A 72089-nucleotide genomic window follows, 5' to 3' on the forward strand; every position below is an offset into this window, starting at 1 on the left:
GATCTTTGTATAAGTATAGAAGAGTCACCTCTAGAGTTACGAAAAACCTTAAAAGAAACAGGTCTTAAAATCATATTTGGGTTCGGGAGTCGATTACATGTAAGGAATGTGTTAGAACCCTATGACATTCGTATCTTTAATTAAATGTGAAAAACGAATGTAGTTTTTTAATGTTTAATTTTCCACCAAAAATGAAACAAAATGCATAACAAAGAAAATATTTTTGAAATTTTTTATTTGGATGCGATAAAGATTTACATTATTTCTACGTATTTTTATCAATGGAAAAACAAGCTTTATGTAATTCTTTGAAAAAAGATTTTTCTATTTACATACTTTTAAATTTTTTAAATTTTGATAGTTTTTAGATTTTTGTATTTTTTCATAATTCACGTTTATTAGAGTATACGGTAATGTGAACGACTATGCTTAAAATATTTGCACCTTATTTCTATAATATGATAGTAAATATCATAGATACTATAAAATTTTGTTATATTGATGTGTTGTTGTACTTATAACTTGCTTTAAAATTCAATCTCAAGTATTGGCTTCATACCTTAGTATATGTCTAGAAGCACAATGAATTGAATAAAAACAAGACTGATATGTAATGTAATGGATGGGGTTTTATACTTGTGGCTGAGTAAACTACGAATTTGCTTTGAAACAAATTTTGTCTATTCTAGATTCTTGCGTGGCTTGTATTTATGATTGTAGAATAAAGGAAAGTTGGTTTTCTGTGTTCCTCTTAAAAGGAGAAAAAGAAAATAGATAATACAAAGTGAACAATGAACTAGAGTTAATTTCTCTGCCTTATATTTTATTGCAGAATGAGGTGACAAGATTACTTGAGTATGAGGAATCTTCGTTCACTCATTTTATATTGTGGGTGTGGAATGGGTCCAAATACTCTGGTTTACTTTGTATGGCTCTCTCATCTACCATCTACTTTCTCATGGGGGTTCTTACCAATATATTTTCTGGTAATGTTCTATTGTTCAGCATGGTATGTTGTATGTTCTGTTCGACATTATGTATTTGCAGAATAAGGAAAACAACCAATGAAAAAGTATTTAGTTGAAAGTATCTAGCAATTTTGATTGTGAATTTCCTTGGTGTTTAACTTTTAAGTTTAATCTTACTATTTTGTGTCTCTTCTACACGGTTTGCATCTAGAGCTGGATCAACGTTTGGAACTAGATCAACATCTAGTGCTTGGCTTCGTCTAATGCGTGTACTTCGTCTAACATATGTACATTATTGGGGTGCATGTACATTGTCTAGCGCTTCTTGCAATCTTTAACATTAGTACGACTCTTTTGGTCTTGTAGCATATCGTTTGGTGATGCTTGTATACTTGCATCTTGTTGAGACTTCGCCAACTTTGGTGACGCCTGCATCTTGTGATTATTTTGGTCTGATGCTTTTCTAGTTGAGTCTAGTCTTCAACAGACTACCTCTAGTGATATAAGCTATGTTTAGAGCAGTGAGCATGCCTCTGTCTTTTATAAATGATGTGTCTACATGAACTTGTTTTATCTCGCATCTTGTACTTATTGCGTGACTTGCATCTTGTTAACTTTCTATTCTTTCTACAAGAAATATCTTATATTATCTTTTGCTTTTGTCTAGTACTTGTGTCTCACTAGGTAGCTTATATCAGACGAACCAAACTGTCTTGTTTGTTATTATCAAAACTTGGGTGTCAATGGCAAGACTATAGGATTAAGACTTGCATCTTATCATTGGACTTGTCCATGCCTTAATAGAGTGTAGTTAAGGTAGATAAAAATCCAAACAAAGTCTATAATTCTAGAAGATAAATTAGAAAATCAAACAAATGAAGGTAATTAGTTATTATTACCTTTTACTAACTCCATTGACAAGACTTTGTATCTTCTGTTTAGCAATATCCATTTCTTCATAAATAAATCTCATGGTTGATTTCTCATCTAAATCCACGATGTGCAACACATCAGGTAGAAAAAAATCCAAACAAAGCCTATAATTCTAGAAGATAAATTAGAAAATCAAACAAGTGAAGGTAATTAGTTATTATTACCTTTTCCTAACTCCATTGACAAGATTTTGTATCTTCTGTTTAGCAATATCCATTTCTTCATAAATAAATCTCTTGGCTGATTTTTCATCTAAATCCACCATGTGCAACACCTCAGGTAGGGGAAGAACACTCGTGCAATTCAAAATATTTTTCCAAAACCCCTCATCCAGTATCAAATTTCCCCTCCATCTCTAGTTTTTACAAATTGATTAGATTGCCACACCTTGAATGTGAACATCCTAATAAGTGATCCTTTATTTCCATTCAAGCATCCCAACGTCAAATAAAAAGTGGCAAAACGAGTATTAGACAAATATGTTCCTTTAGTAAATTTTGTGTAATAAGGTAATAAGATTAGTTCTTTAATAAATGTAGGTTGTGATTTTTTTTACCACTCGCTATTGTCTCTTGATGAAGTGATATTTTCTTATCAAAATTCCCAACATTAAATAAATGTAATGAGCTGCATTGCACAAGGTGTCCGATATAACTTATGTCTCTTATTTGCTAGTTACAATTAGGATCACTTTTCCTTCTGCCAACCTCCTCAACATCATCCATCAACATTAGTTGCCTTACATATGTCAGAAGCATCATTTGACTTGAAAAAGACAATAAACAATCCCCTTAGGACTATTTACCAATAAATTAAGTATTGTTGTCATCCTACTATCGATCCATCACCTATCATTATTGTGCACCCATTTTTCTTCTAAAAAGTTTATGTTCATCCAAGTTTTGAATGGTCTATCCATCCTTTTGCTTCATATATTTCACCCTAATTTCAAGGTATGATGGTGGCTTAAATCAGATACTGTTAGATATTATTAGATATAATTAGATATTATGAGATATTATAGATATTACTAGATATCTCTATTTTGTAATGGGCTTAGCCCATATGTTTCTTTTCCAATATACCCAAGGGATTTACCCTATTATTTCTTTTCCTTTTAATATGGTATCTAGAGCATAAGGTTAGGGTTCAATTTTTTTGGTGAACCCACTGTTCACTGGAATTTTCCAGCCACTGCCCCATCGTCTCGCTGGAGCCGCCACCGTCGCCACTTCGCCAGAGCCGCCGCCGGAATCGTTGCCGGAGACGCTGCGTGAAACCGCTGCCGGAGCCTTCATCTTTGTCGCTGCACCAATTGACCGGTGACTGGATATGTCTTTATCCTCTATGGCTTCTTCCGCTTCCGCTGCCACTATGGCTTCTTTCGCTTCCGTTGCCACTATGGCTTCTTCCGCTGCCGCTGTTGCTACTTTCGCTGTCATTATGCCGGATCCATCTATTTATACTAATTATGTCAATGTTCAACTCTCAATTGACAAATTGGATGGAACCAATTATGACACTTGGGCCTCAGATATTAAGTTATGGCTTAAGAGTCAAGGTTATGTTGATCATCTTACCCATCCTAATGTTGCTGAAAATGAGGTTTCTTGTTGGTTAAATGTTGATGCTCAATTATGCATTGTTATCAAATCTACCATTCACTCATCTTTGAAACAAATTTTTCGTACCTATGAGACATGTTCAGAAGTTTGGGAACAAACAAAATTATTATACACCAATGATACTCAACGTCTTTAGGGTGTGTGTCAAAATCTCCTCACAATTGTTGCTCCCAAACGTCTTGATGGTACAATGGCAGAATATCTAGGTAAGCTTCATGCTCTTCTTCATGATTTTAATGAGTTATTACCTTCTGCCCCCACTCCTTCCCAAGAACTAGAACAAAGATCCAAGTTTTTCATGTTATTTGGTTTACATGGCCTTCCTGATGATTATTCTCATGTTCGTGATCAAATATTTGGATCTCCTATCGTGCCCAATTTTACTTCCACTTCTTCTACCCTTCTGCGTGTGTCAGGTAAACACACCACTGATATAACGTCTCATGTTGATGACTCTTCTGCTTTAGTTTCTCAGCATAATGATCGTACCCACCCTCACAAGCCGGGCAAAGGGCGTCACAAGTGTGACCATTGTGGCAAACTTGGCCACAAAATTGACAGATGCTATGCCTTACATGGTCGTCCTCCTAAATCTGTTGCGGTTGCTCAAACTGCTCCTGTGCAACCTTCTACTGTGGACCATACTTCAATTGATACCCCAGGCCAACTTGCTATTTTCAATGAATTTCTTAATTGGTATGAGGATCGTTAGAACTCTAGTTCCACGGCTTCTATTGCACATTCAGGTACATCTTTTGTTGGCCTCACTCACTCTACTTCCCTTGGCCCTTGGGTTCTAGATTCAGGTGCCACAGATCACATTACTGGTAATCAATCTTTTTTCTCTTCCCTATCTACTACGGGTTATTTACCTTCAATTACCATGGCCAATGGATATAAGGTACCATCACATGGTGTGGGTACTATTAACCTTTTTCCTTCTTTATCTATTGATAATGTTCTTTATGTCCCTGGGTCTCCATTTAACTTATTATCCATTAGTCCTCTCACTCGTTCCCTTGATTGTGTTATTTCTTTTTACCAAAGATTCTGTTTCTTTACAGGACCGGAGTTCGGGACGGATGATTGGCACCGAATGTGAGTCTCATGGACTTTATCAACTAAAAATCTCTGCACATGTTGGCGCGATTATGGATTCTCCATCTCTCATTCATGCTCGGTTGGGTCATCCTAGTCTTGCCAAGATGCAGCAACTTGTTGCAAGTTTGTCTAATGTGTCTAGTTTATCGTGTGAGTCGTGTCAGTTAGGGAAACACATTCGTAGTTCTTTTCCTAGTAGTGTCTCACAACGTGCTTCATCTCCTTTTGCCTTAGTTCACTCTGACATTTGGGGACCAAGTCGTATTAAGTCTAATTTAGTATTTCAATATTTTGTTACTTTTATTGATGATTATTCAAGATGTACTTGGGTGTTATAATGAAAAACCGTTCTGAGTTGTTTTCAATATTTCAAATATTTTACAATGAAATTAAAAATCAATTTGGAATTTCCATTCGCATTTTGCGCAGTGATAATGGACGTGAGTATCTTTCTCATACTTTTAAAAATTTTATGGCTTCTCGTGGTATTCTTCATCAAACTTCATGTGCTTATACACCTCAACAAAATGGGACAGTTGAGCGCAAGAATAGATATCTTATTGAAACAACTCGTACTATTTTAATCCATGGTGATGTTCCTCAGCGCTTTTGGGGTGATGTTGTTCTTAGTGCATGTTATCTCATTAATCGCATGCCATCTTCTGTTTTAGATAACAAAATTCCTCATTCTATTTTATTACCCTCTCCACTCTTTACCTCCCAAAGTTTTTGGGTCCACATGCTTTGTTTATAATTTTATTCTTGGTCTTGATAAATTATCTCCTAAGTCATACAAATGTGTGTTTTTGAATATCTTTTTGAGCTACATATCTGAATCATAAATCAGTTGTTAAATACTCAATAGAGTTTGAGTTAGTACTCAATATATGGATTTTGCATCTTAAGTATTAGTAACGGACTCAAGCAGTATTCAAACAGGCAGTGGATGCAACACAAGACTCTCTTGTAATCATTCTCAATAATATAATTTTGCATCTTAAGAATTTTGACATACTATGTATGTTAGTTATACCTTCTAATTCTATCAGTATTTGTTATATTATTATTTAAATACTCAATTAAATTTAAAATATACATTTTATTTATCTATTGTGTTAAATTTAAGATATATTTTCAAGATTTACAGTTCTCGTTTTTACTTTTCAATTTGTTTTAGGTGTTTCCCATTTTAATTTTTACAATAACAATTTTGATTTGGCAGTTCAGGCAATTCCTTTGTTTGAGACCGCTTTTGCAAGATGTGCAATTACCTTGATACTGTCATATTTGTGGTTGAGAAGGAGTGAAGAACCATTATTTGGAACATCCCAAGTTAGAATCATTTTACTTTCAAGGGCCCTTACAGGATGTATATCAATGTCAAGTTTTATATATTGGTAAGTGGTCATAGTTTTTCCCTCAATTTTAATTCCTTTCAGCATTTCATTTGTCCTTTTGGTAATTTTTCTCTACCAGACTTTACCCCTTCAATATTTATCTTTCTATTCTCATAAAAATGTCATAATTTTAGAATATTTTATCGTACTTTTAGGATGTTATTTGATACTGGATGATATTGTTTTCTTCAATGTTTAGTTTTTCATACATGATATATATTATTGCACTAATTCTTAGAAGTACAATAATGGATAAAAGCTTTAGCAAAAGAATTTGAATTGCATTTTGTAACTGATCATGCAAGTTGTAACTAATGATAAGAATCTAAAGACAATATTCTTCATATTAAGCTTTGTAAAACTTTTCATTTGTAATTTGACATCCCAATGATTTGCTTAATAAATAAAGTTTAGTGCAACTCACTTATTCCTTTTCAACCTTTTATTTCTATTAAACTCTAGGAAAGAAAGGAACATTCATATGAAATTGCGTGTTTATGAGACATGAATATACTTTATATATTGTGAAAAAGAAATTAGTGTAATACTGAAGACTGAAAATATGATAAAAAGAGCTTAAGAGATTAGGTATCTCTCAACTGATCTTTGTTATTTATAGAAGGAAATTACATCAGGAACATCAAAAGGTACAAGAAAAAGGTTGTATCTAGGTAATTAATGCTAATAAGTAAACAACTCATAGGTACAAAATATAGTAGTTTTCTATACAAACTACTTACTACCTATATTTAATACCTATTGCAACATTCCCCTTCAAGTTGGAGCATACAAATTGTATGTACCAAGCTTGGAAGAAATAAATTCAATTTGAGGTCCCCTAAAGGATTTTGTTAACACAATTGCAAGTTTATCATTTGAATCCTACAAACTCACTACAAATTTCCTTGGACAACAATTTTTCCCAAATAAAATAATAGTCAAGTTCTATGTGTTTATTCCTTTCATGGAACTATGGATTGGAAGAAATGTGGATAACAATTTTGTTATCACCGTACATTTTCATTTGTTTGTTCTAGAATTTTAATTCTAGAAGAAATTGTTAAACCTGGACAAGTTCACTAGTGAGAGACGTCACTGTCCTATATTCAACTTCAACTCTAGATCAAGCAACCACACTTTGTTTAATGTTTCCTCTAATGAGAACACAATACCTGTAGTGAAGTGTTTATCCATAGGAGGTCCTGCTCAATTAGTATGACAATACCCAAAAATTTGGGTATTCCCTTTATCTTCATATAATAAACCTTGTCTTGGAGCCCTTTTGAGGTATCTTCAGATACGGATGGTAACATTCCAATGATCAATACAAAGATTTTGCATAAACTGACTAACAACACCCACTGCAAAAGATACATGGAGTCTAGTAGTAGGGAGATAAATAAGTTTCCCAACAAGTCTTTTATATCTCTTTGGAGAGGTTCACCTTGACCTGCCATTAGTTTTGGTTTGGATCCATTGGGCTATCTATTGGTCTACAGTCAATCATGTCGGTTTCTTTCGTGATATGTAAAGCGTATTTCCTTTGAGAAACTACAATACCTTCCTTTGATTGAGCCACTTTAATGGCTAGAAAGTATGAGACTTCCAAGATCTTTGGTTTGAAAGTGATTACATAACTGTTTCTTTAGCTGTGAGATTCTAGTAGCATAATTTCCTATAATAACCATGTCATCAACATAGACAATTAAGTAAACACATTTTCTAGATGAGGTGTGACAATAAAAAACTGAATGATCTGCCTTACTGTTTTCATTCCAAAAGTTTGAACAATGTGATACAATATTCCAAATCAAGCATGAGGTGATTGCTTGAGACCACAGAGAGACAAATGTTACTTACCAACCAAGCCAGATTCCCCTTGAGCAACAAAACCAGGAGATTGCTCCATGTAAATATCCTCTTCTTGATCACCCGTGAAGGAAAACATATTTAATATCTAATTGACGAAGAGGCTAATCAAGTATAGCTACCATGGAAAAGAAGAGACGCACAATAGTCATTTTGGCTACGGGAGAAAATGTATCACCATAATCAAGGCCATAAATATGAGTATATCCTTTGACCACCAATCTAGCTTTGAGGCTATCAACTTCATTTGGCCCAACTTTAATGACATAAACTCAACGACAACCAACAACCTTTTGTTTAGGTGGAAGAGGAACTAAGTTCCATGTACCATTATGTTCAAGAGCCTACATTTCATTAATCATGGTTTGTTGCCATCCAGGATGATCAAGTGTCTCTTTCACATTTTTAGGAATTGTAATGGAAAATATAGAGCAAACAAAAGAACAATAGGAGGGGGACAAATGATGATAACTTGGAAAATTATAAATAGTTGCGTGCAGTGTGAGTACCTTTTCGAATGGCAATAGGCCAATTGGAATCGTCATTAATATTAGGAGGCATAGTATGGAACAACGATGGTGAAAGACTTGATGAACAAGACTCACCATGCAGTCTTGGACCTGTCATTGGAGTTAGTCATTGGGAGGTGATAAAAGGAGGAGATGGTCCAGGTGAATTGGGCTAATGAGAAGAATTTAAATTATTCAGAGTCATTGGAACAATGTTTGGAGTAAGATACACAGGGCTCCACTAAAGCATAGGCAAGACTTGGTGGACAACATTAACATCTTATGTGGAGGAAGAGAAGAAAGGAGTTTCTTGAAAAAAGGTGACACTTGCCGACATGTAATATCTTCTAGTGTCAGCTGAATAACATCAATACCCTTTTTGAAGACCAAAATATCCTAAAAAGACAAATAACTCGAGCTGAAAGTTTATCCCAACTTGGAGACATATCATGTACAAAACACACAACCAAAGACTCAAGGAGATTGTGAAACAAAGGTTCATCTGGAAACATAACGGAATATTGAACTTTATTGTCCCCTAGATTCATGTCCTTCACTAGTCAGTTGACATGTACTATGTTCTTGTATAACAAAAGAATTTTCATAAAAGGTTATTGAATAATTTAAAGATTTAGTTATTTGATTTAAGGAATTTAGGTTAAAGGGACAAATCGAACATGCTTTAGGTTCAAAGACGGAGAAAGGGAGATTGGACCAACTCTTTGAGAAGTAACTTTGGATCTATTTGTTAAAGTATTAACATAAGATTTTTAGTATGATAAAGGGAAGAAAATAAGGCAGCATTACCAGAAATATTATCGGAAGGTGGCGGGTGACCTTCACGCGCCTAGTTGTAGTAGATGGATATGACATACATGGCAGGGCGTGCCAGAGAAACAAAGGATGTGACTAGGTGGGTTGGACGTCGCATGATGAGACACACCTGATTTGATGATCGTTGAAGAAAAAGGTGGTTGGCCTACAACAAAAGCAGTGTATTCAATAAAATCATGGGAAGATCCAAACGAGGTGTTTGTTGTAACAAAACTTTGATTGGGAAGAACAACAACAACGGAGATGGATGTGGACGGCAAGGGATAATCACAAAACTAACAGAGAGGGATCAACCTCCTTTGATACCAACTTAAGACTTCTCTCGAATGATCTTTACTATTTATAGAAGAAAATTATATCAGGAACATCGAAAGGTACAAAAAAAAGGTAGGTTGTTGAATGTAACGGACTTAGCCCATAATTTTTATTATTCTGATATTATATTATTGATTCTGTTATTATGTTATTGATTCTGTTATTATTTTCATTTATAAATAAAAACTACCATGTGTGTATTTTACACAAGGGATATCAATCCTATATTTATCTTCATTCTTAATATGGTATCCAGAGCCTAGGGTTAGGATTCAATGTGTTTTGGGTGAACCCATTGTTCACCATCAGCCGCCACCACTGGCGTCGGAGCTACCATCGTCGGAGTTACCTTTGTCGGAGTTGCTGCAGTTGCCACCAATTGGATGGCAACCAGATCTATGGATTCGTCTCTTACCACTATGCCCAATCCATCTATCTATACTAATTATCTCAATGTTCATCTTTCTATTGGCAAATTGGATGAAACTAATTATGACACTAGGGCCTCAGATATTAAATTATGGCTTAAGAGTCAAGATTATGTTGATCATCTTACCCAATGTGTTCACATTGTTGTTGCAGATGATGCTTCCCGTTGGTTGAAAATTGGAGCTCAATTATGCATTGTTATTAAATCTACTATCACTCATTTTTATTACAAATATTTCGTGTTTTTGAGATGTGTTCATAAGTTTGGGAACATGCGAAATTATTATACACCAATGATACTTAACGTCTTTTATGGTGTGTCAAAATCTCCTTATTGTTGTTGCTCCCAAACATCTTGATGGTACCATGCCTGAATATTTGGGTAAACTACATGCTCTTCTTCATGATTTTAATAAATTATTGTCTCCTACCTCCACTCCTACTCAAGAACTATAGCAACGGTCCAAGTTCTTCATATTATTGGGCTTACATGGCCTTCCTGATATTCTCATGTCCATGATCTGATTTTAGGATCACCTGTTGTTCCCAATTTCACTTTCTCTTGTTCTACCCTTCTGCGTGTGCCAAGTAAACACATCACTGATATACCTCTTCTGCTTTAATCTCAGCGTTATGATCACTCACCCTTCCAAGTCTGGCAAAGGGTGTCACTGGTGTAAACATTGTGGCAAACTTGGCCACAAAATTGATCGGGTGTTATGCCTTACATGGTCATTCTCCTAAATATGTTGTGGTTGCCTATAATGTTCTTGTGCAACCTTCTACCATGGACCCTACTTCATCTGATATCTCAGGCCAACGTGCAATTTTCAATGAATTTCTTAAATGGTATGAGGGTCGTCAAAACTCTGGTTCCACTGCTTTTGTTGCACATTCAAGTACACCTTTTGTTGGCCTTACTCCAATTCTCTTGGTCCTTGGGTTCTCAACTCAGGTGTCACCGATCATATTACTGGTAATAAATCTTTTTTCTCTTCTTTGTATACCTTCGATTATTTACCATCCATCACCAATGGCTCTAGGGTCTCATCCCATGGTGTTAATACTATTAATCTTCTTCCTTCTTTATCTATTGATAATGTTCTTTATGTTCATAGTCTCCCTTTAACTTATTATCCATTAGTAGTCTAACTCGTTCTCTTGATTGTCTTATTTCATTTACCAAATATTACAGGACCGGAGTTCGAGACAGATGATTGACACCGGATGTGAGTCTCATGGTCTTTACCACCTACAAACATCTGCAAATGTTGGCACGGTTAAGGATTCTCCATCTCTCATTCATGCTCAACTAGGTCATCCTAGTCTTGTTAAGATGCAACACCTTGTTCCAAGTTTGTCCAAAGTGTCTAGTTTGTCTTGTGAGTCATGTCATTTAGGTAAACAAAGTTGCAAGTCTTTTTCTTGTAGCGTCTCACAATGTGCTTCATCCCCTTTTGCATTAGTTCACTCTGACATTTGGGGACCAAGTCCTATTAAGTCTAATTTAGGATTTCAGTATTTTGTTACTTTTATTGATGATTATTCAAGATGTATTTGGTTATTTTTAATGAAATCTCGTTCTGAGTTGTTTTCTATATTTCAATCCTTTTATAACGAAATTAAAAATCAATTTTGAGTTTCAATTCAAGTGATAATGCTCGTGAGTTTCTTTCTCATTCTTTTACCACTTTTATGAAATCTCATGGCATTCTTCATCAAACCTCATGTGCTTAAACCTCTGAACAAAATGGGGTGGCTGACCGCAAGAATAGACACCTTGTTAAAACTACTCGTACTATGTTACTTCATGGTGACATTCCTCAACGTTTTTGGGGTGATGTTGTTCTTAGTGCATATTATCTAATTAATCGTATGTCATCTTCGATTTTAGAGAATAAAATTTCTCATTCTATTTTATTTCCTCGTGAATCTCTTCATCTCTTACCACCTAAAGCTTTTGGGTCTACATGTTATGTTCACAATTTTTGTCCTGGTCTAGATAAATTATCTGCTAGGTCACACAAATGAGTTTTTTTGGGTTTACTAGATCTAAAAAAAATATAAATGATTTTCACTTTCTTTTAACCGTTATTTCATTTCTGGAAACGTTGCCTTCATTGAGTCTTTATTTATTTATTTTAAGTCTTTATCTTCTTCACCTGTGTCTCCATCTAAACAATTACATATTCCAGTTGTCTTTGATCCTTCCGTTATGTCTAGTGTGCCTAAAGATTCTCCTCTTCTACCACCTCTTCAAGTTTACAGTCATCGTCAGTCTTCCCATCGTCCACAGGATGACTCTCTTCTAGTGCCAAATCTTCCGTCCCTTCCGGCTCCAATAGTTGAACCTGATATTCCCATTGCCATTCGTAATGGTATACGTTATACCCGTAATCAATGTTGTCAAACTCGTAACTCGGAGGCGGATCAGAGAGATAAAAAAAACTCGTAACTCGGAGATCGTAACTCGACTCGAAAGAGTTACTATTAGAGTTACTATACATAAGATAATTCATGAAACGGTCCAAATTCATAATTTTGAGTAAGCTATGATTTTTATTTAGGATAAGAAAATGTGTTGGAGATGAAAATAATTGTAATTTTTTAAATGGGCCCAAAAAACCTAATTTTGAGTAAGCTGTGAATTTTATTTAGGGTTTCAGCTGCACATAAACAGAGCACATTCCATATTTAAATTTTAGTTAGGTTTTATTAGGTTAAAATTGAAATGGGCCTTTGGTATCTGTCTCTTAAGTAAGCAATGATTTTTATTTAGGGTTTCAGTCGCACACTACACCACATTCCATATTTAAATTTTGAATGAGGTTTTATTAGGTTAAAATTGAAATGGGCCTTTGGCCCAAAGTTATGTCTCTTAAAATTTAGGTTTAGGTATGTGCTGCCCGCATCTCTTCCTTCCTTATGCGCGGCGCCACCGCAACTCCTCCTTTCTTATGCACGACGCCGTCGCAACTCCTCCTTCTTTATGTGCGGCGCCGTCGCAACTCCTCCTTCCTTATGTGCGGTGCCGTTGCAGCTCCTCCTTCCTTATGTGCGGCGCCGTCGCAGCTCCTCCTTCCTTATGTGCGGCGCCGTCGTAGCTCCTCCTTCCTTATGCTTCGCCAACGTCATAGCATGCGTTTGCAGTGGTGTGCGAAGGCGGCGACGACGTTTGCGGAGGTACTGAAAGGCGGCGGCGAGCACGAGCGGCGCATTAGGGTTTTTTTTGGACCGCGTCATGGATCGCGGAAGCTCATGGATTGTTCGATCCAACCCTTGGATCACTGGATCGCTCCGATCCAGAGAGGGTCCGATCCCACCTCCGATCCAACTCGTTTTTGCCTAAAAGGATCGTAAATGCACAAGATCGGCGAGTTAATTCGCGATCTTGACAACATTGCCTGTAATCCCTCTCCACATTATAATGCTTTAATTTACTATTGACTATTTCAACCCTTTTTACTGTCACTCAAGCATTGGGTGTATCCATCTTGTAGTATATGTTGATGACATTGTTCTTACAAGCAGTGATCACCATGGCATCTTACAGGTTAAACAACACCTTTGTCAACATTTTCAGACCAAAGATCTTAGCAAACTCATATATTTCTTGAGGATTGAGGTAGCACAATCAAACAACGGTATTGTTATTTCTCAGAGAGGACGTACGCATTCTATATTTTTGGAGGAAACTGGATTAACGAATTCAAAATCAGTTGAGACACCTATGAATCCTAATGTCAAACTCGTACCTAGTTAGGGGAAGCCTTTCTCAGATCCTAAGAAGTACAAAAGATTAGTTGGAAAGTTGAACTATCTTACTATCACTCGTCCAAATATCTCATTGGTTGTTATTGTGGTGAGTCAATTCCTTAATTCACCTTGTGTTGACCATTAGAATACATTAATGGTTCTTTTGAAAAAGGCTTGTTATATGATCACAATAATCATACTAGAGTTGTATGTTATTCATATGCTGATTGGGAGAGGGTCACTATCTGATAGAAGATCTACTTCCGGATATCGTGTTTCTATTGGTGATAATTTATTTTCTTAGAAAAGCAAGAAACAAAATGTTGTGGCAAGATCTAGTGTTGCAGCAGAATATAGACCTATGGCTTCAACTACTTATGAGTTTATTTGGCTTAAACAGTTACTCAAAGAATTGCAATTTGGAGAATTCAATCAAATGACACTCATCTGTGATAATCAGGTTGCTCTTCATATTAGTTCAAATCCCGTCTTTCATGAAATGACCAAACATATTGAGATTGATTGTCATTTCATTCTAGAAAAGATTGTTTGGAGATATCAAGACTGAATTTGTTAATTCGAATGGTCAATTAGCAAATATTTTCACTAGATCTTTACAGGGATCTATAATTGATTATATTTCTACCAAGTTTGGTACATGTGATTTATATTTACCAACTTGAGGGGGAATGTTGAATGTAACGGGCTTAACCCATATTATTATGTTATTGATTTTGTTATTATTTTTATCTATAAATAAACACTCTTATGTGTGTATTTTACACAATTGATATCAATCCTATATTTATTTTGTTCTTTCTTAATATAGGTAATTAATTCTATTAAGTAAACAACTCATGGGTACAACGTGTATAACAGTTTTCCAATACAACTACTTACTACCTAACAATAATAAATTGGGGAAATGTGTTATCCTCTAATAAAAAAAAATATGATATAGGAATAAATAGAACATTCCTAATAATACATATATAATCAAGATATTCTTGATTTTATATAGTATCAACATTTGTTTAGCATTCCCCCTCAAGTTTGAGCATTTAAGCTGTCTGTGCCTAACTTGTTGCAACTATAATCTATCCTTGGTTGTTATAGAGACTTGATGAATATGTCAACCAATTGTTCATCGAAGTTGACAAATCAAGTAGTGATGTTTCTAGATTCTAGTTTGTGTCTTATGAAATGATAATCTACCTCAATAGGTTTGGTCCTCATGAAAGATAGAATTAGAGACAATGTGTATGCTACTTTGTACATACAAGGTGCATTTTGGAACTTCCTACAAATTTAGGTTCTTTGAGGAGTTGTTTTGTGTATGCTACTTTGTACATACAAGGTGCATTTTGGAACTTCCTACAAATTTAAGTTCTTTGAGGAGTTGTTTTAGCCATAAGTGAATATTGTCATTGCCTTGTATTCTGCTTCTACACATAATCTTGCCACAAGATTTTTTTTCCTTTCCATGATATTAAATTACCTTAAATTATAACACCATACTTTAAAGTGGAGCGCTATCGCTTGGTGACTTTCCATTATTTGTATACATGATGCCTTTTCTAGGAGCCTTCTTAATGTACATTAAGATCTGTATAATTTCCTCCCAATGGTCTTGACAAGGAGGGTTTAAAAGCTGACTTACTATGCTTACTACAAAGGTGACGTCAAAATAAGTCACAGTGAGGTAATTTAGCTTACTAACTAACCTTTTATATCTCCTAAGATTCGAATACAATTCTCCTTGGTTAGGTATAAGTTTGACACTTGGATCTTGGTGTCTCCATAGGCTTGGTATTTATCATCCTTGTTTCTTCTAGATTGTTGAGAGCATATTTTCTTTGTGATACGGCGAAACATCCTTGAAATGTGTCACTTTTATGCCAAGGAAATACCTTAGGTGTCCAAGATCTTTTATTTGGAACTTTTGAGCAAGATATTAAAATGGGATAGATACATCCTTGGGGAGGATGACGATAGAATATAAAATTATTAGAATCACTTTGTATTATTCCAAACTGCTAGATGACAGTATGAAAATGCCCAAAGCATGCATGAGGTTATTGGCTGAAGCAATATAGGGACTTACATTGACAACATACTATATTAGATAACTCTTTTTAAGTAATAAATCCGTAAGGTTGCTCTATGAAGATCACCATGTAGAAATGCATATTTGATACCAAGTTGAAACAAAGTCCAGTGGTGAATAACCGCGATGGAAAAGAGAAGTCAAATAGATTTGATTTTTGCAATAGGTGAGAAAGTTTAAGTATAATATTGGTCATAAATTTGTTTGTATGCTTTGCCCAACCAGCTGAGCTTTATAGCGATCAATGTTACCATTAGGTCCTGTTTTTCTACTACCACTGAAACCTCACCGTTGATTTCCCAACTGGAAGAGGAACCACCTAGTACCACTACTTTGAAGGGCACATGTCTCGCCAATCATTGCTTATCCCCACTGTGAGAGATAAAGCTTCACTAAGAGAGTTAGTCATAGGAATAAAATAATGTGCACACATAAGTATAATTTATGGTGGATAGCCAATGATAACTGAGTTTTGTATAGTGGGGAGAAGGGTTACAGGTAGAATGTTTACCATTCTCAATAAGAACAGGCTAATCATATCATTTTTAGACAAGATAGAATGAAGTATGGGAGATGGTGTCGAGGAAGGATCAAGCATGTCCTCCATTATATCACTATCTGTCGAAGATGGTTCCCATCTTGGAATTTCAATAGGCCGTGAAGGATATTAGTATACTTGAAGAGGTGCTGGAGAAACATCATATTTATGGTAGTGGTGGGATAGTGACTGCATATTTTCATTTGAATGAACAACTGTATAATATGGAACAAACATAAAGATAGAAAGAGACTACAACACACAAAACACAAAACACAAATAAAGATCATGAGAGAAACATCGATACCATTTCTGAAAACAGTGTTGTCCCACGAATACACATTTAAATAACTAAGAAGAGAGTTTAACTTTTTTTTTTAAAAAAAAACAAAAATTAAAATATGGGGGGACTAGACCAAAACCCATATATTAACAAAAACGATACATAGGTAGACTATACCTATTCATAAAGAATTCTAAGAATAGACTAGATGGAAGCCTATTAAACCAATGAAATGATTTTCTATGAATAAATCCTAAATTAGCCAACTTATCAGCACACGCATTCCCTTTGCGAAAAATATGAGTAACCCTAAACCTAATTTTCCCGCAGTAATTAAGACTAGTATTCCATCGATTACGAAGCATCCACGGAACATTAGTCCTAGCAGTAAACGCAGCACAAACCAAGGTAGAATTACATTCAAGCCATACTATTACGAAGTGGACTTTAAGCCTAACTCGACCCCATAAAATCGGCTCAATGGGGTGAGGTTTGCACCCACTTATATACTATGAAAGGCTCTAATCTCTAGTCGATGTGGGATCTCCAACACACCCCCCTCACGCCGAGACTACCAACTCGTGCGTGGGACTATATATTATGGGTGGTCCGATAGCGGCCCGATAGCGGGTGGCACGATAGGCCCAACACAAACACTCGCTAGGATAGGCTCGAAATGGCTCTGATACCATATTACGAAGTGGACTTTAAGCCTAACTCAACCCCATAAAACCGGCTCAATGGGGTGAGGTTTGCACCCACTTATATACTATGAAAGGCTCTAATCTCTAGTCGATGTGGGATCTCCAACACATACATTAGTAAGCCCCATCTTTTGAGCTTCCTCCGAAGCATGTTTAACTCCATATAACTCAACAACTATAACAGTCTAAACTTCAAGAAACGCAGAGAAAGCACCAATAATCTCCCCCATACTCCCAAGAAAAATACCTCCACAAGTAGCAAGATCAGGATATCCCCTAACAGCCCCATCAATGTTAATTTTAACCCAGCCTGGATATGGGAACTCCATCTAATAGGAAGAGAGTTTAACGTAACTAGGTGTGAGGTTATGTACACAACTTATAGTACCAAAAGCATGTGGAGGAAGAATGTAAAGAGGGAAATGAGGAATGGGTACCCGATCATTAAGAACAAATGATGACATGCAATTGAATGAGATAACATGCTATAAGGTCAATATCCCAAAAAAACAGTGTGGAAGATGATTGTGAAGATGTGTATGAGTAGTTTCGATAAGAACTTTGTTTTTGCTTTATGCTACTTCATTTTGTTGAGGAGTATGAGGACATGTTGTTATAGGATTAACTCTTTACTTTTTGAATTATAACAATGTTGTTGGGATCGTATTTGAAGTTATTTTTTTGCTCATTGAGGATTTCATGGGATGCCAATTACTTTAATAAAAGAATGTGTTATTTTCAGCTCTCAAAGGTTGCCTTTCTCTCAGGCCATTGTATTGAATTCTACAGTTCCTATTATGGCTTCAATTATGGCCAGGGTCTTTTTGCATGATAAATTAAAAGTTGCTGATATTGCAAGTAAGATGTGACAGTTCTGCTCTTAAATTACCTTCTATTTTAAATTTATGGAATGGAGAGAAACTTTAAATTCTGATTTTCTACTTAATTATTTTTCAATACCTTTTCTCCAGTACTTGTTTGTATTATGAATTACTTCCATACTTGTAGCCTAAATTCTTACAAAGTTATTTCTTGTTTATAAAGAAGTTTGCAAACTGTTAATTGTAAGATATTAACTGTAATTATCTGTTACGAAATTATAAGATCTTATATTTGATGGCATCTTTCTGTTTATACAATTCATCCTCGTATAAGATGGGGTAGAACATGATGGCAAACTTGAAACACTGAACTCGTATTTTTACGGATGCCCCAAAGACAACTGAACCTTATTGGTGTACAAAACCTTAAATAGGGCACCCGATTAAACCTCATTCTACTTGGACAAGTTTGTCAGACTTCAAAATTCAAGCAATGACAATCTATATTTGGATATAAATTCTTAACAAGTCAACTTGTAATAAGATATTTATGGCCTACAGTAGAAACAACTAAATTGAAAATTCTTAATTATTTCATAATTCTGAAGTTACAAGTATAAATTTCATATTACTCTATATATACAAGGACAGAAAGTTAATATGTATAAAAGTAAGCATTTGTTATCATTTGTAAGTAATGATTAATTAATTCAAAGCTGCTGTTGTTCAGGTCTTGCCTGCTGTTTCTTTGGTGTGTTGTTCTTCTTCCGAGAAATGCTTGCTACAGAAGGTATAATAGTTGTTTCCATTCTTAGTCTTTTTATTGCATTCTCCTTTGTATAATTTTATTGGTATGCTTGTGGCTTTCAACTATAATATTCTTACATGTGATTTAGACTTAAGAATACATTGGGTTTTAAATTCAAATTTATGGGCCAAATTTTCTTGACTTGCATTCTATATGCCCCACGTTTTTAGAAAAGAGAAAAGACTACCACATGCCTTTGACCTGTTTGTTACAGGAGGTCTGAGGTAATATTTTGTGTAGTTAGTAATTGACTGCAGGCAATGTAGCCTGCATCATCTAGGTTCAAGAGAATAGTACATATACTTTAACTACTCTTCCTAATTTCAGAATTTAAATTTTGCAGGACACTTAGTCAAAGCTAAGGAAGCAAGCAATGCATATGCTAAGACAGGTCATAATATATTTGCAATCCTACTGGGTATCTTTTCATCAATAATGGGTGGAACTAGTTACTGTCTTATTAGGGCTGGAGCTAAGGCATCCGATCAGCCTCTGTAAGATTATATTTTTAGTGCTTTTGGATTTTATTATTTATCAAATCTTAAGTGTTATGTTCCTGGATGGTTTAAGCCTTAGTTTTCTTTAGTTATGTTTATTTGTATGAGTTCTACTTGATTATTAGAATACAAGGTCCTTCTCTTGTTGTTACTCTGACTGATTTTAAATATTTCGTTCCATCTATTGATACTTTTGCATCTTATGTTGATTATGTTTAATGAAAAGTAGTTCCAAATTATTTTATCTGAGAAATTTTATCATGAAATGAAAACCCAATTTGGTATTTCTATATGCTCTCTTCATAGTGAGAATACACGTGATAATTTATCTTATCAATTTATGGCATTGGAATAGACCACTTGTACTCTTCTCCATGGCAACATTCCCCGTCACTTATGAGTTGATGCTGCCCCATAGCTGTCTTTATTGATCAGCCTTTTTCCTCATTACATTTAATACAGTTGATCCTCGTATGTTTGGCTCAACTTGCTTTGTTCACAATCTGATTCCAGACCTTCACAAGCTTTTAACATTGTCCATCAAATATGTTTCCTAGGTTATCATTGATAGCAGAAAGGTAATTAATGTGCATAAATTTGTAGGTTATAAATTTATGCGAGGACAATTATCCGTCCCAAACTCCGGTTCTGTAAATAAACAGAATCTTTGGTAAAAGAAATAATACAATCAAGGGAACGAGTGAGACGACTAATGGATAATAAGCTAAATGGAGACCCAGGGACATAAAGATCATTATCAATAGATAACGAAGGAAAAATATTAATGGTACCAACACCATGCGATGAAACCCTAGATCCATTGGCCATGGTAATCGAAGATCAATAACACGAAGTAGACAAGGAAGAGAGAAAATATTTATTACCAGTAATGTGATATGTGGCACCTTAGTCTAAAACCCAAGGGCCAAGGAAAGTAAAGTGAGTGAGACCAACAAAAGATGTACCTGTGAGTGCAACAGAAGGAGTAGAAATAGAGATTTGACGATCCTCATACCATTTGAGAAATTCATTGAAAATAGTATGTTGTCCTAATGTATTAGATGAGGAGGACCAACAATAGATGTTTGTGATGGAACAATTTGGACAAGAGGCATAATGGCAGCAGAAGAAGCCCTAGATGACAAGCGCAGATCCAGTTGCTGACCAATTGGCGGCAACAGTGACGATTGTGGTGGTGATGGTAGCTCTGGCGGCAAGGAGGTGGTGGGGCGGTGGCTGGAAAACACCGGTGCACAGTGGGTTCACTAAAAGAAAATTGAACCTTAAACCTATGCTCTAGATACCATATTAAAAATAAAGGAAAAGAAAAAATCAGATAAATTTTCTTAGGTATATTAAACACATAGGATTATGTTTATATAGAAAAACATACAAAAAATATGGGTTAAGCTCATTACATAAATAGAAATATCTAACAATTTCTATAATATTTGTTGAATGTAACGGGCTTAGCCCATAGTTTATATTATTTTGTTATTATCTTATTGTTTATGTTATTATTCTCATCTATAAATAAAGACTCCTATGTGTGTATTTTACACAAGGGATATCAATCCTATATTTATTTTCTTTATTCTTAACAATATCTAACCGAAAATAATGACAAAGTTGTTTTATATGTAAAATGCAATGATGATCGCTACTTGTAAGGAAAATGTCATCAACATATACTACTTGTTGACATCAAATGTAAGTCAAAGGTGACAATGACATCAACATATACTTGTATGTAGAAAGAAAACTCAAAAAGGTGACATCAAATGTTATCAAATAGTGACAGAGAGGATAAGAAACACTTATACATTTTTTGAGAAATAGGTAGCCTAAAAAGACACTTATGAGACTGTTGATAGTTTATCGAGGCCAAGACTAAGATTGTGAACAAAAAAGGTAGATCTAAAGACTAAAGGAGTTAAGGGGTGGAAAAGTTGACGAGGGAACAAAATAGAGTGACAATATAGCACAAAATGAGAACATCACTCCAAAATTGTTGAGAACATAACCATGAGGTAAAAGAGTGAGTAATTTCAATAAGTTGTCTCTTCCTGTGCTCTGTCATTGCATTTTGATTAGGTGCACTTTTGATGAAGAATACTATGGAAAGGCATGAAATCTGAAAAGTATCAAAGGGGTTTTTACCAACATTATCACTACTAAAAGTACAAGTAGAAGCACCAATTTTTTTTTCTTTATTATAAAAGGATTGAAATATGGAAAACATGGTACAATTTTTCATTAAGAAAACCAATTACATCAAGAATAATCAATGAAAGTTACAAATATTGAAATCCCAAAGTAGAGTTAACATAATTCGATCCCCAAATATTCTTTTGGGACACTCCTAGGGAAAGACTATGACTATATTTTCCTAATTTACACAATTCACGACAAATTTGAAAACATAGATAGATGTGGTACATGGTGTTGAAACTTATCAAGGTTTTGATGACCCAATTGAACATAATTAGAGAGAGGAATCCACCATCGAGCTAGCATGAGTAGAGGTCCGAAGTTGATAAAGATCCTAGGACTCACATCTAATGCATTATCCATCCCAAAACTTCAGTTCTGTGAGAAAACAAAGTCATAGAGGATTAGATGATTAATGGATAATAAATTAAAAAGAGGCCAGGAACATAGAGGACATTGTCAATGGAGAGAAAAGGGGGAAGATGGACAATACAAAAACCTTGTGATGGGGCCATAGAATAGAGGGTTGTTAGTAAGAAATTTTAGTGTACAACTGTCCAACTGTTTGCCTTTTTTGTTAGTGTACAACGTCCAACTATTTGCTTGTATGTTAGTGTACAACTGTCCCGCTACTTGTTTATATATCAATGTACACATGTCTAGCTAAGAGTTGTTAATGTACAACTTTTCCAACTCTTTGCTTGTATGTTAGTGTAGAGTTGTCCATTATAATATTCATATTAGATAATAGTGCTAAGCGGTAGCATATAGGTGCTAAGCGGTAGCACATAGGTGCTAGGTGGTAGCACACAACTATTAAAGGGTGCAACTACTATAAATACTTACAATATTCATTTCAATGTGTTGTTCAACAATAAACAAAAATTTTCTCGTTCAGTTTCTCTAAAATGGTATCTAAAGTTTCTTTTAGATGATCTAGTTTCTCCATCACTCGAACATGATTGTCCATTGTGCTTCTTTTTCTCCTATTCTTTGTTCTCATGATGATGTGATCATCCTTGCTATTGCTATTCATTCTCATTGTTCTAAAATTTTGTTTGGTTTGGTTTTGTCAATTCGATGTGTGATTTGTGATCAGGAAACATTAATTGTGTTTGCAGTTTGTTATGTGAATTGGAATTGTTTTGCTTTTAATTTGTTGTTTGTGCCGCGTTGCAAGTTGTACTATGGTTTCTTTTTCTTTAGTTGTTCTGGTAACGTATCTGCTACTTTGGCTTCCGCTTCCTAGTCCTTCCCTACATCAATATTTGATAAACTTAATGATAACAAACTATATCTATTGGAGACCATTTGTTGTAAATCCAATTGTTCCTCCTTGTTTTTTGACTGAAAATGATTGAACAATTGACAATATCAATCCTAACTATGAAGCTTGGGAGGTTCAGGATCAAACATTACTAGTTTGGCTTCAGTCCACACTTTCCAAATTAGTTCTCTCTTATGTACTTGGTGCAACTCATTCTTATGAAGTTTGAAAGAAAATTCATGAATATTTTGAACTTCAAAACTAAGTCTCGAGCATGACAATTGCGTATTGCAATGCGTGCTGTTAAACTAGAATCTAAATAAATGGTAGACTATCTACTCAAAATTAAAAGCTATGTTGATGAACTTGCTAGTGTAGATGTACCAGTGCGTCATGAGAAGCATGTTGATGCTATTCTTGAAGGACTTTCGTCTAATTATGCACCTCTCTTCTCAGTCATTGAAAATAAGAAAGGTACACCTTCCATTGCTGAAATTGAAGCTCTTATGGTTATGAGACATGTCTCACTCGTTTTATTTAGGAGACACAAGCTTTAGTATCACCATTATTGAATTTCACTCACGCCTCTTATGGACATTGATGGAAAATGCTCTTCTTCTAGTAGTTTTCTTTATGATTTCTTCTTTGGATGGAAGATAAAAGAGAGTTGAGGAGCGGAAGCATTCTTAACTCAAGAGGAGTTTCGATGGATTGAAGTGGAGATAAGGAATATGTGAGAGTAAGAGGTGAGACCAGCTCACTCGGAAAGAGTGTAGGCTAAGTCTTAAAGTAGACTAACCTAGGGAGAGCATAAGAACAAGTAGAAATGCCATAATTGGGCAGAATTGGGAGCACTCCTATTTATACAATGAGGGTGATTTTTTCATCAATGGAAATAAAAACACTACAAACTCGAACATCCTAAGCAGCATGATCTTTTTCAGTTGTATGGAAGAAAATAAAATATGTAGTAAAAGAAACGATGCAATCAAAAGACTTGTAAAATTTACAATTGGATGATAGATTAAAGGGAGCTGCAGGGACATTATGAATAGAGAGGGGAGACGATGGACAATACCAACACCTGAGGACCATGTTTGAGAACGATTCACTATGGTGTTGAAAGGTAAATGACCAAAATTAGAATGAGAAGAACAAAACGATTTTTTATTGATTGTGTGATTGATTACGTGGTTGCCAATGGTGCAGACAAATTTGTACAAATTTATATCCACATGCACATGCTTAAAAACAACAAAAATGACAAATATATTAAAAATATCATAATGGCAAACTAACTTCATAAGATTTATAAAATTCTAATGATTGTTATCACACAAAGTCTTAAAAACAATTTATAAAAACCCTAATATTTAATTTATTAATTTGAGGATGCATTCTTTGGTTTTGGGTGCTTGATATTATCTTGTAAGTGGAATATAATTGGGAACAATACTGTATAAGTAAACATTAGAACAGAAACCAAATAATTGGTTTTGGAATTAAAAAAACACAAAGAACTATAAAAATAAAGCTCCAACTAGATGAAGAACATGTGTAAAGAGGAGAAATGGACAAAAAACAAATAAAAGAAAAAAGAAGAAAAATTGGAGAAAAAACTTGGTTAGGTCGTCAGAGTTTCACTGTTTCAATTGGAGTAAGTTATCATCATAGGTGACTCTAAGTAGACTTGGCATTAGAGAAAGCTCATTTTCTAATGCATTCACAACTTAGGGTTCTCAGTTCATGAAGGTTCTCATTTGTAAAAGAGGGATCATTCTCTCATGTCGATTAATGTTATAACTTAAATAAAGTATATTTGTTGGGGATACCCTTCAGTGTGATCTAACCTTTAACGTTGAGTTAGATTCAAATACAAAATTTTAAGATTGCCTTAATTTCATCTTTAAGGAGGTGTGTTTTTCCCACATCAAATGTAGATAAGTCCAATGTGTAGTTTTGATAAAGCTTGGGCAATCCTTACATTACAAGTCAGTGTATTAAGGCTTTTGCTATCATAAGTTTTTATTGCATAACTTACCAGACTTAGCTTAGAAGATGTTTATATTTCATAAGTTTCACATAAAAAAGGTTTTTGAAATTACATAAAAAAGCTCATCGGAGTTACAATTATTTTCTTAAGTCCAAATGAAGCTACTCAAACATTTTCTGAATGCCTCCAAAATTGAAAGTTGAATGTAGCTTATTTCTGCCTGGACTTAACATATTTTAGATTTTAAATTTTTAAACAAACATGAAATTGTAATTACTTAATGTAATGTGGAAACATTCTCAGAGCAAAGACGGATTCTAATCTTCTACTAACATGCAAAATCTTTTAAGTTGGTTCTTTATTGTTATATGCTTTAAAGGCTTTCTTTTTCAATAACTATATTAAGTGAGATTGCATGTAATGGATTTATAGTGCAGTAGAGAACAAGAGTGGTTGTTGGATATTAAAGTGCATCTTGCTTGCTGTTTAAATATTTACAAAAGTTAGCATAGAGCAGACCAAATATTTGTGGTTTTGATAGTTAGTATTAGAGTCAATGTATCTGTATCTTAGTTATACAAATTTCAATTTTATTGCAGGTTAACTGTCTTTTCATTTGGCTTATTTGCTAGCCCTGCAATGGGAATATGTACTTTTATCTTTGAGGTAAGTACATTGTTGAAACTACTTCTTTAATCAATAAGGGTTGAGGTATACTTTCTTGAAGAAATTGGCAAGTATGCCAATAACCATGAGTATATGAAAGAATACATGTTTTTAAAATTTATTTAATAGATTCGTATGTATCTAAAATATTTTTGTATTTATCATCAACAATTAATCAATCCTGTTATTTTTATTTTTCTTTTGGCTAGGGATGAAACTTGGAAAGGTTGTGAAAACCTTGAATTTATTCAAACTAGTGGAAGGAGTAGAAACCATGTGCTTCTAATCCGATGCCCCAATCATTCCTCTCATACTGGTAGAAATCAAGTGTGCATTGACTGCTTAGCACAAATAGAAGAATACAAGTGCAGATACAAGACGTTTGAATAAGAGTTTTAAACAACACGAATGAACATGTAAATAATAAGAACACAAAGAGGAACTAAGAACTACTAAAGAATTGAATTAAGAGCATATGAGTGAATGAATAACAAGAATAGGAAGAAATAGTTAATGAAGATAAAAAATATAAGAACATAAAATAAAGAACAAGATTAAGGAGAAAAGGGGAATAAGACTTAAAAGATGGAAGAAGCAAGGCACACCACTTGAAGTTGAAGATCCATCTTCATCTTCAAGATGAGCACTAAGGAAGAATCACTACTTGAGTCCAAAGAATTCAAGATAAGACTCCAAGATATTTGGAGATGTGGGATTATTCGATGCATGTTTACAATCAGGAAAATGTTGCCAAACTTTTTGAGCTGGAGCTTGACATTATCATCTCCATCTTCATCTTTATCACCATCTTCATCGTCATCTTCATCACCATCACCATCAACATTATCATCAAAAACTATATTATCAAAATTAGTTGCATCTAGAATTGAATCATTTAAACTTGTTCCTCCAGCTAAGTCAACAATTACACATCATCTTCAACTTGAATTTGCTCAACCTCAACCTCAACATTTTCTCGTGCATATGTACAACCTCTCCTTCACCTCAAGATCATTTCTAAAAGTTTGTTCATAGTGAAAATGGGGGTTTAGGTAATTGGCCCCAAACAATTCGTCCAACAATTCCTCTATTATCGGAATCAGAAATTTATCCAGAATGGTTGCCTTATTCAAGGCCCTATAGTCCACACAAAACCTCCAACTGTCATCCTTCTTTTTGACTAGGATTGCAGGGCTTGAATAAGGGTTGTTGTTGGGTCTGATTATCCCTGCCTTCAGCATTTCTTCAACTTGTTTCTCTATCTCGGTCTTCAGTAGATGTGGGTATCAATATGGTCTCACATTAATTGGGTCTATCCTAGCTTTAATTGGAATCTTATGATCAATCTCCCTAATTGGTGGCAGATGTTTGGTTTCTTCAAAAAAAACCCTCACATTCCTTCAAAACATCATTCAATTTTGTTGTCTGCCTCAAAGTTAGCCTAGCGATCTCCTTGTCACTCCCGGTCTGATATGTCTTGGGCTGGTCAGCGCTCTCTATTCCCCATATGAGGGACACCGCTTTGATCTCCTCCTTTTTTAAAGCTTTAGGAGTCACCAAAGTCCTAGATAACGTAGGGTCTCCTCTAATTTGCACATGTTGACCGTTAATGCAGAAATTCATTGTCAACATTTTCCAATTGACTTTCACATCGCCCAAAGTTGCCAACCATGCTACTCCCAAGATCAAATCCACCCCTCCTAGCTCAAATAGGAAAAAGGTCTCCTTAAGCATATACTTTCCCAGCATCACCTTCACATTGTGACAGCACGCATTAACTCTTTTTTATGACCATCACCTAACCTCACGTTATACGATGGTGTGGGCTCAACTGATAATCCCAATTGGCTAACCAGATCGACAGTTATGAAATTGTGACTAGCCCCACTGTCAATCAACACCAGTGTTATTCTTCCCTTCACTTCCCCTTGTAACTTCATGGTGTTAGGTTGTGCTAGACCCCAGCAGAAAAGATGGATAAATCCATCTGTTGACACTCCCTCTCCTCTTCTTATCCTCCAGATTCTCCTCAATCTGCCCCAATATACCTTGGTTCACCTTTGCAGGGACTCTCTTTTCTTTAGCGCAGATGATTATCCGAAAAAAAATTTCAAGACAACGATGCTCTGGCACATACACCCCTCCACAGTGAAAACATCTTCCCTCTTCCCCTTCGTCACACAAATTCAGGGTAGGGAAGGGTCCTGAACCCCTTGTTTCTTGAGCCTTCTCCTGCAACTCCTCCTGACCGAACCTCTCTTCCTGAGTTGAAGGACTCCTTTCTTGCATTGCTAACCAAGCTAGACGAAATCTGCCAACTGTTTCCCTATACACTTCTGTGCGGGCTGTTATTCCCATACCTCCTTGATAACGTCCATAGGGAGCATTATTCCTATTCCCATTGCTGCCCCCTTTTTCTTCCGTAAAGGATTACTCCACATCCAGCGCAATTTCAATGGCTCTCATCAATTCCTTGGGATCATGGGGTCTAATTTGGTTGTGAATCTTGGACTATAACCCAACAAAGAAATATCCCAGCAACTGTTCATCTCCTGTTTGCGGTGCTTGTGATACTAACAATTCAAAGAACACAGATAAGAGAAAGAAAAACTTTGTTTTATTCCAGCACTGTTCAGAACTCACAAAAGAATTACAAAGGAATATAGTTCCTTTCACACAGGTTTGATCTTGTCAACTTTACACAACAAATCAACTAACCTCCACCCACACCAGGTTGGTCTTTATTTAAAGACCCCCCCTAACCACTTACTAACCCCTTTATCCTTATTTTTAAATTTCCTTCTATGATACACCCTCCATGTACTATCCTTATTTTCCTACCTAACAGTCAATAAGTTTTGTATACAAAATTGAAGAATTAAAATATAGAGAAATCAAAGAACTTTATTGACCAGATCTTAAAAATGGTACAGAAGATGATGAACCTTTGTTACTAGGTTAGAAGATCATTACTAGAAAGGTATCCCTTATTTCTGACTAATAGAACTCAAGTCCCATGCCGTCAAGTAGATCTAACAGATTATTATATTAGACGGACCTTTCCCTATAACCGAAGTAAAAATCAAACAAAAAATAATCTGGAACAAGAATATCACTATCCAAACAAAGGGGAATTGTTAACTCGAAAAATATAGCCCTATTTGGTTTGAGAAAATATTTTCTGTTTCCAATTTTAACTTAAAAAATCCTGCCTTGTTCTCTTTGGCTTTGAATGGAATATTCTTAAAATACTTTTTTATTGTTTTCATCATTTCCTATGTATATCAAAAATGGAAACAAGTCTTATAACTCAAAATAAGAAATGAAAACATAAAATATATTGTTAAATAAAGCAGGCCCTTAAATTCTACTTTCCAAAATTTAGCTACCATAAAAAAATGGATCCCTATAATGAATTCATAAATTCTGGATTTTCAACAACTTAGGGTTTTTTGTCCTTTTTTATTAAAAAATTCTTATATTTACTAAAATAAGCAGATTTCTGCTGTTTTTTTTCTTGTTTTTGTCTAATATGCTTATTTTAATATTAAGCTGTTTTCTTATAAGCATCCTATCTATTTCTGAAGTATGTGATCATTTTAAAAGGTGTTTATTTGGAAAACATTTATTTTAAGTTTAAACAAACTGGTTTTAGTCTTTATAGCTACTTGATATCTCAAACTTACTTTTCAGAGTTTTTTACGCCTTCAGCATAATGGAAAAAAGGTTCCTCTATTAATAGCTTTTTGAGTAAATGTTTTTCATGCAAGTCTACGCACCAGTTTCATGTCAAATGTTGCTTATTTGAGTGATTGTCACGTTTCCATTTTACTAGTAAGGATCAACTGTATTGTACCTCATATCTGAAAATTTTGGTACTTTACAATAACTTGTCTCCTTTGTGCAGGATTTTGTGCTACCAGGATTTCAGTCTATTTTGCTTATGCTTGTGAATAGTATTATGGCCTTCTTTGCTGAGGTGAAAACCTAAACTTTCATGGTGATAGTTTGCTTTTTCTAGAAAAAATAATAAGAAATAACAACTTTCATAGTATAGACAATTGGTGTGATTAAATAATGGTCTTCTCATGCTGCTATTGAAATGAGGACTAACCAACCTTGTTTCTGTAGTGATAGATAGGAAGATGAAAATAAGATAGAAAAAATGCCATTAAGAATGGTTCTGCTGCTGAGACTGATATAGACCCTGCACTTCATTAATACATGGTTCTGCTGTTCCGGTGAACTATATGGTTACTGTAGCACTTCTCAAGGGTTTTCTCACTTACTGTATATGCTTATGAAACAATAATTTATATTTGAACATAGCCTTATATGATATTTTCTTGTTTGAATTTTTAGAAGATTTATCTAGCCAGGAGAAAAAAGAAAGAGAGCTACTCAACTGTATAACCTTTGCAGGGTTGGAATTGGATACAGGCTAGGCTAGGCTAAGGCTCATCTTAAAACAAATGTGGCTTATTTTTTAAATTTGAATTCTGAGTTTTGTCTAATTACTAACGTAATGTGATTTTTAAAAAACCTAGATTGCCTTTCTAAAAGGTCTAGCATAACTTGAAAGCCTATTTAAATATATACTTTGTAATATGGAAGTTAAATAGGCTAATGGGGCAAATAATTTAAAACAAAACATCAAACCAGTGCAAATTTTTTATTGTCTTAGGATATTAAAGTAAACATTTAATATATTGAAAATATTAATCTAGGCCTTTTAGGCCCACAATGACTTTTTGGGTGGTGTAAATCCTGATCATTTGAGCTTAATGAGCTTTGAAAAGCCTTGGCCTAGATTATTTGCTAAATTGGTCTAGGTTGTGCCTAATATGGGCCAAGTTATAGGTTATGACCTATTTGTACTGGTATTTTGGAAGGTCGGTTTCTTTCACTAATTTGGGTTTCTTTTGGCCTTTCACTTTGTTTTTCAAGATGTTCGTTGAAGAATCCCTGTGAAAATAACCAAAGTTCCATAGAAGTTGACCATGATGAATAGTTTGTCATTCAGTTTCTTTGTCATGATGATTGGAGTCCCAAAAATAGATAACACAGGACCAACAACTTTGAGGAGAAGAAAACTTAAATATGACTAGGATGACCAACAAAGCTTTCGAAATTGACATGTGAGAATTCCAACAAGTAGAATACAAACACAAATTAGAATGCTAAGAAGAATCAATGTTCTACTATGGATGGATTCAAAGCTTCATGATTTGTTGGGTTGGGTCATGCTTATTAGTAAGTGGGTTTATGTCTAACTCAACCTTACAAAACCAACTTACAAGGTGAGGTTTGTACCCACTTATATACTGTAATTTGGTCTTATCTCAAGTCGATGAGGGATTTTCGACACACCTCCTCAACCTCATAATACCGGCTTATGAGGTAAGGTTTGCACCCACTTATATACAATGAAATGTCCTAATCTCTAGTCGATGTGGAATCTCTAACACACACCCCTCACTCTGAGAGTGACAACTCGTGCGTGGGATAATATATTATGGGTGGTGCGATAACGGTCCAATAGCGGGTGGCCTGATAAGCCCAACAAACTCTCGCTAGGATAGGCTCGAAAATGGCTCTGATACCATATTAAAAAGTGGACTTTAAGTTTAACTCAACCTCATAAAACCGACTTATGAGGTAAGGTTTGCACCCACTTATATACAATGAGTCTTAATCTCTAGTCGATGTGGGATCTCCAACAGACCCAATAGCGTGTGACACACGATAGGCCCAACAAACTCTAATACCATTTCTGCTCTCAAGAGTTGGAACACGAAGGAGTCGTGTTCTCAAGCTTTACATAGAAGGAACTTCCTCACTAGTTAAAATTTTATCCCTAACATGATCAAAACTTGGGTTCATAGCATGGAGGATCATAACAATATAAACCTTATCCAACTTCTTTTTTCTCATCTAATGAATCAACCTCCAGTAACATCTTCAATTCTTCAACTACTAATTGAGCTTCAGCAATAAAAAACATTGTCATTATTAGTTTTCTTTAAAAAGGCCTATTGTTTAGCATAATCATAAAGATGTTGGATATCGTTTGCAAAAATATTTTGAGCCTTTTTCGAAAAGCGTTATAGGTCTTGAATGATCTAGTAGTACTCAAATTATTGGGTTCCATTGATTGCTATAGTAAAAAAGTAAGTTGATAATCAATTTTCTTCCACTATTGATCTTGATCTAATGGTACTTTACTTCCATCTTCATTTGGGTTATCATAAAAACCTTGGCCAAGGAACTAAAGTTCAATTAAAGTAGTTGATTTAGATTTTTTCATTTAGTTCCTCAAAGTTATAGTAGGAGTCCCACCAAAAAAGGTGGTAGTTCCCGAAGACATGTTGAAATAGGATAGAGGCAAGGAGGACAGAGGCAAACATTTCTATAAAGAGAAAATTTGAGTTGTAGGAGAGAGAAATTGTAAGGAAAAAAATGTGCTCATAAGGTGCCAACAAGTTGAATGACAATGGTCTAGATGAATTCCAATCACAAGAAGGTGTCATATGAGACACACGCACCTTGGCTTTGCTGAGAGAAGGACAGTGCGTGGTAGCATGTCTAACAGAGTTTGGTCATGTGACTAGTGGGGTTAGATTGTGCACCTCAAGGCGCACTAAACGGAAAACAAAACGATTGATAGTGGAAGATGGCAATGGACGGTGACCAAACGACGATTTCTTTGCCAAACAAGACAAAGACAAGCACATAGCTTAACTCAACCTCACAAAACCTGCTTGTAAGGTGTGGTTTCCATCCTTTATATATTGTAATTTGGTCTTATCTTTATAGTCAATGTGAGATCTCTAACACATCTCATCACATTATGGACTAAACATCTAGAGTGTGGGACTACATATTTGTGGGTGGCCAACAACGACCTGATAGCGTGACACACGAGAGACCCAACAAACCTCACTAGGATAGGCTCTTATACTATATTAGTAAGCATTTATGTCTAACTCAACATTAAAATAGTTTGTAAAGGGAGGTTTGCATGCATTTATATACTATAATTTGGTCTTATTTTTAATCAATGTGAAATCTCCAACAATGCTTAACAAAGTGCACCAAGTCTTTAGTTCGACGGTGAAATCACATGAGACCAATGATGGACAACTAACTAGATGAAAAGTGTTAAAATTGTGTCCTCTAGGTTTACACAAACTCTTAGCAAAGGCTATTAAATGAGCTTTTCTAGTCCAAAATGAAAACCAGTCTGACATTGTTCTGCCACCTCTCCTTACCTACGAATGCAAGATGTGGAAAGACTCTCCTACTCTTTATAAAGTCTCATGATTCAAATCCTCCTCCAACAGCTTCCCTTGCCATGGATCGTTTTCCATCAACTCTTTCACATGACTCCACTTCAGTTTGACATATTGCTCTTAGAAAAGGTATTTGATCTAATCGTAATCCATATCCTATTTATAATTGAATTATCATCATCTATCTCCATCATATTCTTTCGTTTTTTCTTTGTTTGTCATCATTGTTCCTAATTATTAAAATAAAGGAAACGAGAAAATAGGATAAATCCCTTGTGTCTAATTAGCACATAGGGTTATGTTTATATAGAGAAAAAAACATGCAAAAAATATGGGCTAAGCCCATTACATGGATAGAAACATCTAACATATCTAGAAATATTTAACACTCCCCCTCAAGCTGGTGCATATAATTTTATGTACCCAACTTGTTACAAATATAATCAATCTTAGGCACTCATAAGGATTTAGTAAAAATGTCTGCTAATTGATCATTTGAATTAACAAACTTGGTCTTGATATTTGCCTACACAACCTTTTCTCGAATAAAATGACATTTGATCTCAATATGTTTGGTCCTTTCATCAAAAACGGGATTTGAGCTAATATGAAAAACAACCTAGTTGTCACATATAAGTGTCATTTGATTGACCTCTCCAGATGGTAATTCTTTAAGTAATTGTTTAAGTCAAATAAGCTCACGAGTAGTTGAGGTCATAACTTTATATTCTTTTGCACTAGATCTCACCACAACACTTTGTTTCTTGCTCTTCCAAGAGATCAAGTTATCACCAATGGAGACACAATATCCAAAGTGGATCAGCATCTGAATAATAGACGATTTTAGTATGCTTATTGTCATCATATAGCAAACCTTGTCCAAGAGAGCCTTTAATGTAATTTCAGTATATGAATTACTGTATTCCAATTATTTTTGCATGGGGAATTAAGAAATTGACTCACCACAGACTCCAAAAGAAATATTAGGACAAGTAACAGTAAGATAATTCAATTTTCCAACTAATCTTCTGTACTTCTCAGGATTTGAGAGAGGATCCCCTTGATTGGGTGGAAGTTTTGCATTGGGATCCATGGGTGTATCAACAATTTTCGAATTCATCAACCCAATTTCTTCCAAAATATCCAATGCATATTTCCTTTGAGAGATAACTATACGAGCATTGGATTGTGTTACCTCAATCCCTAAAAAATATCTGATTTTGCCAAGATCTTTGGTTTGAAAGTGGTGAAAAAAGTGTTGTTTTACTTGTGAGATGTCATAATGATCATTGCTTGTAAGAACCATGTCATCAACTTAGACTACTAGATAAATACACCCAACACTCGAGTGACAATAAAAAAACTAAGTGATATGCCTCACTGCGAGTCATACAACACTGTTGAACAACATACTAAATTTTCCAAACGAAGTCTGAGGAGATTGTTAGAGGCCATATAAAGACTTAGGTATATCCTAATAATGAAGATTCTAGTTGGTCTATTGTCATTCAAAAAAGTACTCGCTTTATGCACAATCCTCATCCTTTTTACAATTTTCTAAGGTATCATCGTTTGTCCCCTTCCTATTGTTCTTTTATCTTCTTTGTATCTTCCATTACCATTCCTTAAAATATGAAAGAGGCACTTGATCATCCCAAATGGCGACATGTCATGATTGTTGAAATGTGGGCTCTTGAACATAATGGTACGTGGGACTTAGTTCCTCTTCTACCAGGACAAAGGGTTATTGGTTGTCATTGGGTTTATGGAATTAAAGTTGGCCAAATGGTGAAGTTGATCGTCTTAAATCTAGATTGGTGGTAAAAGGATATAATAATATTTATGGCCTTAATTATGGTGAAACTTTTTCTTCCATGGCCAAAATGACTATTGTGCATCTCTTATCTGTTGTGGTAGCTATATGTCATTGACTTCTCCATCAATTAGATATAAAAAATGTTTTCCTTCAAGATTATCTAGAAGAGGAGATTTACATGGAGTAGCTTCCTAGATTTGTTGCTCAGGGGTGTTGTCTGCTTGGCTTGTAAGTGTTAAGAAGTGGACTTTAACCCGGACTCAACCTTATAAAACCGACTTATAAGGTGAGGTTTGCACCCACTTATAAACTATGAAATGTCCTAATCTCTAGTCGATGTGGGATCTCCAACACACACCCCTCACGTCGAGACTACCAACTCGTGCATGGGATTATATGTTATGGGTGACCCGATAATGGCTCGATAGCGGGTGGCCTAATAAGCCCAACAAACACTTGTTAGGATAGGTTTTAAATGGCTCTAATATCATATTAAGAAGTGGACTTTAAGCCTAACTTCACCTCATAAAACTGGCTTTATATGGTTGAGTTCGGCTTAAAGTTCACTTCTTAATAGTAAGTGTTGCATAATCAGGAGAATTATGTTATAATTAAGTGCAGATTCCATTTTATATTTATTAGGACAGATTTGTTAGTGATTTGATTTTATTTGATTTGTACAGCTTTAAACACCCATTATTTCTGGCTTTCATTACCTATTATTTCTTTCCTTAATTAGGTTGTAAAACAGTCTATAAATAGAGACTCTAATCACATTTGTAAAATATCTCAGAAATATATTTCATCTATTTCTTTCTACTGTAAGTTACATCAGTCTTTCTATGGTCTCAAGCACTCCGCGTGCTTGGTTTGGAAAATTCGGTTACATTGTTCAAACTTTTGGAATGAAACACTATAAGGCAGATCATTCAATTTGTATTGTCATACCCCTCCTGGAAAATGAGTTTACTTAATTGTGCATCTTGATGACATAGGTATTATAGGGAATGACTCCTAGAATCTCGTAGCTATAAAAATTAATGATAGATCAAGGTGCATCTCTCTTTGACATAGAGAGATACATAAGACTTGTTGAAAAGCTTATTTATCTAAGTTGAAAGAAATAAATGAAATGTATTTCTGATGTGATTTACAAATGTGATTACAGTCTCAATTTATAGACTGTTTACAACCTAATTAAGGAAGGAAATAATAGGTAATGAAAGCAAGAAATAATGGGTGATTAAAGATGTACAAATCAAATAAAATCATATCACTAACAAATTTGTCCTAATAAATAGATAATAAAATCTGCACTTAGTTACAAAATAATTCTCCTGATTATGCAACAATCTCACTATTACTAGACCTAATATATCTCTTCCAGTGGGTGTTGTAACTCAATTTATGAAAAATCCTTGTACCGATCATTGGGATGTTATCATCTGCATCTTAAGATACCTCAAAAAGGCTCCAGGACAAGGTCTGTTGTACAAAGATAAAAGGGATACCCAAATTTCTGGTATTGTGATGCCAGTATCTCCTACTGGATATTGTTTTCATTCGAGGCAACATTATTTCTTGAAAAAGCAAGAAACAAAATGTGGTTGCCCGATCTTGTGTTGAAGGTGAATATGACATCTCTCGTTGTGAACTTGTGTGGGTGAAACAATTTCTTCAAGAATTAAAATTCTGTGAGATACAACAAATGAAGTTGTATTGTGATAATCAAGTAGCTTTCCACATTGCGTATTGCCTCTAACCTTGTATTCCATGAGAGGACCAAACACAAACTTGAATGTTGTTTTTATTTGAGAGAAGATGTTGTCTAAAGAAGTTTGTACTGAGTTTGTTGAATCTAATGATCAACTAGCAGATGTGTTAACAAAATCCCTAAGAAGACCTCAAATTCAACTTATATATTCCAAGCTTGGCACATACAATCTGTATGCTCCAGCTTTGAGGGGGTCTTAGAATAATTTATCTTGGTTATATAACTTGTTTAGATAGGTTTAGTGGTATTCCCCTAAAAGTTGTTTTGCTTATTAGCATTAATTACCTAGATATAGCCTTTTCTTGTACCTCTTGGTATTCCTGATGTAGTTTTCTTGTATAAATAACAAGGATCAACTAAGAGATCATCAATCTCTCTTTTTTATCATACTTTCAGTCTTAAAGTAATACCAACTGGAAAAAAGATCAAACTCTGAGGTAAAAGATTTTATTGAATTGATTCTATGAAACACTACATCAGTCACCCTCTATAGAGAATTCTAACCCTAAGGTAATAATTACAAAGAAATCTCTAGAATCCTCTACCAGCACATATCCTGTTGTAGCTTCTCTACTATATTTCTCCTGAATCAACATGCAACATACCTCTACTAGTTGATGGTATTGTAACTAAATCTTTTGCAGGTCTTGTTAGCACGTGGACTGCAACTTGAGAGAACTGGTAAAGTTGCCAATATTCAGTACTTGGAGGTATACTTCTCCCTCAACAGCTGGTTGTTCTCTTTTTTCTTTTTCTCATTTGACTGTTAACAACTAAGTTTTTATATCTTTGAGATCCTAACTAATTCAGAAATCAACAACAAAGGTGCATTTTGTCATTAGCATGTATGTAAGTGTGACTTGGTTTCTTTCTTTGTCACTTCCTAAATCTACACCTACACCTTCTTTTTATGTCACATGGAAGGTGTGACTTATCTTTATACATTTGCACCTTTTATACTTATATCTATACCTTCCTTTATGTTTTACTAAAAACTACTAAAAAGTAATTACAACAAGAGGCATTCAATGATGCTTAGTTGGCCCAGATCTTCTATGTGTGGGGCTTGAGTTGAAGCTTGACTTGTATTTGGGTTTGGGCTTGGGCCTCTGCCATACAAAAGGCCTTTGCAATATTTGGCTCTTGAATACGGAAGAGTGCAAAAAGTTCATTTTCCACATACCAAATTATTTAAAGGAGAATGGTTGCATTACTGCATATATTTTTTCCATTTTAGTATTTTAGGATATCTTACTTGGATCAATATTAAATAAGTCATCATATACTCTAATAGATATTGAGGTGTTGGTTTTGGAACAACAATTTGAGACAACTTAACCCTTACCAGCATATGATTCATATCTTAACACACTCAATAGTATCAAATCCTGTGCAAATTTACATGGTAATGCTTTTGTGGAGTATTTCCATGAATTGGAGTACTAATTGTGGGTGATTAAGAGTGGTTCCATCTTTTCAGGCAGCCCTAAGGCAATTGTGGAGCCTTGCTTTGACAAGAGTGGTTCCATCTTTTGATCGCCTCGTCGGTGTTTCACTTATTGTTATCTCTGTAAGTTGCACCATGTATATTGGACCTGATAAGGAGATGGAATGATATAGATTTCAGCGATGTAGTTGCCAGCTTATATGACGATATAATCATTTCTTATATTCAACTTGTTTATATAAACTATAGTCTTAATTGGTTTATTTAACGCTTTATCCCTTGTTTTGTTCTTATTTAGCTGCGTCAGTCTTCAGATTATGCATTCCCTTTTTTTTAATTAAGGTTTAACATGGGCATCATTATGGAACTATGGAAAGTTCAAACATCTAACCCATTTTTCTTTTAAATTCCATGGAACAATTCCCACCCTATCAGAAGCTTGTTTATTAAGGACTCACTCCCATTCCGACCAAAACTTGTTCCAACCTTTACTTTCTGCATGTTAAATTAGCAAAATAGCCACCATCAATTTTGAATCCAACTCTTTGCAATGTTTATAAGCTATAAAATTCAGGCAAATGCTCCCTGCACCCAATCATTTTTAACCTGCACCCAACATATTTTTTTAATTTCCAAAAATGCCCTTAATTCCGGAAATAAAAATCCAGAATTGAAAATAATATATTCCGGAAAAATAAATCCAGAAGTCATTATTGAGTTTTGGAAATAAAAATCCGGAAACCAAAATTAAAATTCTATTTCGGACAAAAAAATCCGGAATTGAAAAATAATACATTCCGAAAAAAAAAATCCGGAAAAGAAATAATTGTGTTTCGGAAATAAAAATCCGGAAACAAAAATAAAAAATCAATTCAGGATAAAAAAATCCATAATATAAAATTTCGTTCTGGAAAAAAATATCCGGAACACATATTTCGGAAATTTTTTTTAAGGACAGTTTCGTCTTTTCCGCTAAGATCGGGTGCAGTGATATGGTGCAGGAAGCAATTGCCTAAAATTCAAACACATTCTTCAAGCTTTTGAAGGCTTTTACTTCCTGCACCCCTCATTTTTAACATACATCCCACAATTGAGTAAAATAACTGAATTGCCCTCCGTCTTCTTCTCCCTTATTGCAACTCATCAACATTGTTGCAGAAGAAGAGGAAGAGAAGAAGGAGAACGTTGTAGTTAGAAGAAGAGTAAAAATAAAATCTTGTTTTAGAAAGCTTGTTCTAGAAAATTCAAACTGGAATATACATTCTGAAAATTGTTCTCGAAAGCTTGTTTTAAAATATATTTCATGTGATTCAAATATTTTATTCCAAAAATCTTATCATGTTTTAGCAAATGTATTCTAGAATGTATGTCATGATTTTTTGAAAAACGTGTTCCAAATTTTTTTTATAGAATATGCAACTTTAAGAAAAATAGTCCATTTAAAAAATTGTTGGAATACATGTTATAAAAAGGAAGGATGTAGGAAGTAAAAGCCTTTTTTTGAAATGTCATTATAATAAGATATGAGAAGTCGAATCCATTCTCCTTGTGACCCTCGAAAATTTTCTTTAAAAGTTCTATCAATTTTTCATTTAATACTCTACGAGATTTTCTTAATATTAAATTTGACTTTAAATTATTTTAAAATAGAAAAATCAAAAGCTATATTATTCCTTATTCCCTTTTAAAATAGAACCTGACAAAGTATAATAGTAAAGGCTTGCTGGATAGTTAAAACATATGCTTTCAAATTCCTTTTATTGTGCTTACGATTGTTTGCAACTCAGCTGCTAGATTATTATGAAGCATGTTGTTGAGACCAGAACTATCCACTTTCGGTTAGAACCACTCACCTTTTCTTAACGGATGAAGTTTTAAGATAACAAATCTAAATAAATCCTTAAATATTATTGCATACTATCATATTATGCTCATAAAGTTTCTAATGTTTGTTTTAGCAAGTAATACCATTAGACCTTCGTCATTAAATTCAAGTAAGACAATCTCTCTTTTATTCAATCTTTGTTAATAATTTGTTTGTGCTAAATATTTGTAATCACAAACTATTATTTCTAATAACAAAATGGGTGGTGATACTTTACAACATATATTAAAATACATCCATTCCACATTCCAATAAATTATTATTCTAATTATATTTATTTTATTTTTTAATTTAAGATATTATTATATTATTATAATTAGTTGTCAAATTAATGTTATTTATTATTTTTGTGTCAAAAGAAACTATTCTTATAGGGGCTTTGAAGTAAATAACTCTTCTTCATCTCCTCCTTACTGTCTTCTGGTATCTTGTTGACAACTTTGGGCTTCTAATTATTAGGCTAGTTGACTTAGACTATCTTTTAGCTAGGTAGACTTGGCTCTCTCTACTTAGTAGACTTAGTCTTCTCTCGGTTAGGTGGACTTGAGCTCACTGGGTGGATGTACCTGCAAGGTGCTCTAATGATAAAGTTAGAATCAGAGTCAGAATCAGTTTGATTAAGCTCTAATTTCATAAAAAAATACTCTACTTATCTGTTAATCAGATTACCTATTTATAGTTCTCATTATTGAGTTTTTATTAACTTTATTGGAATTTTACTTTTTACACCTTACAATTACTAAATGTGTTTTTAAAGCATTGGGCTTATTCATTGGGCATTGATACAATGTTACAACTGTTTTATTATTTCTTTATCTTTTTCTAATTTTATTGACCTATCGGCCTCTCGATCTTTTGGTCATGTATTCTCCTAACCAGTACAGAAACTTTTCATAACAAAATATAGTGAGTAGGCTTTTTTTATTATACATGCTTAATACAATCCTCATTATCCAACACATTACTTTTGCATATAAAGAAATTAACGATTTTAATGTTAAAAAAATATTTACATTTGGAAATTAATTATTGGAAGTGAATACAAAAGGAAATATCTTGGCTTGTTGTTATTAAAAAAAATATTGCATATATTCATGTAATATTTACTTGTTTTTACATTTAACATCCAAAAGGAAATGTAATCTTTCATTTCTAACTCTCAACATATGAGAGTATATCAAGTCATATCAATATAAAAGGATTTACAATCATATTGTCAAATATAAAGAGATATCGTTAATGAAGGTTAAACCAAACAATGATCATATTCTTAAAGATTACAATTGACCAAAGATTCAAGATCTCATTACTAAGCTAAAAAAGCATACAAAAGAAAATTGACTTATAAGTTTAAGTGGGAATTGTTCTTTGTGGGAAGTGTGAAACTTATGTATTCTTTATTATGTGAAGTTACTCGCCTTATGAGAATTCTTGCTATATCTTTTCTTTGAGAGTTATCTTTGCTACCTTCTACATTATGTGTTTATTTACCCATCTTATAATCAAGTTTTTATCAGTGAAATCCTTTAAGAAGTTTCTTAAAGTAGAACTAAGAATAGCCTAAGTGTTGTGGGTGAACTAGTATAAATTTGAGTTGTTGTTTCTTAGATGTGTCGCAACCGAAGTCACGACAGGACGATAAAATGATCTTTGTATAAGTATAGAAGAGTCACCTCTAGAGTTACGAAAAACCTTAAAAGAAACAGGTCTTAAAATCATATTTGGGTTCGGGAGTCGATTACATGTAAGGAATGTGTTAGAACCCTATGACATTCGTATCTTTAATTAAATGTGAAAAACGAATGTAGTTTTTTAATGTTTAATTTTCCACCAAAAATGAAACAAAATGCATAACAAAGAAAATATTTTTGAAATTTTTTATTTGGATGCGATAAAGATTTACATTATTTCTACGTATTTTTATCAATGGAAAAACAAGCTTTATGTAATTCTTTGAAAAAAGATTTTTCTATTTACATACTTTTAAATTTTTTAAATTTTGATAGTTTTTAGATTTTTGTATTTTTTCATAATTCACGTTTATTAGAGTATACGGTAATGTGAACGACTATGCTTAATATATTTATGAATCATAACAAAGTGTCAACTATTCATTAATATTGCACATTGTTTCATGAATTTTCTTTAGGAGAAAATCTATTTTTAACTTTTATATCAGAATAATGTATAAGGTGATACATGTTGAACCTTCAGTCGCGACAGATTTTTAAAATAAAACTAAATTTTTCTAAAAATGTAGTATAAGGTCAACCTAAGTCGAATCTCCAAAGACGTATCTCTTGTGTTATATTTTCATTGCTTTTATTCCCATCGTACAAATTAAAATTGGGGGAAAGAAAATAATTAAAATTGGAATGTAAAAGGAAATAGAAAAGTAAAGCAAAATGAAGACTACATCGTCTATAGATTGTTGTGTAATGGACCATCTAGCAACAATTGAGAATATAAAGACTAAACTGTCAATGGCCAAATATAAAAGTAAATTGCAGTGTAAACTAAAGACAAGAAAAATGAAAAAAAATAATGAATTACAATTGTTAAATCATCTAGTCTACAATCGGTTGTTAGACTGTCTAACAGTTGTTATTGAGAGTAACACAAGTTGTGCAAAAGGGTCTACTCACAACTATTAAATCATCTAGTTAGCAATTGCTAACTACACCATCTAATGGTTTTACAAAGAGAGAGTGGGAGAGAAAGAGAGCGAGAGCGTTAAACGTAAATTCCAAAAAATGTAAATGGGAGGAAAAGTAAATTGCAAGGGATGTAAATGGGAGGAAAATTAAAGTGCAAAAATGTAAAATAGAGCATCACGGGAATGTAAATTGCAATTGAATCAAACTGAAATCGAAATGAACAGAACTTGTAAATTCAAAATGTAAAGTGCAGAAGCTTGAGCGAATGAGAACTAAAACAAAATGAAAACAAAAAGAGCAAAATTTAGGATAGTGATGAAAAACAGGGACCTAGTTAGTAATCTTTAAATTCAATTTGCAAGAGACTCAAATCTATAATCCTTGTTACTGAAGAAAACACAACCAATAGATTTGTATAATCTTAAAAAACTACTCTAAATTGAAAATAGTTTCCAAAATATTTTGTGGTTCTCTATTTTGCTTATATTTTAATCTATAGTAGGAGTCTAAGTGAACATTTAAGTCATCATAGACAAGTCTTAAGTATTCGTAAAGAACATCACATCTTTGCCAAATTGGATAATTGTACCTTTTACAAAGAAAATGCAATATTCCTTGGTTCAAGGTTGGTAAGGAAGGTGTTCAGGTTGATCTTGAGAAAATAAAGGTTATCTAAGAATGACTCGCCCCTAAAATTGTAGTAGATGTATGAAGCTTTCATGGTTTAACAAGTTTCTATAGGAGATTCGTAAAGGACTTATTTATCATAGTTATACCTCTTAATGAACTTCTTAAGAAGGATATTCCTTTCATACGGATGAAATACAAGAAAAATCTTTTAAAAAACTAAAATATATGTTAATCCATTCACCCCTTCTATCTAGGTTCACAATCACTGTTTAATAATAGATTCCTAAACCTTGGCCCAAAAGATTGTTTAGTGTGCCATCCAAAAAACAATAGCTTGGATCAGATCTATTCTTATCAATGCGCTAAATTCAATCCACACTAAAGTTGTGTTTGGATTGAGGAGTGGATTTATGGGGAGGAGAGGGAGTGGATTTGTGAGGATTAGAGAGGATGTGTGAGGTTGTTTGAATTGAGGAATGATAGAGTAGATTTGTGAGGATGATTTATTGAAATTTGTAAGTGATGTGATACTTGGGAGAGAATATAGAAATTATTTTAAAGGTGTAAAATGTAAGTTTACAAATTTATCCTTGTTATTAAAAAATATTTGAATAATGAATTACGATATATTTTTTTGTAGGTTTGAGTTAATTAAATTTTTCTAATATATAATATCCATAATTACTTGTATTTTTTAATAAAAAATAAAAATTATAATAGAAAATATTTTTGCGTTAAATTGAAATAAATTTATTATATATTAAAATTTATGAAAATAATATTTATTATTGTATACATTTGTTATTTTATATAATTATATGTTTGGTTGATATTATAGTTTTATTTTATTATTTTCATTATTTATAATTATATGTTGTTATTAATAGTATAATTAAATATTTTCGAAATTGTTAAATAAATTTATGTAATATTTAATTTTGTATCTTGTAATAAAATGCATCCACAAGGGTATTTGGGTAAAATGCAAGAATCCTACATGTAATCAACAAAAATCTCTTCATTTGTGTGAAGAATTAAAAAAGGTTTTCACTCTCTCTCATCCACTTCCCCACTCTCAAAACCACTTAAACAAACACAAGAAACACTCACTCCCCCTTCCCTCCTCATTGCACATATTGGGAAACAAACACGTCATAATTAAGGCAATGTTTCGCCACCACTTTTCACTACCAAATTCCTAAACCTTGACCCAAAACATTGTTCAAAGTGCCACACAAAAATAATTAGTTTTGATCAAGCCTAACCTTATCAACATATCAGACTTAACCCATACTCAATGAGATATTGTTCACAATCGTTGTTCGCCATTAGATTATTGAATCTTGGACACAAAATATTATTTAGTTTGCCTACCTAAAGCAATGACATAAATCAGATATAGCCTTATCAATGCACCATAATCAATCTATCCTAAATGGGACATTATTCCTCACCATTATTCATTATTAGATTCTTGAACCTTGACCCAAAACATATTTAGTGTATTAAAACAACAACCTACATTAGGTCTCCTTTTATTAATGCACCAGATTCCAGCCCCACTTATGCTTTGTTTGGATTACAGAGTGAAAATGTGAGGGTGTGAGAGAGTGGAATTGTGAGGAATTGAGAAGAAAGTTTGGTGTGTTTGTATTGGGGTATGTTAGAGTGGATATGTGAGGAAAGTTTACTTGAGTTTATGAATGATGTGATGGTTGTTCACAATCGTTGTTCACCATTAGATTCTTGAATCTTGGACCCAAAATATTATTTTGTGTACCTCCCAAAAGCAATGACAAGAATCAGATATAGCCTTGTCAATGCACCATAGTCAATCTATCCTAAATGGGACATTATTCCTCACCATTGTTCACTATTAGATTCTTGAACCTTGACCCAAAACATATTTAGTGTGTCAAAACAACAACCTAGGTCTCCTTTTATTAATGCACGAGATTCAAGCCATACTTATCCTTTGTTTGGATTGGGGAGTGGAAATGTGAGGGTGTGAGAGAGTGGAATTGTGAGGATTTGAGAATAAAGTTTGGTGTGTTTGGATTGGGATATGTTAGAGTGGATGTGTGAGGAAAGTTTACTGGAGTTTGTGAATGATGTGATGGTTGGTATGTGATTTATAATTTTTTTAAAAGGTATAAAATATAAATTTACAATTTTATCCTTGTAATAAAAAATATATAAATAATAAAATATGAGGAGTTTATGTATATATTTTGCTTAATTATAATTTTTTAAATTATTTATAGTACCATAGAATAATTATTTTAAGAAAAAAAACGAATAATTACTTTTATTTATTTCTTTAACAATATTATTAAATATTTAATACAAATAAGTTAATTATTATTGGTAATATTATTTTTAATAAATTTATTTAATTGTTATTCTTATTTTAAATTTATATTTATTATCATTATTATAAAAATTATTTTAATCAATATTGTTCTTGCTGGTTGACCTCGGTCGACCCCTAACAATGGTTGTTATCTCCCTTTGTCTTTGTCGCAGATTCCAACAGAGGGTGTTCTAACTATTGATTACACTCTGACGATCAAGTCAGTGAGAGCACTTATATATTATAATGTAGTGTAAATAGCGTAGAGTCAACTTACCTAATGGTTAGGGTCTTAGGGCCCCTTTATAGTAGTCGTCAAGCATTGATAACTGCATATGTTATATGATAATATTCTCCCTTATATTTTGAGATTGTATTTGTTGTAGAGTATCGTCTCTGACTAGGTCTCTTTTCTTTCTTCTCCTTCCAACAACTAACTCAAATCAGATAAAATCTTCTTTTGGTGTTTGGGTCATGTCAAAAATGAAAGTGGACGCTTTCTTAGAGACACTGGGCCTTATCATGTTTGGGCCGATTTCTAGAATTACGGTATGCTCAACAGGTACCCCTCTAACTGATGGGCCAGGGGCCCAAATGTTTAGACTACATACCTGGCATGCTCTGATCGGATCGTACACCGAACATGCTGACCAGGACACAGCCCCCAGCCTTAAGCCGAGCGGAGCAAGGCGAAGAGGATATAATAAGATGAAGAGGTAACGTCAGTGACAAGACATTTTGCCAGAGGGTAGGTTTCGCACGGGTTTCGAAGCGCCTCTGGGTGAAATGGCCATTCTTAGAGGCGTACACGTCGCTAACATCAACGGTCCTTATTTGGTGTCGTCTCACTTCCCTTACACTTTCAAAAAGCTTTATTTTAACTTCTACCTTCGTTCCTTGCTTAAGAGAAAAGAAAACCTTTGTCCTCTGCGATTGTGCCTCCTCTGTCATGTTGGTTATCGAGTATGTGCAATCCCCTCCTCGTTCTATTTTTTCTGAGTTTACACTATGTTTGAGATTCTTTGGTGTTTGTTTATCGTTTCTAAGATTAGGATTTGTCATTTGTTTCTAGGTTGAGATTCATGTTCGTTCTTGTTGAAGTTGTTCTTGTCTAGTATTTCGGTGTGTTTGTGTGCAAAAAGTTTTCCTAAATGAATTATGCATCCCTCTATCCCTGGGCCAAAAAGGAACTTCTTAAGGAAACCTCCATCTACACCACCCACTTAAAAATAAAGGAACTAAGAGAATATAGAGGGTTAAGTAAAATGCAAGAACGACAGTTAAAGTAGTTGAGTGTGGAGAGGACAAGCCTGTATGTTGTGATGGGTCCTCCATCCAAGGTCTTTAGTTGATATGCTCCATTTTTTAGTGCCTCCACTACTCGGTAAGGGCCTATCCGTTTTGGGGACAACTTATTCTCGAGTTGGTAAGGGTGAGCCTTGCGAAGCACAAGGTCAGAGACTCTAAATTGTCTTTGGTTCACTTTAGTTTTAAACCTTTGCCCTACTCTCATTTTCAATGCTTCAGAGGCGAAATTCCAAACTCTAGATGAATCTTCGAATATTTCTACAGGTATCATGGAATCGGTCCCATATACCAGATTGAACGGTGTTTCTCGAGTTGTGGATTGCGAAGTAGTATGATATGTCCACAGGATGCGAGGAACTTCCTCTGCACATCCTCCTTTAGCCTTCTTGAGTCTTTTTCTCAAGCCTCTTAGTAGGATTCTATTAGTTGATTCAGCTTAGACCATTGATTTGTAGGTGTTCCACTGACGTGAATATTTGTTTGATACCTAACTCTTGACACATATTTCCGAGCTGGAAACTAGAAAACTGGGTCCCATTATTTGATACGAGATGTCGAGGTACACCAAATCGACACACAACACTTTTCCACATGAAATGTTAGATTTTCTAAACTATTATCTGAGCGGCTGCCTCGGCCTCAATCCACATGGTGAAGTATTTGATGGCTATGACCAAATACTTCATCTGGCATATGGCTAAAGGGAAAGTTCGAAGAATGTCAATTCCCCATGTGTGGAAAGGCCATGGGCTGGAGATCAAGCGTAATACCTCTGGGGGCAAGTGGCTCCAATCGGCATGCTTTTGGCATTGTTCACATCTTTTCACATAATTCATGCAATCTTCCTTTATCGTCAGCCAATAATAACCTGCACGGATTGCCTTCAGCGATAAGGCTCGTCCTCAAATGTGGCTATCACAAATGCCCTCGTGGAGTTCGGACATTACTCACGCGCACTAGTCGCCACTTATGCATGTGAGCAACGGGTGCGTGAAACCATTGTAGAACCAAGTGTGTTCAAGCTTTGAAGAATCCACAACCCTTTGAAGGTTGATGAAGGGTTGGATGTGCTTGTTGTTGCTGAGTTGTCTTTTATATAGGATTTGGGGTAGATTTCATGTGTAATTCACTCTTGATTGAATCCAAAGCATAAGCATTCTCAATCCTTTTAAAAGAAAAGTGTTTTTCAAACTAAGTGAAAAATAACATGTTGTTTTGTCGAAACAACCGATTGTTTTATACTTAGGTATTTTTAGAAATGTTGAAAACTGTTTTCAATGGTTGACTTGCTGTCAAACCAAAACAACCGATTGATTCGTGGAAACAACCGATTGTTTGTTTTGTGACCATAACAAAAAACTGTTTTGTGCTTTGACTGAGCATTAAATGATTTTCTAACTGTTTATGCTCCAGTTTTTAATGCTTTGACCAATCTTTAAATGCAATTAATAGTTTGTTAAGATTATGCAACAAACAACTTTGTTTTAAATACAAAAAAACAGATTTGTGTTTTTCAACTGATTTGAGATTTTGAAAAGTTGAGAATTGCTTAGAGATTGCATTGATCAAAGAGTGAGAGATAGGATTTTCATCTTGTATTGATTTCATATTTGTTCTGTAACAAGTGTAATCATTTGTATCTTTTGAAAGAAACTTTTTGTGTATTGTTGAGAAGTGTTGTGTGTTCTTGAGGGGATCAAGATCAGCATTCTTAGTGTTGTTGTTGTTAGAAAAGATGGCTTTAAACTAGAGGGGGGTGAATTGTTTAAAGGGGTTTTCGCAAACTTTTCAAAGCTAGAATGAACTTATTTCAGAAACCAATTGATTTAGCAATTCAGTTAGCCAAAACAGCAAGCAAAACTGTAATACTAGAAAAAACAATCGGTTGTTTCTTCGAAACAATCGGTTGTTTATACCAGCAAACAACAAACAAACTGAATTTAAAGAGTTAGGGATAGAGAGATTGTACACAGTTGTTTATACTGGTTCACTCCAAACTAGAGCTACATCCAGTCTTCTCAGAAACCCTGAGGATATCCACTAAGCAATCACCACTTGATCACTTACACCACAACCAAGAGAATGACCTTGAACACCTCAAGAAACACACTCTCCTTGGCCAACACTAAGATTGCTGATCTTGAACACCTCAAGAACACACAGCCAATCTCAGCAAAAACACAAAAACGAATTGTTCAGCAGTTTACAAAGATTACACTTGTTACAGATGAATATCTGAAATCAATACAAGCAGAATCCTATTCAGCACCTTGATCAATCTCTCAACTCTTAAGCAATCTCAAAACTCTTTTAAAAACTCTTCTTGTCAAAAACTATGTTTCAAAATTCTTAAAACATAAAAACAGTTTTTCAGAATATATCTAAGAATATAGTTTGTTATCAGATCTTAACAAATTCTTAATTGCATTTAAAACAGATTGGTCAAAGCATTTAATGACTGGAGCGTATTCAGTTAAAGCATTTAAAGCTCAGTCAAAGAAAACAGTTTTTCTGTTATGGTTTTAAAACAAACAATGGATTGTTTCCTCGAATCAATCGGTTGTTTTGTTACTTAACAAAATTCACCATTCAAAAACAGTTTTCAAACTTTCTCAAAACACCTAAGTGTAAACAATCGGTTGTTTCGACAAAACAATCGGTTGTTTCAACTTAGTTTGAAAAACATTTTGCTTTGATAAATTTGAGATGCTAATTGCTTTGAGATTTAATCTAAGGGTTGATTACAACATTGAACTACCCCAGAACAAAGCTAAAACCAGCACAGCAGCATCAAGAAAAGCAAAGGCTTCATCATCCTTCAAAGGATTGGATTTTTCAAAACATTGAACACCACATGGTTCAACAGTTGTGCTGGACCAAAGGAAGTGTGTGTCTTGAGGGGATCAAGGTCACTTCTTTGATTGTGTTGTAAGTAATCTAGGGTTGATTGCTTAGTGGATTCCCCAGTGGTTTCTGGGAAGACTGGATGTAGCTCTTGGTTTAGAGTGAACCAGGATAAACCTCTGTGTGCATTCTCTCTATCCTTAATCTCTTTAAATTTAGTTTTAATATTTGTGAACTGGTATAAACAACCGATTGTTTTTCTGGTGTTGTGCTTATTTGCTTTGTGTTTTAGCAAACTGATTTCTTTATCAATTGTTTCTCGAAGTAATTTCATTCTTGACTTAAAAGTTTGCGAAAACTCTCTTTAAACCATTCACCCCCCCCCCCCCTCCTCTCCTCTAGTTTAAAGCCATACATTCTAACAATTGGCATCAAGAGCTTGGTTCTTGAAATTTATTCAAGTGTGATCCTAAAACTGATTTTTAATTACTGATAGACTACCTTTTGGGGAAGGTGCTTCAATCAACATACCACCTCTGTTTTGTGGTTTGAACTACCAATTTTGGAAAGTCAGAATGAAAATCTTTGTAGAATCACTTGACAAAGGTATTTGGGATGCAATTGAAAATGGTCTGTTTGTCCCAAAATTTGAAAAAGATGGATCTTCCATTGAAAAGTCTTGGTCTCAATGGACTGATTCTGAAAGTAAGAAGGCCAAATTTGATTGCATTGCTAAAAACATAATAACCTCTGCTTTGAATTCATATGAGTTTTTCAGGGTCTCTCAATGCAAATCAGCAAAGGAAATGTGGAACACCTTGGAGGTAACTCATGAAGGTACAAATGAGGTGAAGAGAGCTAGGAAGCATACTCTAATCCAAGAGTATGAAATGTTCAGAATGCTCAAGGGTGAAACAATTGCTGAAGTGCAGAAAAGATTCACTCACATCATCAATCATCTCATGAGCCTTGACAAGACCTTTGAAAAGGAAGATCTAAACATCAAGATTTTGAAATGTCTTGATAGAGCATGGCAACCTAAGGTAACTGCAAATCTGAATCTAAAGATCTAACATCATTGAGTATGGCTTCTTTGTTTGGCAAGCTTAAGGAACATGAGTTAGAGATGAATCGACTCAATGTTCAAGAAAGCGAAGACAAGCATGTATGGAGTATTGCCTTAAAAGTTGTCAAGAAGATAGGCAAACAAGAATCCAGCGATGATAGTGATGAAGAGAACCTTAGCTTGCTATCCAGAAAGTTTAGCAAATTCTTGAAGAGGAACCGCAACAAGGACAACAACAAAGATAGGTATGGAAACAAGAAATCCAATGATTTTAATTCCAATAACTATACTTGTTTTGGTTGTGGTGAGCAAGGGCACATAAAGGCAGATTGCCCCAACAAAGAAAGCAAGGAGAAAAAGCCTAGCTACAAGGAAAAGAAGGGCAAGACAAAAAGAGCCTACATAGCTTGGGATGAGAATGAGGTATCCTCATCAAGTTCATCATCAAGTGAAGAAGAAAGAGCAAACATCTTTTTGATTGCTGAAGGAGATGATGAATCTTGCAGCTCAAGTGAAGTAAGTTCTTGTGCTTCTTTAAATGAACAAAATTATAGTGAATTGCTTGAAACTTTTCAAGAAACTCACGATGAAGCTAATCGATTGGTTCTTTCAAACAACCGATTGAAAGAACTTAACAGCTGGCTGGAAAAGAGAGTGAAGGCACTTGAAGAAGAGCTGGAAAAATCTAAAAAGGATTTTAAAAATCTTGAAACACATGTCAAAAACTCTTCTTGCAAGTGTGACACTCTCATTTGCGAAAATTGTGAAAACCATGAAAAGAAAGTGCACTATCTTGTTAATACTGTGGATAAGCTTCCGAAAGGAAAATCTAACTTTGAGAGTGTCTTGGCATCTCAAAACTGTGGTTTTGCAAAATTTGGTTTAGGTTTTAATCCACAAAACAAACAAGATAAGTTTTCAAAAAAAAAATTCAAGAAAGCCAGTAAAACAACTGATTGTTAAGTCGAAACAACCAGTTGTTACATGCTTTTACTGCATGAAAAAGGGCCATTCGGTTAGATTTTGCAAAATAAGAAAGTTTTTTGTTCTCATGGGCTTCATGAAATGGATTCCTAAAGAATGTGAGGTTTCAAATGAGAAAAAGAAATCAAATGGACCCACATTTGTAAAGGGACCAAATCTTGTTGTTTGAACTCATGTTTGTGCAGGAAATCTAAAAGAAGTGTGAGGGACTGAGTCATCTGATCAAGTTCTTGGAAGAAAAAGACTAACATTGAAGCTGAATCAATGTTGTGTATCTATCCAAAGGCTCTCAATAATCAAAAGAGGCTTCTTGATCACAAAGCATATGACTCATTGAAAGAACATCATAAAGGATAAGACCTTTCTTATCTTTATCTTTAATTCCTGTTCAAGTTCATATTCATGCTTAAACATCATTTTTAAAATGTTCAAATTCATCTACTTTGAATTCTTTCTACTAATGATTAAAAAATCAAAATCAGTTTTACTGCTGCAGAAAAACAACCGATTGTTTCCTTGAAACAACCGATTGTTTTGTGTCTGACAGCACTGTGAAGAAATCAATTTAATTTCTATTTTGAATTTTTGTCTGTTGCAGATCACATTAAAAAAGAATCCTTGGTCAATGAACCTGTGTTGAAAGCTGATCACGTTCAGAAAGAAGTTACGACAGTCATAAAGGAATATATTCCACAATCTTGAAAATTTAAGAGCTTTTATGACTAGTCAAAGATCACATGTGATGACCATGTGATTGTCTTCTTTTTATGACATTTTCTGTGCAGGGCTTGGTCAAGTCTTTTCTCTCTGAAAATCTGGTACCCACTCACGTCATTGAATGTTATGTGATTCTATTTTTGCTTTAAAATATGTTGCAGCTGATCTCTTTCACAAGAACAACCAATTGAGCCATCTCTAGCAACATCTCTTGCTCCTCTTGTGTGAGTTTTTCTCTGCTCCTTTTCTGCCATCATGGAATCAACTCCTTCCACCTCAAAGAGAGTTAAAACCAGAGCAATAAGGTCTGGAGGAAGATTAGAAGGATGGTTTTCTGGAGATAATGATCTTATTGAAATGTATAGGTTTGAGACTAGCACAAAGGTGATAAACAACCCCAAAGTTGTTTCCGTTGATTGGCTGAAAAGCCAAAAGCTAGATAATGTGAGGAAGCTGCTTAAAGATCAATCTCTCAGAAAGTTCTTGGAGATGAAGGGGAACATCTACCCAGATTTGATTAGAGTGTTCTACACAAATCTCAAATTTGAGGGAAACAACCTTGTCTCTCATGTGAAGGGTATACATATGGAGATCACCTATGATGTGTGGACTGCAGTGGCGGGTCTGAAGTATTCTGGCCTCAGAATCAACAAGGGGAACCTTGGTTTAGTGGAGGATTTCAACAAAGTCCAATACTACAAGAGTTGTTTCAAAAATCAAAATGCTTAAGTAAGGACTTGTTCGGTTGGAGGCTTGAGGCTTGATGAAAGGTTGTTGGCCCTTGTTGTGACTTGGATTCTAACTCCAAGGGGGAGCAATCATTCTGTTCTTACAGAGGAAGACCTTGTGTATATCTACTGCATAATGAAGAAGATCATAATCAATTGGATCCACATCATCAAGGAACACATGCAAAAGGCAATGAGGTTAAGTGACTATCACTATCCATATGCTGTTTTGATTTCTAAATTTTTGCTGTATTTCGAAGTGAATCTGGAAGATGAAACATCTGAGTTGGTTAAGTCAACTCAAAAGATGAACAGTGGCTCTCTCAGCAAAATGGGATTCACCAAAATAGGTGGCAAATGGATAAGCAAAGATGGTGACCATGGTGCCTCATCAAGTGTTGTTGCTGATCTTGATGAAGAAGAACATGTTGCTGATATGGATTTTCAACATGAAGATCATCCTGAAACAAATCAAGATGTTGGACCCAGTGCTGGAAATTAGGAAGATGGAATGCCAACCATGTCTTCTTTTGAGAGATACATGGTCAAAAGGCTTGATGGATTTGCGGAGAATCAAAGAAATCTCCATGATCTGTGTGTAAGCAACTTCCAGAGCTTTGATAACAGGTTCAACAGCATGGATTCACGCTTCATGACATTGGATGAACAGATTGAAGTTGTTCAGAATCATACTTTTGTTCTACAATATGCCAAAGATGGTTAAAGAAGAAAAACAACCAGTTGATGTCACGGAACAACCGATTGTTTTTATGGCTTGTATCAGTTTTTTTCTGTTTTTCTGCATCTGTTTTTTAATTTTGTTTTATCAAGAACAATTATCTTTATATCTCTTCTTTTTGTCTATTTGTGAAGACAAATAGGGGGATATTTATGTTGTGTGTTGTTTTCGTTTTTAAATTCTGAAAAACAGTTTATGGTTGTTTAAAGAAAGCCTTATAGGTTTTTCTATGCTCTGATATTTTGCTCTGATATACTATTTTTGTTCTAACCCTATATCAGTAGTGCTTTTCTTAAACTGTGTGTTGCAGGAACTGCTTCAGATTCAATCAAATCCAACACAAGCAATCAGGGATTTGTCTTCATCAAATAGGGGGAGATTGTTGAACCAAGTGTAGTCAAGCTTTGAAGAATCCAAAACCCTTTGAAGGTTGATGAAAGGCTGGATATGCTTGTTGTTGTTGAGTTGTCTTTTAGATAGGATCTGGGGTAGATTTCATGTATAATCAACTCTTGATTGAATCCAAAGCATAAGCATTCTCAATCCTTTTAAAAGAAAAGTGTTTTTCAAACTAAGTGAAAAACAACATGTTGTTTTGTCGAAACAACCGATTGTTTTATACTTAGGTGTTTTTAGAAAGGTTGAAAACTGTTTTCAATGGTTGACTTGCTGTCAAACCAAAACAACCGATTGATTCGTGGAAACAACCGATTGATTCGTGGAAACAACCGATTGTTTGTTTTGTGACCATAACAAAAAACTGTTTTGTGCTTTGACTGAGCATTAAATGATTTTCTAACTGTTTACGCTCCAGTTTTTAATGCTTTGTCCAATCTTTAAATGCAATTAATAGTTTGATAAGATTATGCAACAAACAACTTTGTTTTAAATACAGAAAAACAGATTTGTGTTTTTCAACTGATTTGAGATTTTGAAAAGTTGAGAATTGCTTAGAGATTGCATTTATCAAAGAGTGTGAGATAGGATTTTCATCTTGTATTCATTTCATATTTGTTCTGTAACAAGTGTAATCCTTTGTATCTTTTGAAAAAACTTTTTGTGTATTGTTGAGAAGTATTGTGTGTTCTTGAGGGGATCAAGATCAGCATTCTTAGTGTTGTTGTGCTGGACCAAAGGAAGTGTGTGTCTTGAGGGGATCAAGGTCACTTCTTTGATTGTGTTGTAAGTAATCTAGGGTTGGTTGCTTAGTGGATTCCCCAGTGGTTTCTGGGAAGACTGGATGTAGCTCTGGATTTAGAGTGAACCAGTATAAACCTCTGTGTGCATTCTCTCTATCCTTAATCTCTTTAAATTCAGTTTTAATATTTGTGAACTGGTATAAACAACCGATTGTTTATGCGAAACAACCGATTGTTTTTCTGGTGTTATGCTTATTTGCTTTGTGTTTTGGCAAACTGATTTCTTTATCAACTGTTTCTCGAAGTAATTTCATTCTTGACTTAAAATTTTGCGAAAACCCTCTTTAAACCATTCACCCCCCCCCCCCCTCTCGTTTAAAGCCATACATTCTAACAACCATATCAGAGGAGATGATCGTCCACCATCGTACCGACTTCCATTCTTTTTTACGATCTTAGCTTCTATGGGATTTGAGGGGAGTAACCCATATGTTAGGTATCGAATATAAGATGTCATCCAGCAATCTGTTGAGGTGACTTGCATAACCAAAGAGTTGCTCTCCTCAGGTATTTCCTACACACTCACCCGTGGTGCTTTCAAAGTCTCTTGAATGATCGATCGGTGTCTGCCCCCTTTGTTGGAGCTTGCGAGTTTGGATAACAAGTCCGCACGAGAATTTTGTTCCCTGGGAACATGGATGAGTTCAAAGGCAGAGAACACTTCTTTCAAAATTTTGACATACCTGAGGTAAGAGGCCAAGTGCGGGTCTTTATCTTGATATTCTCTGGACACTTACCCTGTTACGAGTAATGAATCACTTTTTTGCTAGCAACAAACGAGTTCCCAACTCCTTTTCTAATACCATGCCTGCTATAAGGACCTCGTTTTCGGCTTGATTATTGCTTGCTTTAAATGCAAATCGAAGGGATTTCTTGATAAGAACATCGTTCGGTACTTCCAGGATGACGCCATGATGTGAGTTGATTTTAGATGATTCCATTTTTGGACATGACACTTTACTTAGGATTGAGATTTTTATCAATTATATGGTGAGAACCCAAAGAAGATCCCCACTGGACACGAACTTAACCAAGTGGTTAAGTGTGAATGTTCACTACTAGAGGGCAAAAGAAAAATACAAGTATATGGTGATTGATGATGAAGGGCAGAAATTAAATGAACATGGAAGGAAACAAAAGAGCATGATAGAAACCAAATTGACAATGGAGGAAAAACAAGAACATAATAACACAAAGATACATGGAGTAATGGGAAAATGGAAAAAGATGAACGAAGGAATTGCTTATGAGATGGAAGAGAGGTGGTCACGCCACCTAAAGTGTGGTCTTCCTCCAAGATAAGTGAGATGACCGCCACTTGAAAACTCTCCAATCACTCAAGATGAGACCTAATGCTAAGAGGAAAAAAGCCTCACAAACATCTCACACAATTTGAAACTTTTCTATTCAAATTTAACATGTAAATACATGGAGTAAGGCACCCTATTTATAGGAATGGGTGCCTTGGAAAACAAGAGGAGCAAGGATAGGATGGTAAATGTGTGAGGGGCTGCCTTTAGGGTTTGAATGTCAAAAACACACCCTAGGCTTAATGTTCTAGAAACTAGGTCAACTTTCCTTCTTAAAGGGCTAGAAACAAGCTAAAATGATAACTACACCCCCTATATGCTAAAGGCACCTTATTCTAGCCTATCTTGCTATTTGGAACCCTAAAGTTTGAGCCCAATTTATTTACAACTTGTTTTATTCTTAAGAAGACTAGCATAAAGAACATTAGATGCTCTGGTCTTTGTCCATTTCTCCTTTTGGTGAGGTCTTCACTTCAAAGTGGAGATGACTTCTCATAGTGTGAATGGTAATTTGCATCCTTGGTCATCTCCTTGTTGGCTTGGTTTGTAGCATGCCCCCTAGGTTTGAGAGAATTCGACCTTGAATTTAGAACTCCTGTGGTAACAAAGTTAGTTTGTTCACATATAAGATAATGCAGGGTGTGGGAGGTGAAACAAACTTATGTTCTTTGAGCTTGAGGAGTTCAAAAGGGCAAGCTCTTCTTACAAGCCATGTTGGGAAAGAATATTTGGGGATGAAAGGGCTTGGTGATAAAAATCCTCTTAAAAGGTGAGAACCTTTAGGAGTTGTTTGATGTTCATCCAAAATTTCTTTGTCCAAGATGTCAAGTAATTAGACTTATTTGATAATGAAAAAGATAAGGAAGAAGGACACCTTGGAGGTGCAGTTTGTAGCATGGCACGAGTCAACATGATTGATTTAGTTGTGTGAGATGATATGTCGTGACTCAATTTATCTTTTCTTTCTTTCTCTTTTTTTCATTTTCTCTTTTGTTTTTCATTTTTATTTGGTCCTCGTGAACTTCTTTGGGAGAGAGGAGTTTTAAGATAATCTTGTGCCCTTGGAAGTTAAAAGAAATGTGATTAGTTAGGCCATCATGTAGAACTTGTCTATCATATTGTCAAGGCCTTCTCAAAAGAATGTGTTGCTTCCATTGACACAACATCACATAAAACCTCATCTTTATATTTTCCTATAGCAAAAGTTATGAGGAATTTTTTATTAACCATGATTTCCCTCTCTTTAATAAGCCATTGGAGCTTGTAGGGCTTTGCATGAGAGATGGTGGATAACCCAAACTTTTCCACCACTCTTGTATTTGCAACATTTGTGCAACTACCCTCATCCACAATTAAGGAACACAATTTGTTTTTGATAAGGCACTTTGTGTGAAAAATGTTTTCCCTTTGACTTTCATCAAAAGGTTTTTGAATATCACCAAGCATGCGCCTTATCACTAACAAGTCTCCCTCACATGGTAGCTCACTCTTCCTCACTTTGGCTTCTTGAAGAGGTAGGGGACCTAGACCTTAGAGAGTTATGATCACTCATGAGACCCCCCTCTTTAACCATCATATTTCTCTTAGAAGGACAATTGGCTGCAATATGCCCAAAACCTAGACACTTAAAACATTTTTGACTTGAGGTTTTGGTGGGTGACTTAGGTGTAGAAGAAGAGGGTTTAGAATTTCAAGGATTGTAAGTGGAATCTTTCACAAAATTTGAAGTAAAAAGGTTTTTGAAAAAACTTTGTTTTTGTCTTTCCAAGATGATTTGTAGAAGCCATCATTATGAGTGGTTTTGAAATGAGTTTTCGTTGAAAGTTGAGATTCAACCTTGATGGCTAGGTGAACCAAATTTTCTTATGAGGAATACTCATAAAGTTCTACCACATATTGGATTTCTCTTCTTAAACCACATACAAATCTAGCTATTTTAGACTCATCACTTTCATGCATGTCAATTTGAGTTAAAGTAGTTTCAAGATCTTTAAAGTAGTCATTTACACTTATAGGTCCTTGTAGAAGTCGTTGGAGCTTCAACAAGAGTTCCTTCCTATAGTGAGGAGAACAAACCACGCGTGCATGCATAATTTTAAATCATCCCAAGAGATCACGGTTGGCCTCTTGTTTAGCCCAATGTCCATTACAACTTTGTGCCACATTGCATGGCATAATCTAAAAACCCTATGGAAGCTAACTTAACTTTTTGGTCTTCTTGGACCTTATACACATTGAAAATTTGTTCTACTTTAGATTCTCATCCTAGATATATATTGGGATCACATTCCCAATTAAAACTTGGCAATTTAATAAAAGGGAAAGAGGGCTTGGATGGTTGGTGCGGGTGGCGCCTTTCAATATATTGGTGCATTCTCCACTCTTGCTCTTCCTCTTGGCTACCATAATGGGATTAACTCCTTGAGGTTCTTCTTTTCTCCAACTTCCTTCCTCTTGGTTGTCTTGTTTGTGCCATTTCAAGCCTTTGCAATCTCTCCACTAAGTGTTGCATCTATTCATCCTTTTGGGCCAAAGACCTGATGTGATTCCACTAGCCATATAGAGAATGATTCTTGACATTCTTAGGAATCACCTTGAGTTGGACATTATAGAGGCACTTTTCTTAGAGTTGGATCATTGTTCTAAGACAAAAACTCACCAAAAACTAGTACCAAATCCCAAACTCATTTGGATGTTCCACATATTGTCAAATTGAACCAACAAAAAGAGGTAAAACTAAGAAGCACCGAACAGAATTGAATAAGAACACATTTGAACCGAACAAAGTGAAATTAAAAAGGCAAGAACAACAAATAGGTGCTGGAAAAAACAGAATAGCCGAACCAAACAACAAGACAACAATCTAGAACAAAGAATTAACAAAGAAGAAAGGAAGGATAGAAGAATTGCTCATGAAGATGGAAGGATGATGGATGATCTCGCCACTAGAAGTGTGGAATGCACCTAGATGAGAGTGCTGCCGCCACTTGAGGACTCCATGGATCCATCAAGATAAGATTAGAGAAGAAGGCTCAAAAGCTCTCCAATGATCACTCAAAATTTGAGTAGAGTTTTCTTAGATTAATTCCAATCTGAATTTTACAAAGGAAGCACCTCTATTTATAGCCTAAGGTGCTGAAAAATAGGTGGGAAATTTCAAATAAACTCATTTGAAATTCCCACCAAAAACAAGTCACATGGGAGGTGTGACATTTTTCTACTATGACACCTCCCAAAAACTACACCTACACCACTCTCCTAAGTCACATGGGTAATGTGACTTTATTTTACATTTTCACACTCCTTTATTTAATAACCACACCTCCTAAAACTATACAAGAGTATTTCAAAGCTTGGCCTTGCCCCTCATGGGATGGCCTTGGGCTCTTTGGGCTTTGGCCTTCTTGGGCTTGGGCTTTGGGCTTGGGCCTCATCTTTATTTTATGTCTTTTTAATTTTGAGAAGACTAGAAGGAAGAACTTCAAATGTGAGGGTGGATGTCCTCTTCCTCCATTAATAAAAGCCTCCTTTATTTGATTCTCATCAAGACCTCTTAGCTTCTGCAAGCTCTCCTAAAAGAAAAGCCTTTTGGGGAGATTGTGGCTTGGAGGATTCCCCGAAAGATAAATGAGCCATAAAAATTGCACAAAGATAACAAACAATTAGTGAAAGACAAGTTAATAACTCTCTTCTCACTTGCGTCACTCTTTTGTGTAGCAAAGAGAATTGAACAAAGCACTCAAAAAAAAGATTCTCTCAACAAAGATCTATCTTGGTGTTGCAAGCTCTCAAATGAAAAGGGACAAAGCCCTTAACACTTGATCTCAAAAGAACCACAACAAAACTAAAGAATTTTAAAAGACAAACAAGAAAAGCTCAAAACAAATAAGTTAAATCAAGTTGGTTTATGGAAATAAGATGTCCATAATTTTTATCATGCATATTTTCATTTACCTCCAATTATCACAAAAAGTTTGGGATTCAAATTAAATGAACACTTGAAAACTATGTTTGGAGCTTAAATCTCTTCTAGAGGGTAAAGGAAAAATACAAGTATATGGTGATTGATGATGAAGGGCAGAAATTAAATGAACATGGAAGGAAACAAAAGAGCATGATAGAAACCGAATTGACAATATAGGAAAAACAAGAACATAAGAACACAAATATACATGGAGTAATGGAAAAATGGAAAAAGATGAAGGAAGGAATTGCTTATGAGATGGAAGAGAGGTGGTCACACCACTTGGAGTGTGGTCTTCCTTCAAGATAAGTGAGATGGTCGCCACTTGAGAACTCTCCAATCACTCAAGATGAGACCTAATGCTAAAAGGATATAAGCCTCACAAACACCTCACACAATTTGTGCAGAGTAACTTTTCTATTCAAATTCAACATGTAAATACATGGACTAAGGCACCCTATTTAAATGAATGGGTGCCTTGGAAAACAAGATAAGCAAGGATAAGATGGTAAATGTGTGAGGGGCGCCTTTAGGGTTTGACTGTCAAAAACGCACCCTAGGCTTAATTTTCTAGAAACTAGGTCAACTTTCCTTCTTAAAGGGCTAGAAACAAGTTAAAATGATAACTACACCCCCTATTGTGCTAAAGGCACCTTATTCTAGCCTATCTTGCTATTTGGACCATTAAAGTGGGCCCCATTTATTTACAACTTATTTTATTCTTAAGAAGACTAGCAAAAAGAACATTAGAGATGCTCTGGTCTTTGTCCATTTCTTCCTCTTGTGAGGTCTTCACTTGGAAGTGGAGATGACTTCTCATAGTGTGAAAGGTGATTTGCACCCTTGGTCATCTCCTTGTTGGCTTGTCTTGTATCACATCTGCCCCGCTTCCTTGCAGGTCTGAGGAACTGTCAATGGAAAGGACCCACAGGCAGTCGTCGGGATCGGATTTGGATTCTCTGGGGCAAGCTTAGTGAAAAAAATTGTGTATACATGCCCCTTTATCGGCCCATGCAACTCATAATGTATATCAAACTCTGATAATTCCACAGCCTATCAGACCATTCTCATTGCAATATCTGGTTTTTGGAGTACCTTCTGAATAGGGAGGTTGGTCATGACTATTACCGTGAAGATCTGAAAATAGTGTTGCAGCCGCCGAGCTGTGAAGACCACCGCAAAAGATGCCTTTTCAATAGCTAAGTAGCAGGTCTCTGCACCCTATAACACCTTGCTAATAAAATATATGGGCTCTGAGCTTGGCCATCCTCTTGTAAGATGACCGAGCTTATAACTCAGTCGGTGAGTGAGAAATACAAACGTATTAGGAGCCCTGGTGCAGGCTTGTGGGGTATGGGTAGCCTAGACAAATACTCTTTTAACTTGGCAAATGCCTCTTCGTATTCCTGAGTCCATGTGAAACGATCATTCTCTTTTAGGCATTGGAAATACAGGTACCCTTTATCGTCGCTGTCCAAGAGAAAGCGAGAGAGAGTAGTCATGCACCCAGTTAATCTTTGTACTTCCTTTATGTTTTTCGGACTCCTCATTTCCATGATGAGTGAACATTTTTCTGGGTTGGCCTCGACTCCCCTTTCAGATAGCAAAAAATCGAGGAACTTTTCCGCTCTGACCCCGAATACACACTTTTCAGGATTGAGTTTCAAGTTGTGAACTCCTACCGTGGCAAACAACTCCTCCAAAATGGTTATATGGTCATCCACCTTTACTGATGTCACCACCATGTCGTCTACATAGGCTTGGACATTCCATCCGAGCATGGGTAGTAGAATTTTGTCCATTAGCCTCTGGTAGGTCACCCCCAGCATTCTTTGGACTGAAAGGCACGACGTTGTAGCAATAGCTGGTTTTCTTATTATGAAGGTTGTTTTGCTTTCATCACCTGGATGCATCCGAATTTGGTGGTACTTGGAAAAGGCGTCCAGAAAACTCAGCAAACCACACCCCGAGGCATTGTCCACCAGGGAATCTATATTCGGTAATGGGTAGGGATCTTTGGGGCAAACCTTATTAAAGTTGGTGAAATCCACGCACATTCTCCACTTCTCACTTGCCTTCTTTACCAGGACCACATTGGTCAACCATTCAAGGTATTGAATTTCCCTTATGTGGCTAGCTGTGAGGAGCTTTTGCGTTTTCTCACGGATGACGAGGCACTTTTCCTCATTGAACTTTCTCCTCCTCCTCCTTGTTTGGCGTTGGGAATCGAACTAAAAAGTCGCAATAACAATTTAAATAGTTTTTCAAGGACCCATCCTCCCTTTGTATGACATCAAACAGATCGAGTAGTCGGGGCGGTCGACTTTGTTGGCCAAGAACTGCTCTTTGAAGATTCACAAAAACTGTTGGAACAACGTTATATGTCCATCCAGGATGCTCCTGAACCAATGGAGGGTCATTCCCGTGAACGTTCCCTTGAGCATCTTGCAACGAAAAACATTTGAGTTGCCTGATATGATCATCTGGGCCCTATGCCTTTAAGTGATTCTCAAGGTCATCCACTCCTGAGAAAGGAGTCATCTTCGGGGTAAGAAAATGCGGAGGGATGGCCTCGCACATTATTTTCCCGAAGAAAGGCTGAAGGTCATCCCTTGAGGACGGATCCGGAGAGCAAACTCAAACACTTTGTCGCTGATGTTTGTGCATAGTCCTTCGCATCTCTTCATTAGCCTTTTGTAGCTCCTCATTTACCCGCACAGTTTCCTCCATCATCTTTCAAGATGCTTCTACTTCTCTTAGGAGATGATCTTGGTGGGCTCGGGCTTCCTCTCTTTACCGCTCTTGTTCAACTCGGGCCTCATCCCTCAATTGCGCCTACTCGACTCGTGCTTCCTCTCTAAGGCAATCACGTTTGACATGAGCCTCCTCTCAGAGACGCTCTTGCTCGATTTGTGCTTCTTCTCGAAGGCGATCTTGCTCCCTACGATGATCCTCAATAGCTTGTTGGAGGACTCTCGTCGTCTCCATAATTTGTTGCAACATGGGGACCTCGTCTTCGTCGGCCACCATAGCTCCTTGCCTCATGTTTCTCATCTCGTGCGCTGGTGTGGATGAACTCGTGTTGGTATCTAGTGGGATCAGTTTTACCTGCCCTACGGTGGGCAGCAAATGTTCTTGTTGGTTGACCTGGGTTGGACTGTAGCAGTGGTTGTTATCTCCCTCTATCTTTGTTGCAGATTCCAACGGAGGGTGCTCTACCTGTTGATTACACTCCGATGATCAAGTCAGTGAGAGCACTTATATATTATAATGTAGTGTAAATAGCATAGAGTCAACTTACTTGATAGTTAGGGTCTTAGGGCCCTTTTATAGTAGTCGTCAAGCATTGATAACTGCGTATGTTATCTGTTAATATTTTCCCTTATATTTCGGGATTGTATCTGTTGCAGAGTATCGTCTATGACTGGTCTCTTTTCTTTCTTCTCCTTCCAACAACTAACTCAAATTAGATAAAATCTTCTTTTGGTGTTTGGGTCGTGTCAAAAATGAGAAGTGGACGCTTTTTTAGAGACACTAGCCTTATCATGTTTGGGTTGAGGCTTATTCTTCCTGCATCCCCACGTTTTTCTTCCTGCACCCCCACAATTTTAAAAATTCCAACATTAACCTTGACCTATAATTTGAAAAGGGGCACCGTTCTGCATTTCCACTGTCACTGATCATCTTTATCCTTGAGTATCAACTGTTGTGGAGGGTCTTCGTAATTGTTGGGAGCAAGTTGGAGGAGTACGCAACGTTGTCGAAGTGTTGTTTGGGTTATAGAGGTAAAAGTTAAGTTTTTTTTTATGAGCACGGTGGTTATGGAGATTTCGAGATTACCGGATATCGGGATTCGGTAATATATTCTGGATTCATGAATCGGAATTAATTAAATTGTGTGTTCCGGATGAGGGGTGTTCCGGAAGGTAAAATGTCATAAATTGTTGTTTTCCAGATTGTTGAATCCGGAAGCCTAAATTGCATTACGGATTGGTGGATCCGGAATTGTTTTTTGTGTTATGGATTCCTGAATCCAGAATGCATCACTTGCATTATGGATTTATGAATCCATAATATTTTTTTTGTGTTATGGATTCCTGAATCCAAAGTGGTCTTTTTGAATTATGGATTGTTGGATCTGGAATGATTTTTTTGACTTATGGATTCATGGATTCGGAATGCAATAATTTTGTTTCATTTTTTTTTATTTGTAAAAGCATGGACAGTAGTGAAGAATTTGAACAAGAATTATATGATGGGGTGGATGTGTGGGATGATGATACGTTTACTACAGATGAGGTAAAGTTAAGTTTGTAAAGTATGCTTATGTTGTTTGTTAATTAGTAAATAATTTGTTATGATAACTTTTGTAGGTATCTCGTACTCGAGATGAGCTCCTAAAGTGGGTTAGAAAAGTTGCGTTTCACTTTGGTTTTGTTATTGTGATATTGAGATCGGATACTTCAACTGGCCAACGAAGAAGGAAAACATTTGTATTATTAGGTTGTGAGATAGGAGATAAATATATACGATATAAGAAGGATTTACAGGTTACTGAGAGTGGAACTAGGAAATGTGGTTGTCCTTTCAGATTACGAGGGTATCTAGTAAAGAGTGGTGAAGGATGGATATTGAAATTAATTTGTGGGTCTCATAATCATGAGTTGGCAAATACATTGGTTGGTCATCCATATGCTGGTAGGTTCACATGTAGTGAGAAATCAATGCTTATGGACATGACAGACAGTTCGGTGAATCCTAGAAATATTTTGCTGACAATGAAAGAGCATGATGAGAAAAATGTGAGCACAATAAAGCAAGTTTATAATGCACGATATATGTACAAAAAATCAGTACGAGGTGATAGAACTGAAATGCAACAATTGATGATGTTACTTGAGCGTGATATGTATGTCCATTGGTCTAGGTTTGAAGAAGAGACGAATGTGTTGAAGATGGTTGCTGCCCCTTCAAGACATGTGTTTGATGAAGACTTTTATGTACAATTCTTGTATATTTTAGTTTTGCCTTAAGTGTGTCTTAGGTAGTGTTTAGAGGTTGTTTAAGAGTGGGCTTTTTGCTGAGTAACTCACCTTCTAACCACTGGCCATGTGATAAGAACAAGCATAAGGTTTCTTAAACTGTTTTTCACATATTTTACAAAAACACGTTTACTGCATAAAAATAAATCTGTTCTTTTCTAAATAAACAGATTCATTTTTAAACTGATGTCTTGGCTAAGTCTTGTGAAAATTAGATTTTGTGCATCAAACTTTTTGACTAAGTCTTCTACCTTTCAAAACGACTGTGTTTTGAATAGTTAAGCTTTTTCTGTTTTCGTTTTGAAAAATAAATCTGTTCATCTGTAAATGAATAGATTCTTTTTGACTCTGGTGCCATGTCTAGCTTAAACGGTTTTCAATTTTGTCCCTGCACCAGAATGGCCGACTAAGTCTCCTCACATAACAAATTCTCTAACTGCTTTTGAAAATAAATCTGTTCATTTTATTTTCAATCTGTTCATTTTATAACAGCTTTAACTGTTTTTCAAAAATCTGTTATAAGTTGGTTTTCTATAAAATGAAAACTTGTTTCTGAGTTTCAAAAACGATCATACAGTTGTAAAAACAAGTTTTGCATCAGAGAATTGAGGATTTACAAAGAATTAGCATTTGTTCTTAAAAGATTTCGAAAATCACAAAGTGTTTGTTCTTATTTGGTTCCAAAAGCTTGGTGAGAGGTGCTGCTACTGTTCTAGCAATTTGTTCTACTGGTTTAAGGCAGATTTCTGCATCCTCAATCAGGTGTAGTCGTTTCACATTTCTTTTCTTGTAAAAGTTTGGTTGTACACTCTTCTTGATAGGGTTTCTTGAAGAGTGTGTGTGTGCTGAAATAGGGTTTTTCAGCAAGTGTACCTAAGTTCTTGTAGGGTTCAAGAACAGTGGGATTTGTGTTTGTTTCAATTGTGATTTAGTGAATTTCAACTTGGTTTAGGTGAAAACTGGATGTAGCTCAGTTGAGTGAACCAGTATAATTGTCTTGTGTTCATTCTCCCTTAATCTCTGCACTTAAATTTCTGCATAACTGTTAAATTGTCAAGAAATAAATATGTTCAATCTATAATAAATCTGTTCTTTCTGGGTTTGTGACATACTGTTCTTAATTTCTGGAAAACTGTTTGATTTTAAGAAGAACATAAATAACCTGTTAAAAAGCCACTGAAACAGATTGATTGTGATAGGTTAGTCAAGTAATTGTCAAGCTATCAATTGAACCTTAATCACTTGCTTAAAATTGAAGCTTGTTGTTTTGTGACTCACTGTTCTTTCTTCATTATATCAGTGTGTGTATCTGGAAAAGCAATCTGCATAATCTTGTGATTAACTTGACTGTATAAATGTTTTTCAAACACAAACAGTGCCAAAATAAATCTGTTCAATTTCAAATAAATCGATTTATTTTCTGTACATTGTGATAAATACTGATTCTGCAAGAAACATTTAAAAGATCAATTCACCCCCCTCTTGAACTTTGGCACTATTAAACCCAACAGAATGTTGTGCAAGATTTATTTTGGACACCCCCTGATTCAGTGAAGCTATTGAATGCCTTTAACATAGTATTGATGATGGACAGTACGTATAAAACTAATAGGTATAGGATGCCCTTGTTTGAAGTTGTTGGTGTAACCTCAACAGGATTGACCTTCAGTGCTGCATTTATGTTACTCGCATCAGAACGTCATCATAACTTTGTATGGGCCCTTGAGAAGCTGAAAGGTTTGTTTTTGAGATTTGATTCACACCCGAAGGTTGTGGTTAGTGATAGAGATATTGTTCTAATGAATGCAATAAATGTTGTGTTTCCCGAAGCTGCTAATTTGTTATGTTGTTTTCACATTGATAAAAATATTAAAGCAAAATGTAAAATGATTGTTCATCCAAAAGAGGCATGGGATCAAGTGATGGAATCTTGGGGAGCAATTGTTGATTGTGAAAATGTAGAGTCTTATGAACATCGTGTGGAGGCATTTAATGTTGTTTGTTCATCATGGCCTATATTTACTGAATATGTGATTAGTACTTGGTTAAATCCACATAAAAGAAAAGTTTGTTAAGGCTTGGACAGATAAAGTCATGCACTTAGGCAACACGACAAGTAACAGGGTTGAGGCTGCACATTGGAGTTTAAAGAGGATCCTTGAGACGTCAATGGGGGACTTATGCTTTTGTTGGGATTCCATTAATAAGATGATCATCTTGCAACATAATGCAATTAAATCTTCATTTGAAAAGAGTTTGCATGTAGTGAGTCATGTCTTCAATGTAACAAGATATAAGAAATTGCTTGGCTTCGTATCGAAATATGCCTTGCAGTATATTGCAGAAGAGAGTGATCGAGTTGAATATGTTGGTTTAGACAAATCTCGTTGTGGGTGCACCATTAGATCTACTCATGACCTTCCTTGTGCTTGTGAATTGGCTTCCTTTGGTGTGGGTAGCATACCATTGCAGTCAGTGCATCTCATTTGGACACGATTAAGCTTTTTAGATATTTCAAGTGATGATACTTCAGCAGAGTTGTCCATCCAACAAGAGTGGGTTGTCATCATGAATCGGTTCAATGAGGTTGACATGGTTGGTAAGATTAACATCAAAGCCAAATTACGTGAGATTGTCTATCCAGATAAGACATCTTTATGTCCACCAAGGGAGAAAGTCAAAACAAAAGGTGCACTAAAAGGGCGTCAGAGTAAATTTGGTAGATCAACGAAGCGAATTCCTTCTTACTTTGAACATGTTGATGCCATTCTTTCACAACATGATAGTTCATCTAGTTTGAAATGTAGCAAGGGATTTATTTCGGAGACTCCTCCGACCAAATCAATACCAATGCTACAACAATTCATACACTAACCGACATAGCACTCTTATCTGCAAAGATGGTGCAACCTACTAGGTGTAGCAAATATGTCCGTGCAGCCATAGTCCATTGTCTCCTAGTACATGCGTCCTCATACATCTCCCTCAACCAGCTTAGACGCACATGTCCACCCCGACAATGACGAGTCTCAGTAGATGCTACTCCCCGATCTACACAAAGTGAATCAACAAGCAAATCGGTCGTCGTAGCTACATCCATGCTCGGATACGTGTAGAATTGTCCCATAATTGGGAGGTGCAACAAATTCGACACATCATCCAATTTGATGGTCAACTCACCTACAGGCAGATGAAAGGAATTTGTCTTTGGGTGCCACCTTTCTACAAAGGCACACAACCGTCCTTTGTTTATCGTGTCATAGCTTGCCCCAACAAGTGCAGCTAAACCTAACAACTCCACTGTAGGTAGTATCCGAGGATGAGGAGCACCCATCTTATTCATTTTTCGGCCATGAGACACCAATTTTAACTCTCCTCGATCCTAATTTAACCAACCAAAATCATATACAATTTAATGAACGAAAGTCATATCAAATTAACAATGAACAAGTATCATATTACAACATATTTACTTACCACACCATTCCATAATTGCATGGCAACATGGTCTTCATAACCTGTCAACAGTGTCCCATCCCGTGGACCTCTAGGATAACCTTCACCTTCTATTTCAGATGCGTCTTCATCCTCCACCTCCATTTAGGGTTCAACTTCTTCAGGTTCAACATCAACATCTTTTGCATCTTCATATTCAACATGTTCTTCATCTTCATTAACATGTCTTCTTCTTCTTCTAACAGAGGTTGTGGGACGTAGACGATCACCTTGTGAACCTCCTCCCCTAGTCTTCACCATTTATGTTCAATTACACCATTCAAGTTAAACCAAATTACAAATTAATGAATGAGTACATACTAACACAACCCCACAACCCCACAACTCCTCTAGTTTGATATAATATAATTCTACTTTACTAATTTGAGCCAAGACAAACATGAAATACATGAAATAGCAGCAAATTAGTATTCCGGAACCATAAGTCCAGAACACTACCGAATCCACAAATCTGGAATACTACCGGATCCACAAATCCAGAACACTACCGGATCCACAAATATGAAATTCTACCGGATTCTATGATTTGGGAAGTGAAAAAAGGTTTACGGAAACAAGAATCCATGACAAAAACAGATGTGCAAATCCAAAAACATAAAACTTTACTTACCTTTATCAACAACACTCTAAATCACAAGAGAGATGTGCGAGATTTGGAAGGAGAATGACCTTTGAAAGTGTTGCGTCGCTGCTATCAACAATCCAAGGAAGACGACGCTGCCTGCACGCACAAACGGCACCCATTTCCAGTTTTTAGGGTTTTATTAGGTTAAGGGTAATTTTGGGATTTTAAAAATTAATGAGGATAATTTTGTCTTTGTATAAGAGTGTGAGAGTGCAGGAAGAAAGTGCCTTAGGTCGATTTCTAGAATTACAGTATGCTCAAGAAGTAGCCCCTAACTGTTGGGCCAATGGTCCAAATGTTTAGACTATGTACCTGGTATACTCTAATTATCGACCAAAACAAATATTATTATTTATAATTTTATTATTATTTTATAAATAAATTTTAAAAAATTTATTATTCTAATATTTATATTATTATTATTATTTTAATATTTATATTATTAATATTAATATTTTTTATTATTATAATTATGTAAATGTATTTATATTATTATTATTTATTTTATTATTATTATAATTATTTATTTTTATTAATACGATACACATCATGCACATATCATTTTCGGTTAAAAATACCACTGCTGATGTAGCTTTCAATTCTTTGCATATATATGAGGAGAATATTTTAAGGGTTATACTGATAATTTTATTTTTTATACAATCACATTATAATTTTTAATATTATAATTTTAATATATTTTATATTATTTAATTTTAAATTTATTCTTTTTTATCTATAATTATTTTTAATCTATCACATAAAAAATTATATATATTATCAAATTATATTTTCTATATTGTAATTCATCTGCATGTTTGCACACCTTTAAATCTACTGTTTCCACGCCTTTAAATCTATATATTTGTCTTGAACCGAACAAACCGAACATTAATAATTTAATACTTCCATTGTCAACAATAGATACGTTGATCCAAAAAACACAGGATTAATGAAAAATTGTTAACAACCACTATTCACAATCATATTATTGAACCTTGACAAAAAATTATTTAGTGTGTCATTCAAAAGCAATTATATATTTAGATCAGATCTACTCTTATCAATGTGACATCATCCTTTATGAATGCGACATTAAACATTATTTAATGTGAAAAGTAATAATCTGAATTAGATCTTCCCTTATCAACCTATCATATTCAATTAATGCAAAATAAGACATTGTTAACCATTCCTATATATGGCCACATTTATTAAACTTCTGTCAAATCTTTTCTAATCAACCAAAATATCTTCTTAGTTCTCTTTTTCCTTTTAAATTTGTTAGATCATGGATCTGACCCGATGTTTGGTCATTTATGAGTCGTTTTCCTATCTATTTATCTAACGTTATGAGGGAGCACAAATCAAGGGATTTCAATCAATTAGCCTAAATCACTCAATTAAGACATAATAATGACTAAAGGTGGAGAGGTTACAATTCAATCTATATATACCGCGTATGTTCTACATAAAGGATCATCTCATATCTAATCTAATACACAACACAGGGAGTGTCATCGTAGGTGGAGTCCCCCTCATTTCCTGGAGGCTGAATTACTAAAGCTTGAAAGGAGAACACTAGGAGCTCACCCAGAGTCCGAGCGATCTCAAGTTGGCCAAACATTTGGCGCCCACCATGGGGCTAGGTAAAACTTTTCCTACCTCCACAATAAAAACGTTGGTATAGATGGCATGGTGGCGGTGAACTGCATCAACTACGTTAGAACGACTCTTTCATGGGTGGTGTGTGCGACCTTGTGTCAATAAAGAATGACCAATAAAAGATAATAATGAATCTCATAAATTTTGTGTTTGGTACAATTTGATTTGTTTGAAATTTATGTTGATTGAAAATAAGATTGTTTATTCAATATACTACATGTTATACAAGTTTGCAATTTGTAGGGGATCAACTTTGGTTTATTCATCTGAAGAAGAAACCATGGTGGTGTTCACCCTCCATAGTGTCAAGCGCGGTGCTTAGTTGAATAAATCCATGACTGGACATGGTGTCGAGCGCGGTGCTTAGTTGAATAAATTTATGACTGGACATGGTGCCAAACACGGTGCTTGGTTGAATAAATCCATGACCGGACATGGTGCCAAGCACGGTGCTTGGTTGAATAAATCCATGACCGGACATGGTGCCAAGCACGGTGCTTGGTTGAATAAATCCATGACCGGACATGGTGCCAAGCACGGTGCTTGGATAAAAAAATCCATGACTGGACATGGTGCCAAGCACGGTGCTTGGATAAAAAAATTCATGACTGGACATGGTGCCAAGCACGGTGCTTGGATAAAAAAATCCATGACTGGACATGGTGCCAAGCACGATGCTTGGTTGAGAAAATCCATGTTGATCATGGTGTCAAGTTAGATGTTTGGTCCAAATTAAAATCCTTAATCAGTTGAATAGCCTGATAAGGTACCAACAAATCATATTTTTTGTAGGTGAAGGAAATGGTGATCTATCAGATGAAGAAAATGCCAACAACGATCGGTCCAGTTTAGGAAGGAGATGTCGATCTCATTCGTTCCCGTTTGTAAGTTTTAAAT

General features: G+C 35.2%; 2 protein-coding genes and 1 pseudogene across 4 annotated transcripts; all 3 read left to right on the plus strand.

Annotated features, from left to right (window-relative positions):
• The first annotated feature begins 806 nt into the window (after nt 1–806).
• LOC150026635 (uncharacterized) lies at nt 807–38235 on the plus strand. 3 transcript variants are annotated; one of them, XM_090303431.1, is made up of 9 exons: nt 807–986; nt 5855–6024; nt 18111–18226; nt 18920–18979; nt 19341–19491; nt 25565–25631; nt 29539–29610; nt 37158–37223; nt 37994–38235. In XM_090303431.1, the coding sequence occupies exons 1-9, from the start codon at nt 858–860 to the stop codon at nt 38126–38128; spliced, it is 966 nt and encodes a 321-aa protein (XP_090159557.1). In that variant the 5' UTR covers nt 807–857; the 3' UTR covers nt 38129–38235. The 3 variants fall into 3 exon arrangements, with proteins under 3 accessions (XP_090159557.1, XP_090159558.1, XP_090159559.1); XM_090303432.1 differs by having other exon boundaries at nt 837–986; nt 5850–6024; XM_090303433.1 differs by lacking the exon at nt 18111–18226 and having other exon boundaries at nt 851–986.
• Nucleotides 3107–4346, plus strand: LOC150026636 (uncharacterized; annotated as a pseudogene).
• Nucleotides 38236–64562: 26327 nt separating the features above from the next.
• LOC137833279 (uncharacterized) lies at nt 64563–67461 on the plus strand. Its single transcript, XM_090303821.1, has 3 exons — nt 64563–64643; nt 64718–65253; nt 66981–67461. Exons 1-3 carry the CDS (start codon nt 64563–64565, stop codon nt 67459–67461), a joined length of 1098 nt encoding a protein of 365 aa, XP_090159947.1.
• The last annotated feature ends 4628 nt before the right edge of the window (nt 67462–72089 follow it).

The sequence above is a fragment of the Phaseolus vulgaris genome, chromosome 6 (genome assembly GCF_051622355.1).
Source record: "Phaseolus vulgaris cultivar YP4 chromosome 6, ASM5162235v1, whole genome shotgun sequence".
Taxonomy (NCBI): Eukaryota; Viridiplantae; Streptophyta; class Magnoliopsida; order Fabales; family Fabaceae; genus Phaseolus; species Phaseolus vulgaris.

What these genes read in the sequence shown, in the direction of transcription:
- LOC150026635 (XM_090303431.1), top strand. Translation starts at nt 858, where the DNA reads ATGAGGAATCTTCGTTCACTCATTTTATATTGTGGGTGTGGAATGGGT. An exon ending in TCTTACCAATATATTTTCTG is followed by an intron (nt 987 to 5,854) that starts GTAATGTTCTAT and finishes TTGGCAGTTCAG; the next exon opens with GCAATTCCTTTGTTTGAGAC. An exon ending in AAAAGTTGCTGATATTGCAA is followed by an intron (nt 18,227 to 18,919) that starts GTAAGATGTGAC and finishes GCTGTTGTTCAG; the next exon opens with GTCTTGCCTGCTGTTTCTTT.
- LOC137833279 (XM_090303821.1), top strand. Translation starts at nt 64,563, where the DNA reads ATGGACAGTAGTGAAGAATTTGAACAAGAATTATATGATGGGGTGGAT. An exon ending in ATACGTTTACTACAGATGAG is followed by an intron (nt 64,644 to 64,717) that starts GTAAAGTTAAGT and finishes TAACTTTTGTAG; the next exon opens with GTATCTCGTACTCGAGATGA. An exon ending in ATGTTACTTGAGCGTGATAT is followed by an intron (nt 65,254 to 66,980) that starts GTATGTCCATTG and finishes GATGATGGACAG; the next exon opens with TACGTATAAAACTAATAGGT.